Source organism: Thamnophis elegans, chromosome 8 (genome assembly GCF_009769535.1).
Source record: "Thamnophis elegans isolate rThaEle1 chromosome 8, rThaEle1.pri, whole genome shotgun sequence".
NCBI classification, from domain to species: domain Eukaryota; kingdom Metazoa; phylum Chordata; class Lepidosauria; order Squamata; family Colubridae; genus Thamnophis; species Thamnophis elegans.
Window position 1 is genome coordinate 78,001,151 of NC_045548.1, and position 71,162 is coordinate 78,072,312.

At 44.9% G+C, this 71,162-nt stretch overlaps 3 protein-coding genes across 3 annotated transcripts in view; all 3 read left to right on the forward strand.

Annotated features, from left to right (window-relative positions):
• Positions 1-20,008: 20,008 nt before the first annotated feature.
• PSCA (prostate stem cell antigen) lies at positions 20,009-23,013 on the forward strand. Its single transcript, XM_032222336.1, has 3 exons — positions 20,009-20,060; positions 20,979-21,089; positions 22,796-23,013. The coding sequence occupies exons 1-3, from the start codon at positions 20,009-20,011 to the stop codon at positions 23,011-23,013; spliced, it is 381 nt and encodes a 126-aa protein (XP_032078227.1).
• Positions 23,014-50,321: 27,308 nt separating this feature from the next.
• Positions 50,322-58,491, forward strand: LOC116512649 (protein THEM6-like). The gene is given in 4 exon segments (XM_032223251.1): positions 50,322-50,452; positions 50,454-50,616; positions 50,619-50,917; positions 58,143-58,491. Coding segments are annotated over 4 exon segments (618 nt in total). The 5' UTR covers positions 50,322-50,407; the 3' UTR covers positions 58,254-58,491.
• A 6,220-nt stretch (positions 58,492-64,711) lies between these two features.
• Positions 64,712-71,162, forward strand: part of LOC116512062 (protein THEM6-like) — an 11,205-nt gene continuing 4,754 nt past the window's right edge. Inside the window, 3 exon segments of the mRNA XM_032222337.1 lie at positions 64,712-64,861; positions 68,731-69,049; positions 69,052-69,320. Coding sequence (XP_032078228.1) covers positions 64,712-64,861; positions 68,731-69,049; positions 69,052-69,320 — 738 coding nt within the window.

Consider the following 71,162-nt stretch of genomic DNA (forward strand, 5'->3'; position numbering starts at 1 on the left):
CATTCCCCACCATCCTGTTAGAGCTGAGTGACAATCTGAATGACAGATCTTGGATGACAAGCAAAGTGTTTTCAAAGAAAAAAACAAGATAGTCCAGTTGCCTCCTGAAAAAGCACCTTTGGGACAACTCAGTTTAATCAAATCGGTGAGGGGGGATGGCATGCCTTCAGAGGGTATTGGGTCCTCCATCATAGGAGGTTTTCAACAAGAGATTGGTCCAGAAATGGGTCTCCTGCTTGGACAGGGGGGGTTGGAGTAGAAGACCTTCCAATCCTGTAATTCTGTATGTGGGATCTTAAAATCATGCAGATGTTGAATGAACGTTGAATGTTGATTTTATTTATATGCCGCCCTTTCCCCCCGAAGGGGACTCAGGGCGGCTCACAACTCAACCAGGGAAGGGGGATACAAACAGAAAATTAAAACGTCACAAAAACAATACATAATTTAAAATACACAACAGTCGTACCAATTCGAGACGGGGGCCAATAGTTCTTTAGCCCCAGGCCTGTCGGAACAGCCAGGTTTTAAGGGCTGTGCGGAAGGCCTGGAGGGTGGTGAGGGTTCGAATCTCCACGGGGAGATCGTTCCAGAGGGTCGGAGCAGCCGCAGAGAAGGCCCTCCTCCGGGTAGTCGCCAGTCGACACTGGCCGGCGGATGGAATTCGGAGGAGGCCTAATCTGTGGGATCTGATCGGTCTAGCGGAGGTGATTGGCAGCAGGCCAATTCATGCAGACCAACTCTAATCTACTCAGTGATAAATGCCTGGCAACTTCCCCCTGGACTGATTGATCGGAATGTGCTGGCACCTGCGTGAGGCAATCTGCACAGTGATTGGTTCCTGTGGTGTGGAGGGGGAATTTCCATTTTTCCCGCCTTTTTCTTCCGTGTACTCTGCGATTTACCTCATGATGCCCCAGTTTGCCTCTGACTATCGTGTTTTCTTTAAATATAAATGTAAATATATATATTTATTTATATAAAACTACACATTTTTTATCAGAGTATCTTGACTACATTTGGACACCCATTGAACAATTCCCTGATGAGTTTTCCACCTTCTGCATTAGTTTGCCTCACGTTTATTTTCGCTGTTTTATTGGTTGATTTATTGACTGGAAGGCAGATGAATAGATTTAACGTAGTCAATAAATAACAACAAAAACCAGATTTCCCCAAACATATATTGAGAAAAATAATCAACCCTTTTATTGCAACAAACACAACAATAGTTCAGCCACCATCGGAAGCCAAAACTTCTGCAAGGATTTCACGACATGGCCAGCCATTTCCTCATTGCGTTCCAACTTGAAGTAATTAACCTGTGGATTGTTTTGCTTGTTATGGCACCTAGGAGACATGAGGTTGCATCAACCCAGGTTATAAACGTTTCACATCTGCACACCAAGCAAATTTAAGAGGCGAAGCACTAAAGCAACATGAAACAAGGTCATTATTTTGTCATCGTCGTGTTTAGCTCCCTGTTTATTTGCAACACGCTTTAGGGCTCTTCGCTATACGGAGAAATGCTCCACGGCGTTAATAAACACAAGTATGACATCTGGCCCACGTTTATGGAGAATGACTTATTTAATGCCACACGGTCCATATATTTTCCCAAAGAAAGAATTGAGGGACCATTTGTCCTCAGGCATAATCCATTTTTGTTCAATTATAGCCCTCTGGAGAACATTTTTGAGTTTCAAGGATGGTCCATGGAAGACTAATAAAAACATACCTATGGAACTTCTTGTGGGTCACAAGTACATTATGCAGCCATCAGGAGGGAGAAGAATGAGATGGGAGTGTTTATGACCAACAAGTTCCCACAATTTATTTCCCAAGGAAAAAAAATGCTATTTTATGAATGAAATCAGAAGAATAAAAGGTCTGATATTACTTCTGGCCCTTCCTTTATCCAGGCAAACCCACCTTTAAAATCATACCTATTAAGAAATATTTATATCTGATTAAATTGTTCATATGTTATATATAAATGTGACCCTGAGGATACAGATAAACCTCCAAGCGGCCTCAACGACCCTCTCAAAGGATGCAAATAACCAGCTGTCTGCAAGGAGTATAAACCCTTCCTTTCCCCACCATCCAGTCAGAGCTGAAGAAGCTCCTTGGATGAGAAGTGAAACATCTTCAAAGAAAAACCAGAACGTCCAGTTGCCTCCTGAAAAAACACCTTTGGGACAACCATGACCTGGATGACTGAGAATCTCTACAGACTAACCCAGGGGAGAAGCAACATGGAACGAAGGAGAAACTTCCTAACAGTGAGGACAATCAACCCATGGAACAGAAGTTGCCTTCAGAAGTTGTGGGAGCTTCATCACTTGAGACTTTCAAGAAAAGATTGGATTGACGTTTGTCAGAAATGGTGTAGGGTCTTCTGCCTAACCAGGGGGTTGGACTAGAAGACCTCCAAGGTCCTTCCAACTCTTATTACTCCATGTTCTGTGTTTTATGAAAATTACAGCTTCTACCCATCTAACAGCTGATTCCATTTGGGAAGGAAGAGGTCAAGACGATGGTCTTGACGTTGGCATGCAGAAGCATGCCCCAAATGCTAATTTTGACATTCAGAGCTGATCAGTTGCTAAATGTAAGGCATACGTGTGTTGTATGCTTACTCATCCCCTCCCACTTTCCATTGTTACCTGCGTCCTAGCCGCACCATCAAAAATATCCTTGGCTTGGATGAGCTGTCAGGAGCTGTCAGTGACAAAGAAACCTGTCTTGAAAAGAGTGAAAGGAGGTACTTTTGAAGACTGATTCATCTGCTTTGTCCTGATCTTAGCAACTCCGCAATCTTCTTTTGGACATTCATTTTTGCTTCCTGTTTTTTTTTCTGGGTGGGGCGGGGTAAATGACGAAGGAAACCCTGACGAAACCTGGGCGTGTGATTGTTGATTTGTACGTGTTGGGATCAATCACCTTTTTGTTGTGTTCTAACGTGCCTCGGACTGCAGAGAAGAGATGGAACTCACTAAGATTTAGAGGCATAGAATTAATCCTGCTTTTAGTAAATCAAATTTCTATCTCTATTGCTTTTCTTGAAGGTGGAGCAGTGGTTAAATGCAGCACTGCAGGCTACTGCTAGATCAGCAGGTCAGCGGTTCAAATCTCACCGGCTCAGGGTTGACTCAGCCTTCCATCCTTCCGAGGTGGGTAAAATGAGGACCCAGATTGTTGGGAGCAATATGCTGACTCTCTGTAAACCGCTTAGAGAGGCCTGAAAGGCCTATGAAGCGGTATATAAGTCTACTGCTATTGCTATTGCTACTGAGTTCTAGGTCTGAAATATGACTTAATTCTAATTGTTCCAGATTTCATAATAACATGTTAAGGAGACTGGAGACTAAAATATATGAAGAACGGTTGCAGGAACTGGGCATGGCTTAGCTAGTGAAGAGGAGGACCAGGTGAGACATGATAGCAGTCTTCCAATACCCATATACCTGAAAAAGCACATTTCTTGGCTAGATAGCCAGAAGACAAGGCCAAAAAAGGGGGGAAAAAACTTTGAAAACCCCAGAGGTTCGTGGACCTACAATGAAAAGCTCTTTGTCTAAAATTTCTGCCAAACCCTAAAGAGACTCTTTAGGTTGGTCTCAAAAGAAGGAGCTGAGAGTAGACCAGGAGAAGCGAATCCCACCCCTCACACCTGCCTAGGGGCTTCCATCAAAATTACAACCTTCCTGCTCACTTCTAAATAAAAGAGAGAAATTGAGGTTCCCGACAGGCCATTGCAATAAATCAAGAGCAGTTAGACAGAGCTAAGTATTTACAAGGTGCATGTAATAGAAATTTTTGTCAAAGGCAGTATAATTACTTAGCATCTCTGGGGCCCAAGGCTGCAGTGATGGAGGAGGAGGAGGAGGAGGAGGAGGAGGAGGAGGAGGAGGAGGAGGAGGAGGAGGAGGAAGAAGAAGAGGAGAAGTAGGAGAAGGAGGAGGAGGTGGAGACCCTCATCCCATCGTCTAGCTTTGCAGCCCCTTCCATCATTAACCATAAATCAGCAGTCAAATAATAACCTTTCAGACCCAGCTGAATGCAGGAATAATTTTATTAGGCAGAAGTAATATGAATGTCCCCGGCCACATTGATTTCAAGAGACCCTGTGCTTCATCATTAGAAGCCCCTGAAAGGCAGGGAGAGAAACATCCGTCATATTCTATTCGCCTCCAAAAATAGAAAACGGAGACATTTTCACCATTTTGGGATCAAATCATGAGGTTTATTGCTCCCACGGATTTCAGATTAATTGGGGCTCTCTCGGGTCATTTTTTCTCTCTCCTTTGAATGACCTGAGGAACAACTTCTAAAGAAATTATATTTAAAAAATGGGACCCCGTGTTTAGTATTCACAACCAAGCCATAAATGCTGTTATCCTGTAACTTTTTGTCAGGATTCTTCGGAAATATCTGAGAGCCGCCTCGGATTGATCTCTTACAGATTACGGATTGACAGAGTTGGAAGGGACCTTAGTGGTCATCTAGTCCAACCCCCCCCCACTACTCAAGAAGCAGGGCCTACACTCCTTCGGACAAATGGCAGTCCAATCTCTTCTTGAAGGCCTCCAGGGATGAAGCTCCCACAACTTCTGAAGGCAACTTCTGTTCCATGGGTTGATTGTTCTCACTGTCAGGAAATTCCTCTTTATTTCTAGGTTGAATCTCTCCTTGTTCAATTTCCATCCATTGTTCCTTGTCCATCCTTCAGGTGCTTTGGAAAATAGCTTGACCCCCTCCTCTCTGTGGTAGCCCCTGAAATATTGGAAGACTGCTATCATGTTTCCCCTGGTCTTTCTCTTCACTAGACTAGTCATGCCAAGTTCCTGCAACCATTCATTGTATGTTTTAGCCTCCAGTCTCCTAATCATCATGGTTACTCTTCTCTGCACTCTTTCTAGAGTCTCAACATCTTCTTACTGTCTCCAATCTCAGGTAAATCTTACCAACTACTCAAGGAAATTGTGGCTATTCAAACTATGGAGAATTGCTTTCAACATTACAGAATAATAGAGCCTAAAGGGGCCTTGGAGGTCTTCTAGTCCAACCCCATGGCTCAAGCAGGAGACCTATACCATTACAGGCAGAAGGCTGTCCAATCTCTTCTTGAAAACCTCCAATGTTGGAGCACTCACAACTTCTGAAGGCAACTTCTGTTCCACTGATGAATTGTTCCCACTGTCAGGAAATTTCTCCTCAGTTCTAAATTGCTTCTCTCCTGGATTAGTTTCCACCCATTGCTTCTTGTTGATTCAACACATGCATGCAGATAGAATAGAATAACAGAGTTGGAAGGGACCTTGGAGGTCTTCTAGTCCAACCTCCTGCCTAGGCAGGAAACCCTACACCATTTCAGACAAATGGCTATCCAGCATCTTCTTAAAGACTTCCAGTGTTGGGGCATTCACACCTTCTGGAGGCAACTTCTGTTCCACTGATGAATTGTTCTCACTGTCAGGAAATTTCTCCTTATTTTTAGGTTGCTTCTCTCCTTGATTAGTTTCCACCCATTGCTTCTTGTTCTACCCTCAGGTGCTTTGGAAAATAGCTTGACTCCCTCTTCTTTGTGGCAGCCCCTGAGATATTGAAAGACTGCTTTGCTGTCACCCCTGGTTCTTCTTTTCATCAAACTAGACATACCCAGTTCCAGCAACCATTTTAGAGGTTTAGATACCTTGTGAAGAGTAGCTGCAGAAAACCAGGCAGGTGAAACCAAAAATGTGCCATCTCTTTTTGGCTAGTGTGCAGACCAACATGCTAATCTAGGAGGCCGTTCGATCTGTTTTAGCTCAGGCCTTCTTACAAGATCTCTTCCTTGAGCAGGGGGCAGACTAGAAGATCTCCAAGGTCCCTCACAACCATAATATTTCCCTCCCTAATCCCCATATTGGCTAGGGAATTCTGGGAGTTGAAGTCCGCATACCTTAAAGTTGGCAAGGTTGGGAATCATTGCTTGAAGACAAAAATAAGACTCGCATATTTTGTCAGCAGAGCAACAGTGGGGAGGGGATTCTGCCCCCCTCCCCACAATTTTAGGGCTTGGCACATTGTGTGCGTCCAATCTTACAATGCTTATCTAGTTTTACTGAAGGCAAGTTAAATGCAAGAAAGCTGTTTTGCCCCCTCAAGTCTCAGTCAATTAACTTTTAGGAGTTTCCTGCTTCGGGTTCAGTATAAGCAAGAATGCTTCACTGCCCCTCGGTGCTGTTATCCTGGGGCTATCGGCCCTTCTCACAATTCAAGTCAGCTTCCATAACAGTGGTTGCAGAAACTAACTTTCCACCCCACAATGCTGCTTTTTTAAAATTAATTCTTAACCAATCCATACTGAAGACATGAGCATCCGGAACAGTGGTGGGTTTCAAAAATTGTTTGAACCTACTCTGTGGGTGTGGTCTCCTTTGTGGGAGTGGCTTGCCGCCCATGTGACCGGATATGAAGATGCCGACGACACTTGTCAGAACCACCTTAAATGACCTCACACACAGCACTGGCATGCATAAGAATAGGATGCAAACTTGTTTTTTAAAAGGCATCTTTGGTTTGCGTTAAAACAACTTCAACACACGCAATGTTCTGATTGCACCACAAACGCAGTAGTCATCCTTACCTTTCACAGAGGCTCTGAGTTTTATAAATAGGAGCAGGATAGTGTAGAATAATCATATCCAAGGACCAGTGGTGGGTTTCAAAAAAGTTTGGAACCTCTTCTGTAGATGTGGCCTGCTTTCCGGGTCCACTGGTGGAACCTCTTCTAACCAGTTCGGTAGATTTGATTAACCGGTTCTACCGAATAGGTGCGAACTGGTAGGAACCCACCTCCGGAATAACAGAATTACATAGTTATATAGAAGGATCAGGGGAGGACATGATAGAAGTGTTCCAATATCTCAGGGGCTGCCACAGAGAGGAGAGGGTCAGGCTATTTTCCAAAGCATCTGAAGGCCGGACAAGGAATAATGATTGGAAACTGTTCAAGGAGAGATTCAACCTGGAAATAAGGTGAAATTTTCTGACAGCGAGAACAATCAACCGATGGAACAGTTTGTCCTAACCCTGGTCCTTCTCTTCACTAGACTAACCATGTCTATTTCCTGCAACCGTTCTTCATATGCTTTAGCCTCCAGTTCCCTAATCATCCTGGCTGCTCTTCTCTGCACATTTTCTAGTGTCTCAATGTCTTTTTTATAGTGTGGTGACCAGGTCTGCAGCTGTTTTTTTTGGGGGGGGGGGGTCTTTGGCCTGCCTATATTTTCTATTATTCTGCTGTGCATTTTCTATGGTGGGAAAATGGGAGGGGGGATTGTACATAGTGAGATGCTATGAAGCCATAACAACATTCTTTCTAGAAAGCCAAGGTCATCCTTTGTCTAAAACGTGCCATTAAAAATAAGAAAGCAAGACTGCGGGGCATGGGATTTGGAGGTAGCAATTTCTTTTACAAAAAGGAGCCCACCTCGATCAATGAATATCTTGTTGAGATTATAAAAACAGGTTGTCAGGCCTCCAGCCCTCTTTTCTTTTGGATCTTTGGCCTGCCACACTTTCTATAATTCTACTATGCCTTTTCTATGGTAGGAAAATGGGAGGGGGGATTGTACGGAGTTAGATGATATGTAGCCATAACAACATTCTTTCTAGAAAGCCAAGATCATCCTTTGTCTCTGCACCTCTGCACCTGACCAGAACTGGATGGGTGGGACTGCCAGCATGGCAGAGGGAGATTGGACTATGGGATGGACTGGTGGGTGTGGGGGCAAGATCTTGGACTTTCAGCTGGGTGGGGAAAACCGGGAAACTTTCAGATTCGGGTTTTCCCAGATGTGCCAACATGGCTCTCTTAATCAATTGGAACTTTGAGCAATACTTTGCCTCGGACTCTGATTTACTTTTGGATGCTATTTGGAACCCTGACATAGGTAGCAACTCGTTGGGGATGGGTCTCCTAGGGGGGTCCCCAGACAGAACATTTTGCACCTTAAGAGGTTGTGTGATGCTATTTGGAACGCTGACACCGGGTGCAGCATTCTAGGTGTGGCCTTACTAAGGCTTTATAGAGTGATAATAAGATTCGGTAGAAGACAATGAAAGCTCTTGTGATTTTCTTGTCAGTACAAAATTGATAATCGAGAGAGAGAGGGGTTTGTTTAGTGCCTGCTGTTCAAAGCACAGTGTGTGACAACAGCCATCTATCCTCATTTTTATATGACACCTCAGCGCCCATCCTAGCAGCATACCTGCTAAGGTGTAAAAGCATATGGGTACAAGATTCCTTTTCTCTCCAGCAGGGAAAAAAGTTGATTTTAAAAACAAATGAGACATCTTTTACAGTAGCTGTGGGTGAGGTGCTAATTGAGGGAACTAAGAGAAACAAGATAATCTTTTTTTTGGGTGGGGGGGACAGTATCTCCAAAGGGATACCTTTTGGGTTTGCCATCTCTTTTCTCATCCAATTATCTTTTCAGGTGCTCAAGATTTCCTCAATTACAGGTAGTCCTTGAGTTACGACCACAGTTGAGCCCAACCTTTCTGATCAACAGAATAACAGAGTTGGAAGGGACCCTTTGTAGGTCATCTAGTCCAACCCTCTGCTAACTGCTTCCATTCCATTCCATTTGTAAGAAAGGCAACAGTAAAAATATTGGGCTTTCTGTCTGGATGGTCTCTTGTGACGAGCCGATGGACAGAGAATGGAAGCAGTGAGCTTCCTCCCATAATTGGGGCATACCAGGGGTTGTGACACTAAATATATACCTACCTCCCTGGCTCAAGCTGATATAGGAGGACCACCTGTGGCTTAGTGATTAACACATCTGCCTAAGATGCAATACAGCACAGGTTCGAATCCCATTAAGGGTATAGCTAGCTGATGAGAGCTAAATAGCTTGAAATAGATCTATACTAGTCTCCCTTTATTTATTTATCAGCACAAATACAACACAAATGTAAGAAAGGCAACAGTAAAAATATTGGGCTTTCTGTCTGGATGGTCTCTTGTGACGAGCCGATGGACAGAGAATGGAAGCAGTTAGCTTCCTCCCATAATTGGGGCATACCAGGGGTTGTGACACTAAATAAATAAATAAATAAATAAATGAATGAATGAATGAATGAATGAATGTATGTATGTGTGTGTGTGTGTGTGTGTGTGTATATATATATATATATATATATATATATATATATATATATATATATATATATATACATACATACATACATACATACATACATACATACATACATACATACATACATACACATACACATACACACTTAAAGTCACAACCCCTGGTATGCCCAAGTATGGGAGGAAGGTCACACTTCCACTCTCTGTCATTAGGCTCGTCACAAGAGTCCATCCAGACAGAAACCCAATATTTTTTACTGTTGCCTTTTTTGTTACATTTGTTATATTTATGCTGATAAATAAATAAAGGGAGACTAGTATAGATCTATTTCAAGCTATTTAGCTCTCATCAGCTAGCCATACCCAAGTTTTTTTGGGAATCGAACCTGTGCTCCATTGCCTCCCAGGCAGCCTCCCAACCTGTGCTCCATTGCCGCCCTGCCTGGGAGGCAATGGAGCACAGGTTCGATTCCCAAAAAAACTTGGGTATGGCTAGCTGATGAGAGCTAAATAGCTTGAAATAGATCTATACTAGTCTCCCTTTATTTATTTATCAGCATAAATATAACATATATATATATGTATGTATGTATGTATGTATGTATGTATGTATGTATATGTGTGTATATGTATATGTATATGTATATGTATATGTATATGTATATGTATATGTATATGTATATGTATATGTATATGTATATGTATATGTATATGTATATGTATATATACCTCTAATGAATGTGCCTTGTGCAAATAGAGATAGTGGCTCTTGTGCATTCTGCCTTGGCTTGATTCTCACGTCAGGCCTTTCGCACAGGAAGCCTCATTGCCAAATTCCTCCAACGAAAAAGCAAGGAACTCTGCCTACGATTCCCACTTGTTTTCTTTTCCACCAAGGAAAAAGAGGGGAGTTAATTAGCAAAATGACAAACAGACGAGGGTGGGGGGGAAATGCCAAACGCCTTTTTGATGCCTTGACTTAAAATTTTGGGTTGACCACGAAAGAATCCCAATTGCAAACAGAAGTGCAAGAGCGCCTCCTTTTGGATAGTTATCAATACTGCAAGTCAGGCCCTTAAAACCTCCTTTTTTGTTTTGTTCATCCCTGCAAATGAAAGGGGGGGGGGGAGGAATCGTTCATTGGAAGATCAAAAAAATCCCCCAATCAAAGGGCTCTTGAAAGGGGTCGGCAGGAGAGTTTCCCCAGCCGTCCCTAAGTGGAAAGTAAGAAAACAGAAAATAAAGATTAAGGTAGACATCCACGTCGTACAAAAGATACATCAGATTTGCACATTCACCCTTCATTTCGTTAAAGGTAAAGATAAGGGTTCCCCTCGCACATGTATGTGTTACTCGTTCCCAACTCTAGGGGGTGGTGCTGATCTCCGCTTCAAACCTGCAAGGGTCGTAAATGTGAAAAATGGTCATAAGTCACTTTTCTCCGTGTCTCGTGTGACTGAAGGAACGGTTGTAAGTTAAGGACTTTCCCTTAGTCCTTGGTGGCTGCGTGTTTTCTTGTAGCTCCATTGATAAAATAAATAGCATAAAGGAAGCACCTGCCTTCTTTTTGTATCTTGCTCTTCCCCGCCCTTTCGTTCCGCTAAAGCCCGTCAAAAATATTGTGGTTTGACGTTCTTGCAGAACAAGAATATCCAGAACTCCGGATTATCAAGTGCTCTTCAGTTGATTAGGGGAACTGGAGGCTAAAACATACGATGAACGGTTGCAGGAACTGGGCATGGCTGATCTCGTGAAGAGAAGGACCAGGGGAAACATGATAGCATCTTCCAATACTTGAGGGGCTGCCACAGAGAAGGGGGGGCAAGCTATTCTCCAAGGCACCAGACCAGAGGTGGGTTCCTACCAGTTCGCACCAGTTCGGTAGAACTGGTTCGTCAAATCTACCGAACAGGTTAGAAGAGGTTCCACCAGAAAGCAGGCCACACCTACAGAAGAGGTTCCAAAAATTTTTGAAACCCACCACACACACACACAGACAGACAGATAGACAGACAGACAGACTCACACAGAGAGAGAATGAGAAAGAGAGGAAGAAAGAAAGAAAGAAAAAAAGAAAGAAAAAGTAAGAGAGAGATGAAAGAAAAAAAGGAAAAAGGGACAGAGAGACAAAAGGAAGGAAAGAGAGAGAGAGAGAGAGGGAGGGAGGGAGAGAGAGAAAGAAAACACATGGCCGGCAAGCCACTCCCACCAGGTCACATGGCCTGCAAGCCACTCCCACAAAGGAGGCCACACCCACAGAGTAGGTTCGAAAAAATTTTGAAACCCACCACTGCACCAGACAAGGAACAATGGATGGAAACTGACCAAGGAGAGATTCAACCTAGAAATAAGGAGGGATTTTCTGACAGGGAGAACAATCAACCCGTGGAACAGAAGTTTCCTTCAGAAGTTGTGGGAGCTTCATCATCCCTGGAAGCTTTCAAGAAGAGACTGGACTTCCATCTGTCGGAAATGGTGTAGGGATGGAGAACCTATGGTACACCTGCCACAGGTGACACATGGAGCCCTCTCTGCGAGCCGTCGCCCAACTCACCTCCACCACGAATGTACATGCGCCTCCAGTCGGCCAGTTGATTTTTGGGCCTCTGCTGTGCATGCAGAGATGAGCATGCATGCACAGGGGACAGGAGGGTCATGAAAGCATGCATGGGGGAGCAGGGCGACAACATCAACAGGGCGACAACAGCCAGCACGGAGAAAAAAGGGTGCTTTAAATAGCGCTTTGAAAGCAAGCCGATTCAATTTAAGGTAAGGGTTAGGTTTAGGTTTAGGGTTAGGGTTAGGGTTAGGTTAAGGGTTAGGGTTAGGGTTAGGTTTAGGGTTAGGTTAAGGGTTAGGATTAGGGTTAGGGTTAGGTTAAGGGTCAGCTTTAGGGTTAGATTTAGGGTTAGCTTTAGGGTTAGGTTTAGGGGGGTTAGGTTTAGGTTTAGGGGTTAATTTTAGGTTTAGCGTTTACAGCGTGCTTCTGTCTCCGTGCTGTTGTCACCCTGTTGATGACGTCAGCTACGCGGTTTCGTCGAGTGCGGTTTAGTGGAACGCGGTTTTGTGGTGGAACCTTCTAGTCCAACCTCCTGCTCAGGCAGGAGACATTCTACCATTTCGGACAAATAGCTGTCCAGTGTCTTCTTACAAATCTCCAGTAATGGACCACCCACACCTTCTAGAGGCAAGCAGTTCCACTGATTCATTGTTCTAACTCCTTCTCCTTGTTTTTTTCTCCTTGACTAGCTTCTGTCCATTGCTTTTTGTCCTGCTTTCAGGTGGTTTGGAGAAAAGGTCGACCCCCCTCCTGTCTATGACAGTATCTCAAGTACTGGAAGATGTTACCATGTCACCCCAAGTCCTTATCTTCAATACACTAGACTTACCAGTAATATACCAAAAAAAAATAATACTTGTGGACCTCAACTTTCAAAATTCCCCAGCTATAAGAACCAGCCATGGCTCTCACTCATTCTTTGATATCTCAAGATAAATGGGCCTCAGTAACGGATCTAGGAGACACAGATCCCACCATCTTGACTCCCATTATGCTGGGAAATCTTTCCTCATCCAGAGCCCACAGAGAGGCACTTTCACAGAATTGACAAGACCAAGCTAGACATATCTACGGATATAAATATAGACTGTATATAAAGTTGTGGTAGTTCAATCTTCTTCTCGGTGGACAGACCTTTAGAAGATCACCCCGCTTCTTCAGTTGTTAGCAGAGAAATCCACCCGTTTGGGTAGAACACCCATGGGAAGGTCTCCCTGGTTTGCCATCAACTCTTTCCTACATAGGTCCAGAAAGTGGATGATTCAAGAAGTAGCTTTTGTGATGTCTCACCCAGCCTTGATGTCAGAAAGCTGGTGGGGTCAAAGTTGAAGAAGTCCTCCCCTACAAGCCTCTCCAAACACCCAATGAACGTCCAGTAAGTTTCTCAGAATTCTCCATGGTTTGTTGATGGATTTCCATCTCGTAGTCCTGGGAAGAGTTCCTTGTGTCCCAGTGAGTGAAATGGCTGAGAATATCTTAGGAAGTTTGGATCCCAATCCCATCTGTAGACAATTTTCCTGGAATACATATATCAGGATTCCAGTGTTGTTGTATCACAATAAATACAGACAGCTTTGAAATGAGTTATGCATTTCTTCAGCTGGAAGACCCTCTATTAAAGCTTTGGAGAACTTGCTACTTTTGCTGATGGAGCCCACCATCTGAGGTCAGCATCTTCCTTAAGATCAAGGATGGGGAAACCAATTGTGTTGCTGAGTCACCTAACCCAGCATCCTTTCCTCTGGCCATATTAGCTGGATCTGCTAGAAGTTGTCTATGATAGCACCTCAAGTACTGGAAGATGCTACCATGTCGCCCTAAGTCCTTCTCTTCAATACATTAGACTTACCCATAACCAGACTTACCAGTCAACCAAATCTAGAAGGGCACCAAGTTCTCCACTTCTGCTAACTCTTGAGTAGAAGTCCCACCTAAGAAACTAGACCTGGGACTAAGTTTTCCTGACTTTTATTTTTATTTGTGAGTTATTTCTTGACAGAACTGCAATAACATCAACCCTATGGCTTTTCTTTTGTTGAGGTTTCTGAGGTAAAATTGGTTGATTTTTTTTTTTTACTTCTAGTTGTAGATGCCCTCAGGTCTTCCCCCACCTCACCGCAACATTTATTGAATTCAGAGAGGCATGAGTTGAGCTGTGTGGGTTGAAATGAATGGACCAGGTTAACGTGAAGATGAGAAAGTGGGTTTAACAAAGAAAGAGAATCTGTCATCTTAAGAGACCAGCTGGAGAAATTCCACCCCTCCTGCTTGAGGATGGAGAAGTCTGTCCTTCAGTTCCTTAGTTCTGCTAAGTTTCACCTTGCCTAAAAACTCTGAGATGTTGTGGTCCTCCAGTGGTGTTGTGACTCAGCAGAAGTTTGCTGTGAGTTGAGTCGGGATGCAGGAATAACAATGCATCTGGGGGTCGTTAGTGTCGTCTTCTGGAGATAAGAGGACGGATGGTGCCACGCCCTGGTTGCAGAAGTCAACGTTCACTCGTTCGTTCGTGGTTCGTCGTTCATCGGTCATGGTTTGTTTGTGAGAGGCACTTGGATAAGTGATTTGCTTTCTGTAACCCTGATTCAAAGAGACACTTGGAGAAATGAATTGCTTTCTTCCTGTAAACCTGGTGTTGCTGTAATAGCTCTTTGTTTTTGCATTCGGCTGCGTAACCCTTTTTGCCAGAGACATTATTTATGTTTATTTTGGGCTCGCAGCCAGCGTGAGCCAGGACTGATAAAGTTATTTCCTTTTAAGTCTGTCTGACTATCGTCTGTGAACGAGTGACAAAGGGGGGTCATAACAAGTGGCCAGCAAAGCTGGCAGAGATTCAGACAGTGAGGAGATTGGGGAGGAACCTGGGCCAGTCTTGGAGTCTGGGGAAGGCTCTGATGAGGGCTCTGTGTCGGAGGCAGAGAGGGGGCCAGGGCCATCTGCCAGTTATCAGCTGCCTTCAGAGTCAGAGATCAGTGGGGCAGATGAACAGCTGGAGCCTGTTCCCAGTGTGTGCATGCGCAGAGTTGCCAGACGAAGGGAACGGCTAAAGAACAGGGGTCGACTTGGGAGTAAGGCCACAGGTGGACGATGAATGGCCCCTTCCAGAGGAAATTTAAAAAGGAGTGAAAGGGGAGTGGAGTTTGCAGGAGACAATTAGTTTACTTAATTGGTTCGTGACTCTCCGAGACTCCTTGCCGAGTTTTGCAGATATCGGCTTGGCAGCTCTCCAAGCCAGATAAAGTCTGTGACTGTAAATCCTCCCTCGAAAGACTTTGCTGGATGTGAATGAGCAGAAATCACAGCAAATTAATAAAAGGGTTCTTTGTCGGGACAAGGAGTTTGCTTCATGCTCTCAGGAAGCCTAGAGCGGATCATGAGATTTCATACAAGGTCATTCAAGGGTCAGTTAGTATTCTAGAAAAGGAAGAACGGTGGTGTCACAGAAATCCTAGGGAGTGATGGGAAGAAGCCCTCAGAGATCTAGGTAGATCTTCCAGCCACATGTGGTTCAACAGCTATTTTTCAGAGACGGTGAAGCAAGGTGGAGAGACGATGTCCCATTCTCTGCAGAACAGATTCAGCCACCAATGATGAGAGCCGTTCTGATCCTCCTGTTGACTGGAGTCCTCCTTATACAGCCAGGTGAGTCTTCTAATAGGTCTGCCTTCCATTCCAGCAATGCTTTTCCTAGGGAATTTAGCTTCACCAGATCTCTCCTTCCTGTTCCTCATGTGCGCCTTGGGTTCATTTTGGACACTTATTTAAGAATAGAATAGAATAGAATAGAATAGAGAAAGAAGGAAGGAGAATAGAATAGGAATAGAATAGGAATAGGAATAGGAATAGGAATAGGAATAGGAATAGGAATAGGAATAGGAATAGGAATAGGAATAGGAATAGAATAGAAATAGAATAGAATAAGGAAAGAAGAAAGGAGATTAGAATAGAATAGAATATAAAATAGAATAGAATAGAATAAGGAAAGAAGTAGAATAGAATAGAACAGAATAGAGAAAGAAGGAAGGAAACTAGAATAAACTAGAATAGAATAGAATAGAATAGAATAGAATAGAATAGAATAGAATAGAATAGAATAGAATAGGGAAAGAAGGAAGGAGAATAGAATAGGAATAGGAATAGGAATAGGAATAGGAATAGGAATAGGAATAGGAATAGGAATAGGAATAGGATAGAATGCAACACAATACAATACAATACAATAATACAATACAATACAGCTGGAAGGGACCGTCTAGTCCAGCCCACTGCTCAAGCAGGAGAGCCTATCCTATTTCAGACAAGTGACCATCCAGTCTCTTTTAAAAACCTCCAGTCCTGGGGCACCCACCACTTTTGAAGGCAAGCTATTCCACTGGTTAATTGCCCTCACTGTTAGGAAGCTTCTCCATAATTCCAGGTTCCTTCTCTCTTTGATACGTTTCCATCCATTGCTTCTTGTCCTGCCCTCTGGTGCTTTGGAGAACGTTGCCCCCCTCTTCTTTGGGGCAGCCCCTCAAATACTGGAAGACTGCTATCATGTCCCCCCTTGCCCTTCTTTTCTCCAGATTGGCCAGATCCAAATCCTGCAGCCATCCTTCGTATGTTTTAGTCTCCAGGCCTTTGATCATCTTCGTTGCTCTTCTCTGCACTTTTCCCAAAGTGTCAACATCCTTTTTGTAGCATGGTGACCAAAATTCTTTGCAGTATTCCAGGTGCAGCCTTACTAAGGCTTTACAAAGTGGCACTAGTATCTCACGTGATCTTGATTCTATGCCTCTGTTTATACAGCCCAGGAGGGCACTAGCTTTTATAATATATTTATTTCTTTGCTTGGATGTTGGTCGAGAAAATTGATATGGCCACCTCACTGGGGTGCCGGGCGCCTTGCAGAAATGAAATCCCGGCACAAACCATAATAAACTTGGTGAGACCCATCAAGCCAACCACTTGATGGACTCTATATCACCCTGGCTTGCCCAGGCCCATTGTCAGAACCATGTAAAGTCAGAGTGGGGCAACTCACTCACCATAGCCAACTCGTTGCAGCCAACTCACCGCTGCCAAATCACGGTTGTGGCCCGCCAGTGGCCAGAAGATCTGGCAGCAGAGTCTGACAGCGAGGAGGTTGGGGAGGAGCATGGGCCAGTCCTGGGGGCTGAGGAAGGCTCTGATGAGGGCTCTGTGTTGGAGGCAGAGACGGGGCCGAGACCGTCTGGCAGTGATCAGCTGCCTACGCAAGTAGACAGCAGTGAGGCAGAGGAACAGCTGGAGCCTGTTCCCAGTGTGCGCATGCGCAGAGCTGCCAGAAGAAAAGAACAGCTCAGAAATCAGGGTCGACTTGGGAGTAAAGCCACAGGTGGACGGTGATTGGCCCCTCCCAGAGGAAGAGGAGCGAAAGGGGAGTGGGCTTTTGCAGGAAACAATTCGTTCGTTCGGTCATTAGATTTGTTTCAGGAGTGTGAAGATCTGTCCGTGAATCTCAGAGACTCTGTGCCAATTCTTTCCTTGCTCAGCACCTCATTTGGCAAATATTCACATGGCAGCTTTCCAAGCTAGATAAGGTCTGTGGTCATAAATACTCCTTCGAAAGACAGTTTGCCAGGCCTTGGCTGAATGTGAATGAGAGGAATTCCCATTCATTTAATAAAAGGGGTTTTGTCGGGACCAGGGACTCTGCCTCGTGCTTTTTCGGGAAGCCTAGCTCAGAACATTCACCGTGGTCAGTTCGCCACAGCCAACTTGCCATGGAACAATTCACTGCAGCCAATTCGCCGCAGGAAAACTCACTGCAGGCCAATTCAACCATTTTATTTAACGATGTGAATTTGGGTCATTTGTGTTTCGAAGGAAAGGAGGGGGGAAACTCTATCGCTCCGTCTAGGGAACGCTCAACCTGCGTTTCTTAGGAGCCTGTTTTGATTTCTTAAAAACCTGTTGGGATCAAAGAATCAGCACCAGGCATCCAATTCCGGTTAAGCTGATTCATTTGCTCAGATCCATACGCAAAACTCTAGCCAAGGATCAGCCAAAAGGATTCGAGGAAGGTTGGATTTAAACCATTTGTGGGAACGTAATGCCTCTGGGCTGGTGACTCACTTGACTTCCCCCTCCTGCAAAACCTTGAGAAATTACTCCGCGAGAGTTATTACTCAGCCAGGATGCCCACAGATGCCTCGGCAAAAGCCAGGAATCTGGTTTTTCCTGCCAAGCAGACCCCAAAAAAATGCCTTGGGAGGACAAAGCAGGACTGGGGAGCCTTACCCACAGTAGCCTGAAGTGACCATTAACAGCCGAGCACTTATCCTCCTTGATCGCATTGAAGATTTGTTTTCAGCCATAATTAGGGTGATTTTTTAAAAAATTCTTGCATTTTTGCCAGCCTCTGGCAATCAAGTTCCGGCAACTGAGCTCAGTGCCTACGCAAGTCCTCCTTGACTTATGACCGTTCCCTTAATGAACATTCAAAGTTATAACAGTGCCGGAAAAAGGAACTCACGACCATATCTCACAGTTACAACGGTTGCAGACTCCCTGTGTTCAGGCTCTTGGCAACCGACTCTTATTTTTTTATATATAGTTTTTTATTCTATTTTAATGCAAAGATACCATCTTTTATTAAACAGTGTGCCCTGTGGGTACAAATATTTTGTGCAATGATGATTAAAATTGCAGCCATATTCATTATTTATCTATTCTAATGCATAACATACAGTTATAACGATCCCCTTCTTAACTTATTTTATTAACACAATTTCCCTGTTTCTCTCCTCTGCTTTCCTTTCTAATTTTCATATTTATTCTCTAACCATTGATAAAATAACTCCCGTGTACTATAGTAGTTAGATTCTTCCCTTTTTTTTAAAATTGCAAATGTTAATCTATTCGTTTCTGCACATTCTAATATTTTCTTAATCACGTTCTCATCCGTAGGGATCTTTTCACTTTTTCCAATGTTGTGCAAATACAATTCTAGCTGCAGTCATTTCATAGCAATAGCAATAGCAATAGCAATAGCAGTTAGACTTATATACCGCTTCATAGGGCTTTCAGCCCTCTCTAAGTGGTTTACAAAGTCAGCATATTGCCCCCAACAAACAATCCGGGTCCTCATTTTACCCACCTCAGAAGGATGGAAGGCTGAGTCAACCCTGAGCCGGTGAGATTTGAACAGCTGAACTGCAGAACTGCAGTCAGCTGAAGTAGCCTGCAGTGCTGCATTTAACCACTGCACCACCTCGGCTCTACATGAACAATCAAATGTACATTTTCTTTACTATAAGTTTCCGATAGAATCCCCAACAAGAATAATTCTGGTTTAAAATCAATATGTTGTTGTATCATCTTCTCCAACCACATACGAATTTTTGCCCAATGTTTTTAAGCTTCTACACACGTCCACCACACATGATAGTAGTATGATCCCGGTGTCTGATGACATTTCCAAGTGACTCCTATTTATGACAGTTGCCCTGGGCAGGGGTGAGTTCCGGTTGACATTATTGCCAGTTCGGCACACAAAAAACTATGGCAAATTTTGCACACACGTGCTCCGGGCGCGCTAATGCACATTTGCACCTAGAAAGGTCTGTGCAGGTGCACGACATTAGAAAAGGGGGAAAATACATTTTTGCAATGAAGATTGTTCCGCGTATGTGTAGAACAGAAAATCAAGATGGTGCCACTGAGGATAGAACCAAATCGGGTGCATGTCCGGCTGAGTTACTACCTATTCGGCTGAACTAGTCCAAACCGGTAGGAACCCACCTCTGGTCCTGGGGTCTTGCGATTTCCCCTTTCGTAAAATGGGACAAAACTCACTTAATACACGTCTCACTCAGCAACGGAAACCTTGGGCTCAGTTTTGGTTATAAGTCGAGGACTACCGTGCTTGTAGATCTTAGAAAGAAATTTCACGGAGTGTCGGTTGCTTCCCCGGCCAATATGATCCTGCCGTGCCATGTTGTTCCTTTTCTCCCATGCTCTCCCTTTTGATAAAAGTTCAAAGTTGAAGTGGATGTTTGTCGGAGATAATCTAGAACAGGGTTCCACAACCCTACGCATATGTAGAAGCATTTTTGCCTACTGTGCATATGCGCATAGCGCACATCAAATGTGTGCATGCCCGAAACGCATCCCTGAGCAAACCGGCAGTAGAAGAACCTGGAACCCAACCCTGGTTCTCACTTCAGCAGTGGGTTCCAGATCCTGTCACAATCGGTACGCTGCAACGGGGCCGGGCGTCCACCACGCATGCACACCCTCCACCCTGTGATGCTCCAGCTGTTCAGCAGAGCGTCATGCCCTACGATGCGCGCATGTGCACAAATGGCCCGGTTAGCTCAAATAGAGGTAAGGAACAAGGGTGAGCAGGTGGGCCATCCAAAGCACCATTCCGGTACAGTGGCTGCTGTTCCCAGCAGCCACCGGTATGCCCGTACCAGGGTGTACCGGCTGGAACCCACCCCTGCCTCCCTTTTGTGCACAGTGAACGAACGCAGGTGTGCTCCATTTGTGCAAGTGGTGGTTTCCTGTGTCCCACCACTCGCACGGAACTGTGGGAAGAAATGTCCATCTGGTTCAGTTCCAAGATGGGGGAAAGACATTGAAAACATGGAAGCTGATTGGAAAGATGGTTCAATGATGAAGCAGAGCCACAAGTGACTTGGGGACAGCTGACCCCCTGAAGTTGAGAGAGAGAGAGGCTTTTATACCTTTTGCACTTAGCAATAGCAGTTAGACTTATATACCGCTTCATAGGGCTTTCAGCCCTCTCTAAGCGGTTTACAGAGTCAGCATACCGCCCCCAACAACAACACTCTGGGTTCTCATTTTACCCACCTTGGAAGGATGGAAGGCTGAGTCAACCCTGAGCCGGTGAGATTTGAACAGCCGAACTGCAGTCAGCTGAAGTAGCCTGCAGTGCTGCATTTAACCACTGCGCCACCTCGGCTCTATAACTTGAGCTTCCTATTCCTGTGGAAGGGCATGTATTCTATTGGCGTGTGTCAGATTTCCATGGGGCCATGAAGGGGTCATGGTTGTCTGAGCTAAGCTTGGTTGACGTTTGGGCTGCTGTGAGAGGATGCAATGAAGAGGCTTGTGTTTTGTAAGGGTGTTGGTTAGTTCCTATGATGGTTTTGTCTTGGTTTGGATGTTGAGTGAGGGCCATTTGCTTATGAATAGAGCTACCTAGACACTTGGCTGTTTTCAATAAACTCTCTCTCTCTCTTCAATTCCTCTCTAAAATTTGCCTCTCTTCTCTGGCAGGTGGCTCGCTCTGGTGTTACACCTGCCGCATCCAACTCTATACCGACAAATGCAAAACGACGGTATTCTGCAAAGGAAAGACAAAACAGATTTGCAAAACAGATGTGATCAGTAAGCCAAGCTGCAAACTGCCTCACTCTGTGTATCTCTTCCTGCTCTCTTTCTCATCCTTTCTCTCTCTCTTTCTTTCTCATTCTCTTTCTTTCTCTCATTCTCTCTCTCTCTCTTTCTCTCTCTCTCTCACTCTGCCTCATGCTCATTCTTCCTCTCACTCCCTTTCTCTCTTTCTAACTGTTTCTTATTCTCTTTCTTTCTCTTTCTCATTCTTTCTTTTTTTCTTTCTCTCTCTCTCTCACTCTGCCTCATGCTCATTCTCTCTCTCTCCCTTTCTCTCTTTCTGACTCTATTTCTTATTCTCTTTCTCTCTTTCTCTTTCTCATTCTCTTTTCTCTTTCTCAATCTCTCTCTCTCATTCTCTTTTTTTCTTTCTCTCTCACTCTGTCTCATGCTCATTCTTCTCTCCCTTCTCCTCTTCTAACTCTCTTTCTTATTCTCTTTCTTTCTCTTTCTCATTCTTTCTTTTTTTTCTTTCTCAATCTCTCTCTCTCTCATTCTCTCTCTTTTTTCTTTCTCTCTCTCTCTCATTCTGTCTCATGCTCATTCTTTCTCTCTCTCCCTTTCTAACTCTATTTCTTATTCTCTTTCTTTCTTTTTCTCATTCTTTTTTTTCTTTCTCAATCTCTCTCATTCTCTCTCTTTTTTCTTTCTCTCTCCCTCACTCTGCCTCATGCTCATTCTTTCTCTCTCTCCCTTTCTCTCTTTCTAACTCTCTTTCTTATTCTCTTTCTTTCTCTTTCTCATTCTTTCTTTTTTTCTTTCTCAATCTCTCCCTCTCATTCTCTTTCTTTCTCTCTCTCTCTCTCAGTCTCATTCTCTCTCTCCCTTTCTCTCTTTCTCACTCTTTCTTGTGTTCTCTCTCTCTCTCTCTCTCTCTCTCTCTCCCTCCCTCTTTCTCTTGGTTTTCTTGCAGACCTTTCATTACCCAACCAGGGAACATCATCAGTGCTAGAAGCTGTTGTTAGTGATGATGTTCCCTAGTTTGTTTGTTTGTTTGTTTGTTCGTTCGTTCGTTCGGTTAGTTAGTTAGTTAGTTAGTTAGTTAGTTAGTTAGTTAGTTAGTTAGTTTGTATGCCGCCCACTCCCGAGAGACTCAGGGCAGCTTACAAGTAAAAAAGGGAAGGGGAAGACATACAAAAACAAAACAACATTAAAAGATCCACACGTTCACAACTTAGTTGTGTCGTAAAACATCTTCAAGAAAAACATCAAGCTTAGAAGCACCAAGGACCCCGTAAGTGTTGCCCTCCTCATAAACCCCACTTCCTTTTACCACTAAGGATGTTCCCTCATTGGGTCATGGAAACATCTACAAGAAAACCACCAAGCTCAGAAAGCATTCACAGTTCAACCCTGAGCTACGAATATTCTCTCCTATTGGCAGGGAGAAGCCTGTAGGATAAAAGTTTGAAGGTCCCAAACCACCACCACCACCACCACCTCCTCCTCCTCCTCCTCCTCCTCCTCCTCCTCCTCCTCCTCTCCTCCTCCTCCTCCTCCTCCTCCTCCTCCTCTTCTTCTTCTTCTTCTTCTTCTTCTTCTTCTTTCTTCTTCTTCTTCTTCTGGATTTACAAATCCTGCCCCATTTCCCATCTGCTAGGGAGTTACTGTGGACAACACACTGCCTTACCCCATAAAATGGGATGGGTAGCCGGGTCCCTTCTGGGCCTCCCTAGCTTCCATGTCAATCTCCTTTCCAGGTCTGATGGGGTTTGTCAGCATCATCTCTAAGGAATGCGCTTCGTCATGCAATGCATACTACAAGGACATCTCCATTGCCAAAAGGAACATCTCCTGCTGTTCCAACGACCTCTGCAACATTGAAAGCAAGTCCTCCTCCTCCTCCACCCTCCGTGCCCAGATAGCGATGGTGGTTTTCACCAGCTTGGTCTGCATGATTCTGAGCAGGGCACTATGAGGGAGGCTTGCAGTTAAGGCAAAGAAAAGCAGAATCTAAATTTCCACCCAAGGCTACATTTAAAACCGCTGAAGAAGACATTGATCTCTTATAAAGTAACCATGGGATTCAATTGCTTATTGTTTGTTATTAAAGACATAGGTTAGGATAGGATAGGGTAGGGTAGGGTAGGGTAGGGTAGGGAAGGGAAGGGAGGGATAGGGAGAGCACAACAGAGCAGAGCAGAACAGAACAGAATGCAGTATAGAATAGTATAATAGTATAATAGAAGATAACCTGGGCATTTGCCCAGGTTCGCCTGGTGCGCCAGTTGCAACCCTACCTGAATCGGGAGGCCCTCACAACAGTCACTCGGGCCCTTGTGACCTCTAGGCTGGAATACTGCAATGTACTCTACATGGGGCTGCCCTTGAAGAGCATCCGGCGGCTTCAGCTAGTCCAGAATGCGGCCGCACGAGTGATTGTGGGTGCACCTCGGTTCGCCCACATAACACCTATCCTCCGTGAGCTGCGCTGACTACCTGTTGAGCTCCGGGTGCGCTTCAAGGTGCTACTTGTCACTCATAAAGCCCTCCATGGCAGTGGATCTGCGTACTTGAGAGACCGCCTCCTGCCAATTACCTCCCTGCGACCAATTAGATCGCATAGATTAGGCCTTCTCCGAGTTCCATCTGCCAGTCAGTGCCGACTGGCAACTACACGGAGGAGAGCCTTTTCAGTAGTAGCTCCGACCCTATGGAACGATCTCCCCGTGGAGATTCGTACCCTCACCACCGTCCAGACCTTCCGCACAGCCCTTAAGACCTGGCTAGCCTGTCAGGCCTGGGGATAAAGATAATCTGTCCCCACCCGAATGATGAATGAATGTTGTTTACTATTTTACTTTTATGTACTATTTTGTGTCTATTGTCTGTACCCTCCCTTCCCCATTTTATGTAAGCCGCCCTGAGTCCCCTCAGGGAAAAGGGCGGCCTATAAATATTAATAAAATCACTAAAATCACGAAAAAATAGAAAAGAAAATAGAAAATAGAAAAGAAAATAGAAAATAGAAAATAGAGTAGAGTAGAGAAGGGTATAGTAGAGTAGATATAGAATAGAATAGAATAGAATAGAATAGAACAGAACAGAACAGAACAGAACAGAACACTTTATTTCACACCAAGTGTGATTAGACACACAAGGAATTTGTCTCCGGTTTAAAAAAAAAAAAAGCTTTCAGTATGCATACAAAGCAACCATAGAATCATCATCATCATCATCAAAATAATAATACCAATAAGAAGAGGGAATTAAGAAGATGAATAGAAGGAGAATAAGTATGCTATACTCATACTACCAGGGTAAATGTCTTTAGGCATGAATTGGGTGTTCAGCAGAGTGATGGCAGGAGGGGAAAATTGTTCCTATGTTCCCTTGTTTTGGCAAGATAGATGATGATGATGATGATGAGAGAGAGGGGGGAGGGAGGGAGATGGAGATGAGAAAGAGACAGAGAGGGAGGGAGGGAGAGAGAGAGAGAGAGAGAGAGAGATGGGAAAGAGAGAGGGGGGAGGGAGGGAGAGGGAGAGTTCCTCTATATTTGGAGCCACCTTGCATGCAGAAGGAAATTGCAAACTATATTTGGGGGATAACATGGTGAGGGCTGCGGTTCTCAACCTTTCAGATTTAAGATGCATGGATTTCAAGTGGCTGGCTGGGGAAATGTAGGAGTTGAAGTCCGCACATCTTCAAACTGTCAAGTTTGGGAAACAAACTTGTTCTTGTCCCAGCTCCTCTTCCCCTGCGGATTCAGACTCCCAACGGGTGACTGAGAATCTCCCTAGACATTCCTCCTGGCCTCGGGCCTATTGGAAGTCTTTCCATTCTGCCTTGTAGGAAGTTAGTACCCAGCTCTCTCCTAGAAGAATCAAATATCCTGGGAAACATTGAAAAAGGCAGGGTATGACGTTTCCCTGGGTAAGAAATGGAGAAGCGTGTTTTTAGGCAAGAAACAGACTCACTCTTAGTAGCCCCCACCTTTGTCAATGGGCCATGGAAAGGCCCGAGCCAGTCTATTCTACATAACAAAGACCTCCCCCCTTCAGCTCCAAAGTGATGGGGTTAAGGGATGATAGTATTAGCCCTTTACCCAACTCACCACGGGGCACCTGGGAAGAAGCGATGCTCAACCAAACTGGGACTCAAAGCACAGCCTACAGATTTACCCCTGCATGACCCCATGGGAGTCTGACAACCAATCAGAATACAAGCTCCAGATCAAAGGCCAGAGAGGGGATAAAACCAGGGACTTTCAGCATCTCAGCCCTCCCTTCTCTTCTTCTCCACCAACATTGAAGCATGTGATCACCTTTTCTGTTCAGGGCTCAAGCCAGGTGATCCTGTCCACCATTAAAACCATCTTTCCAAGCAGCCTCCATGTTTCCAGTGTCTTTTCCCCCACTTGGAACTGAACCCAGAAGAAGATTTCTTTCAACAGCCTATCTGGGCTTTGATTGACAATGGTGCCCCTCCCTGGCAGCACCCATAAATTGGCCCTGGGTTTCTGACAGGGAGAATTAAAGGATCAAGAGGGCCCTTCAGGGCACAGAGTGGAGATAAAACGGGCATTTGCTGAGATTTGCTGATCGGCTTGTATTTTTCCAAATCTCCAAGGCAGAACAGCCTCTCTCTCCTCCCTCTGGGTTTACACAACGGTGGGAAATTGTGTCCCGTGTCGGTCTGAATCTTCCCAGCGTTGACAGTCGGCTGTGAGAAGAGCACAGCTGTCAAAACCCAGCTACGTAACACCAAAAATAAATCAGCAGTGGTCTAGCACATCTCCATTTCCACCCAGCAGAGGGATTAGATTCAGCCCACAGGTGGGATTTAAATAATTTAAGAACCGGTTCCCCGGCTGGGTAGGCGGGGCCGGATGGTCATGTGACTGGGTGGGTGTGGCCAACTCAACGTCACTCATCGCACCCAGTCCCGCCTGTCGGCCACTTGCCTCAAAGGCAGATGTGGGATTCAACCATTCTGACCGGTTCAGACTAATCTCACCACTGGCTGGCCACGCCCCTGATCATATTTTTGGTCGTTTTTGGGACATTTTCAGGGTCACTTTACGGGCTATGTTTTTGGCTGTTTTCAGGATGCTTTTGGCCTCTTTTGGGGCTATTTTTTTGTATTTTATATATATAAACACACACTCACACACACAAATAGTGTTTTTGTCAAAGCACCTGGTATGCCCAAATATGGGAAGGAGCACACTGCTTCCTTTTGCCTTTCAGCCCTTCTCCAGGCCCCACTATCAGCAAAAATGCTACACATACATACATACATACCAGGGGTGGGTTTCTCGCCCCGTTCCAACCGGTTCGACGCACGAATGCATACTAGCATCTGCCCGATGCTCCAGCTGCTCCTGGAGGATCGCATAGGCCCTGTATGTGTCCTGCGCATGCGTGGAAGTGCAGAACTCATCAAAACCGGGTAAGGAACGCGGGCGGGCGGGTGGGCCCTTCGCCGTTCCCGGAAGTTACTTACTTCCGGGTTCGCCAACCAACCGGTTCGCAGGGACCGCCGCGAACCGGTTGAAACCCACACCTGATACATACATACATACATGACTCTGTTTGTGTGAGTGTGTGTTCCAAGCAATTTGAACCGAACTTGGTACACCAATGACTTACTATCGGGAAACACCCCTTGGTGTGTGTTTTCTGTTACAATTCAACCTGTTGTGCCTTAAAATGGCTTCTACTGTACAGTGCAGTAGAGTTGCCATGGTAACGGCTTCACTGTCCTCCACAAGGGGGTTCCTTCTGGTAAGGGAGGAAAATCCAACATTAGAAATTATGTTTGGTCCAGACATTTCCCCCCCTTTAAATAAATACCCTGGCAACTCCAGGTTATCAGCTAGTCCTGTTTATAAACTGTGGGCTGAACTCAGTTTGGCTAAACCAGTTGCACAATGTCTCCCAAAGACTAACAGAGATAAGACTGGAGTTTCAGGACGGCAGGATTTAGGAAATTATGACCCTCCTCTCTCAAGCGAGAGGCGCTTATTCTGAAGTTTCCCTTGTGGTCTCTCCACCCCTGATTCTTTAGCAGATATTTTGAATAGAGAAGCTCAGTGGGTCTCGAAGCTGGGATTGGCCCTTCAACTCAGCTCTCTGTGGGTCACGTCACTTGAATCACGTTTGAGGGTTCAAGTGAATTGCGTTTGAGGGCCTGAAGCCTCTAAACCATCTGCACCTCCACAACTGTCTGGTTTGGTTCTTCTGCAACCCAACAAGACGGAGACAGATTTTCAGGGGATAATTAGAACTGCAGAAAAAACCATTACTGCCAACCTGCCTTCCATTGAGGACCTCAAAAGAGGAATAAAAAGAGGGCTGTGAAAATATCTACAGACCCCTCGCATCCTGGACATAAATTGTTGCAACTCCTACCCTCAAAACGACGCTATAGAGCACTGCACACCAAGACAACTAGACACAAGGACAGTTTTTCCCCGAACGTCATAACTCTGCTCAACGAATAATTCCCTCCCCACTGTCAAACTATTCACTAAGGCAGCATTGCTATTCCTATTAGTCTTCTCATCGTCCCTATCACCCATCTCCTGCCACTTATGGCTGCAGGATTGTAGCTTTGTTGCTTGTATCCTTATGATTTATATTGATATTGTTTCCTTTTTTATTGAACATTTTAAACCTTAAAAAACAGAAAGAGAAACACAACAAGAAAAAGCAAAAAAACCAAAACGTACATAACAATGTAAAGCAATTATACAGTCTTCTGCATCGGCTTTCCTATTTAGCCTTTCTAGTTCTCCATTTTGCATTGCCTTCCTATTGATTTTACTTTGCCCTATAATATAACAACAGCAGTAGTAACACTTACAATAATATTAATTGTAAGAGGAATAGGAGAAAGGGAAAGGCAGAGGAAGAAATGGAGGGAATGTAAGAGTAGGAAAGAGGGGAGGAAAGGGAAGAAGAGGGGAAGGGTAAAGGGGAGGAAGGGGAAGGAGAGAAGGGAAAGGAGAGGAGGAAGGAAGGAGAGAAGAAAGAAGAAAAGGGGGAAGGAGGGAGGGAAGGAAGGAGGGAGAGAAGGAGAGAAGGAGAGAAGAAAGGAGGGAAGGAAGGAGGGAATGTAGGAGAGAAGGGGGGAAGGAAGGAGGAAAGGAAGGGGGAAAGGAAGGAGAGAAGAAAGGAGGGAAGGAAGGAGGGAAGGAAGGAGGGAAGGAGAGAAGGAGAGGAGATAGGAGGGAGGGAAGGGGGAAGAAGGGAGGAAAGGAAGGAGGGAAGGAAGGAGAGTAGGAGAGAAGAAACGAGGGAAGGAAAGAGGAGGGAGGGAAGAAGAAGTAGGACCGTTGTAAGATAAGATGGATTTATGGGATGGTAAGAAAGCAAGTTCAAGTATATTGTCAACCGTAGGGAAAAAATTGTTATAAATACATATTATTAATAACATGAGATCATAATTGTGAATGTATATATGTAATTGATAAAATAATTATATTTTATATTTATGTATATATATAAAATATATTAATTATTTATATCACCATTATATTTACATTCTCTATTTTCTGTTCTGGCTTCTGTTTTCTAGCCACTTATAATTCTGTTCCAAATTTTGTAGAAATCCGATTCTTCTCTTTCACTTTCTATTGTCATTTTGTCCATCTTCTGCACATTCGAGTATTTTTCTACTTATTGTTTCGTCTGCGGGTGTATTGATTTTTTTCCCCCCCGTTTTGTGCGAAAGCAATCCCGTTGATTGTTTCCTGATTGCTTATTTGCACCCTATGACGATCACTTAAATGTTGCACCTTAATTCGTGACAAGTCTATCTTGTCTTTTTATGTACACGAGGGCATCTGCACCAAAGGCAAATTCCTTGGGTGTCCAATCACACTTGGCCAAAAAAGAATTCTATTCTATTCTTAATGCAGTTCTTGGAAAATTGGTGACGATCCCAAAGGTGCCTTTTTTTTCCCCAAGAGGCAACTGGACTTTCTGGTTTTTCTTTGGAGACATTTTGCTTCTCATCCCAGAAGCTTCTTCCGCTCTGGCTGGATGGTGGAGAAATGGAAGGATTTATCTGATACCAGACAAATCCTTCCAATCAGAAAGCCACTTGTCTGAAATGATATAGGATCTCCTGCTTGAGCAGGGGGCTGGACTAGAAGACCTCCAAGGGTCCCTTCCAGCTCTATTCTGATTGAAATGGTCTAGGGTCTCCTGCTTGAGCAGGGGGCTGGACTAGAAGACCTCAAGGTCCCTTCCAGCTTATTCTGATTGAAATGGCATTGGGTCTCCTGCTTGAGCAGGGGGCTGGACTAGAAGACCTCTAAGGTCCCTTCCAGCTCTATTCTGATTGAAATGGCATAGGGTCTCCTGCTTGAGCAGGGGGCTGGACTAGAAGACCTCTAAGGTCCCTTCCAGCTCTATTCTGATTGAAATGGTCTAGGGTCTCCTGCTTGAGCAGGGGCTGGACTAGAAGACCTCTAAGGTCCCTTCCAGCTCTATTCTGATTGAAATGGCATAGGGTCTCCTGCTTGAGCAGGGGGCTGGACTAGAAGACCTCTAAGGTCCCTTCCAGCTCTATTCTGATTGAAATGGTCTAGGGTCTCCTGCTTGAGCAGGGGGCTGGATTGGAAGACCTCTAAGGTCCCTTCCAGCTCTATTCTGATTCTGATTCTGAATCCTTCCATTCCCCACCATCCAATTAGAGCTGAAGATGTTCGTTTAATAAAAAGTGACGTGATTGAAAACTAGAATAGGTGATAGAAAATAAGAGAAGGGGGAATATTATCTAACTATCATATATCTATCATCTATCATCTATCATCTATCATCTATCATCTATCATCTATCATCGTGGCACGACAAAACCGCGCTCAACTAAAGCGCGCCTGATTAAACCACGTCGCTGACGTCATCAGCAGGGCGACAACAGCGAGCGCGGAGAAAGGGCGCTTTAAATAGCGCTTTGAAAGCAAGCCGATTCACGTTAAGGTAAGGGTTAGGTTTAGGGTTAGGTTTAGGGTTAGGTTTAGGGTTAGGTTAAAGGTTAGGGTTAGGTTAAGGGTTAGGATTAGGTTTAGGGTTAGGTTAAGGGTTAGGTTTAGGGTTAGGTTTAGGGTTAGGTTTAGGGTTAGGTTTAGGGTTAGGTTTAGGTTTAGGGTTAGGTTAAAGGTTAGGGTTAGGTTAAGGGTTAGGATTAGGTTTAGGGTTAGGTTAAGGGTTAGGTTAAGGGTTAGGTTTAGGGTTAGGTTTAGGGTTAGGGTTAGGGTTAGGTTTAGGTTTAGGGGTTAATTTTAGATTTAGCGTTTACAGTGTGCTTTTTTCTCCGCGCTGTTGTCGCGCTGTGATGACGTCAGCTACGCGGTTTCGTCGAGCGCCCTTTAGTCGAACACGGTTTTGTGGTGGAACCATCTATCATCTATCATCTATGTATGTATGTATGTATGTATGTATCTATCTATCTACCTACCTACCTACCTACCTACCTACCTACCTATGTCATCCATCCACCTGCCTGTCTATTTATCTATCAGCTATCAGCTATCATCTATTTATCTATTAATCTATCTATCTATCTATCTATCTATCTATCTATCTATCTATCTATCTATCTATCTATCTATCTATCGTATCTATCTATCTATCGTATCTATCTATCTATATATCATACATCCATCAGCCTATTTATCTATTTATCTATCATCTCTCTCTATTTCTTTCTTTCTATCTATTTATCTATCTATCTATCTATCTTAATTCATTGTAAGATTCACAATGTTTCTGTTTTTACTCTTTTTGTATCTGTGCCCCTTCCCTCCTCATTTGTTAGCCGCCCTGAGTCCCTTCAGGAATAGGGCGGCATACAAGTCGAATAAACCACCACAATGAAAAAAATAAATAAACAAAAATTAAATTTATCAAGGCCAAAAGTCGACATAAAGCTTTCGCTTAGAATGAGTGAAGAAAATGCATTGTGCAAAGTCTACGTGATAAATAATTTTGTACACAGGGAGTTTAGAATATTGTGCACAATGAGGTTTGGGAAATAGATCTGGCTAGCTATCTTCCATCCATCCATCCATCCATCCATCCAATCTTGTGAGGATTCCACCCTTAGAAGACAATGCAACTGTGGCTTCCACTTGGTTGAACTCACCTCAGAAAATCTGGTTGCTCTGCAACATTCTTCAGTTTTTAGAAGGCCCGGGAACACTCCAAGGATACGGTACATTGACACAAAACAATACCTCCAAAGAAAGCCACACCTATCAGAAGTTACACACCTGTTCCTTTCTCTTAGCTTCTGTATCATCTGTCAGAAAGGCGTTCTCTTAAACGTGAGGTGAAAATGGATTGATTAGCTCATAATTCACCTGGTTTTACCAGTACTAGTCATACAGGGTCACCAGAAAAAAATGGGGAAAAATTAAGGATCACATGCCTCATTTCTGAAAGTACAACAAATTCCCAAAAGTACGCTCCTATCAGATGGAAAAAATAGGGTTTTCACAGGGGTTGTGACCGGACAGGATAGGATAGCACAGAATAACAGAGTTGGAAGGGGCCTTGGAGGTCTTCTAGTCTAACCCCCTGCTCAAGTAGGAGACCCTACACCACTTCAGATAAATGGTTATCCAATCTCTTCTTTAAAACTTCCAGTGTTGGAACACTGACAACTTCTGGGGGAAAGTTGTTCCATGAATTAATTGTTCTAACTCTCAGAATTTTTTTTTCCTAAGCTGCTTCTCTCCTTGATTAGTTTCCACCCATTGCTTCTTGTTCTACCCTCAGGTGCTTTGGAGAATAGCTTGACTCCCTCTTCTTTGTGGCAACCCCTGAGATATTGGAAGACTGCTATCATGTCTCCCCTGGTCCTTCTTTTCATTAAACTAGACCTACCCAGTTCCTGCAACCGTTCTTCATATGTTTTAGCCTCCAGCTGTTGCCCTTATTTGCGTCCAGCCACAGTTTCATCTCGTTGCAGTAATTTTAAAACTATTTGAAGAGCTAAAGATGATTTCCTGGCCTTTTCTGCCCTCCATGCAACCTCCACTGTAGACGCAGGTCGCGATTTTAGTTCCAACCGGAGCCCCATTTTATTCACCCGCAAGATCAACTCATCAACTAATTCTGCATTAGCACGGCAATTAAAACGCAAGAGCCCGCACCATTTGTAGGCAAATTTCCTCCCCCAGGTGTACATGTTTTTACAAGCAATTTCGCCTAATATATGCCTTTGGCTCCACTGTAGCCCTGCCTCTAATGTACGGATCCTTTTTTTTTCCTTTTAATGTAATTCAGCGAATTCAAAGGATAATTGGGTTCCAGTTAACATTTGTGTAGGAAGCGCAAATGAGACCGGCTTGTATTAAAAGGGGAATGAAATAAGTGGTTTGGCTGTCTCAACTGTCTTCCTGTCCTTTGTTTTCCTGTTTTCCCACATGTGTCTTGTTTTGTGATCTATTTCTTCCACTGAAGAGATCCTGGGATTTGTGGGATCCCCTCTGTCCACAGAACTGGTTGTACTACCTGAGTCACGGAGTTACCAATTCAGACAAATAATCCATCCGTAAATAACAGCCTAATCAGGGGAATTATCAAGAACGCTCCCATTAGGTCATTTGTACACAAACAGAGCAAACCGCACTCCCTCCGAGCACTGATGATGCTATCTAGTTTGGCAATGAAAGGTCTGCATGAAAATAACCAAGCTCAGAGAGCACCAGGACCCCACAGTCCTCCTCTTCCTCCTCCTCCTCCTCTCCATAAACTCCACTCTCTTCTAGCACTGATCATGTTACTTAGTTTGATAATGGAAGGTCTGCACGAAAATAACCAACCTCAGAGAGCACCAAGGACCCCACAGTCCTCCTCTTCTTCTTCCTCCTCCTCCTCCCCCTCCTGCTCCACACAAACCCCACTCCCTCCTAGCACTGATGATGTTAGCTAGTTGGGTAATGAAGGCTTGCAAGCAAACAACCAAGCTCAGAGACACCCAAGGGCCCCACTGTCTTCCTCCTCCTCTTCTTCTTCTTCTTCTTCCTCCTCCTCTTCTCTCCTCCGCCTCCCCCCTCCTTTTCTTCTTCCTCTCCTCTCTTCTCTCCTCCTCCTTTTCTTCTTCTCCTCCTCCTCTTCTTCTCCCCTCCCCTCCTCCCTTTTCTTCTCTTCCTCCTCTCCTCTTCTGTCTTCCTCCTCCCCCTCTTTTCTTTCTTCCTCATCCTCTCTTCTTTCTCCTCCCTCTTCTTCTTCCGCCTCCTTTTCTTCTTCCTCTCCTCCTCTTCTTCTCCTCCTCCTTTTTTCTTCTCTCTCCCTCCTCTTCTCTCCTCTCCTTTTCTTCTTCTCCGCCTCCTTCTTTCCTCCTCCTCCTTTTTCTTCCTCCTCTCTCTTCCTCCTCCTCCCCTCCTTTCTTCTTCTTTTCCTCCTCCTCTTCTTCTTCCTCTCCCTCTTCTTCTTCCTCCCTCCTCTCTTTTCTCTTCTTCTTCTTCCTCCTTTCTTCTTCCTCTCCTCCTCTTCCGTTCCTCTCCTCCTTTCTTCTTCCCCTCCTCCTCTTCTTCCTCCTCCTTTTCTCTCTTCTTCTCCTCCTCTCCTTCTTCCTCCTCCCCCCCTCTTTTCTTCTTCCCTCCTCCTCTCTTCTTCCTCCTCCTCCTTTTCTTCTTCCTCCTCCTCCTCTTCTTCCCCCTCCTCTCCTCCTTTCTTCTTCTTCTTCCTCCCTCCTCCTCTTCTTCTTGATCCTCCCCCTCTTCTTCTTTTTCCTCCTCCTCCTCTTCTTCTTCTTCTTCTCCTCCTCCTCTTCCCTCCACCTCCATCCTCCTCCTCCTCCTCCTCCTCTTCTTCTTCTTCTTCTTCTTCTTCTTCTTCTTCTTCTTCTTCTTCTTCTTCTTCTCCCTCATGGATGGACCCCAGGCGGATGCTCTGGAGAAAAAGTTAGAAGAAAACTTTGCTTCTTCTAACAACACACTTTTCTGTAAATCTGACGCCAAGGAAGGGGGTTTGAGACCCCCCCCCTCCATTATGCTTGCAGAAAAATGGGGAGGAAAACGAAGAAGAGGAGAAGGAAGAAATGTCCTCTTATCACATTTTAATTTAAGAATAAAATTTATGAATTAAAATTAAGAATTAAATTTAAGAATTAAATTTAAGAATTAAATTAAAGAATTGAATTTAAGAATGAATTTAAGAATTGAATTTAAGAATTGAATTAAGAATTAAATTTAAGAATAAAATTTAGGAATTAATATTAAGAATTAAATGCAAGAATTAAATTTAAGAATAAAATTAAGAATACAATTTAAGAATAAAATTAAAGAATTAAAATTAAGAATTAAATTTAAGAATTAAAATTAAGAATGAATTAAGAATTAAATTTAAGAATAAAATTTAAGAATAAAATTTAAGAATTAATATTAAGAATAAAATGTAAGAATACAATTTAAGAATAAAATTAAAGAATTAAAATTAAGAATTAAATTTAAGAATTAAAATTAAGAATTAAGTTTAAGAATTAGATTTAAGAATTAAATTTAAGAATTAAATTTAAGAATTAAATTTAAGAATTAAATTTAAGAATTAAATTTAAGAATTAAATTCAAATTTATTGAACTTAAAAGAATGTATCAAATTTAATTTAAGAAGCAATGATGGAAATTAATCAAAAGAGATACAATCTAGAAGAAATTTCCTGATAGTCAGGACAATCAACCGGTGGAACAGCTGGACTTTAGAAGTTGTGGGTGCTCATCCCTTGAGGATTTAAGAAGAGACTGGACAGCTATTTGTCTCAAATGGTATAGGGTCTCCTGATATATATAAACCAATATGCAATAATGTATAAATAAATATGTGATAATATCAATCACCTTTACAGTGTATGCTATCTTCCATAATAGTATCGATTACACAACCATCAAAATATTGACTCATCTGTTTTCTTTCTTATAAGGAAGTCTCCATAAGGGGCGGGGTGGCCCAATGGCTAAGACACTGAGCTCGTCAATCAGAAAGGCCGGCAGTTTGGCGGTTTCAAATCCCTAGCGCCGTGTAATGGAGTGACCTCCCATTACTTGTCCCAGCTTCTGCCAACCTAGCACTTCGAATGCATGTAAAATTGTAAATGGAAAAAATAGGAACCACTTTTGGTACGAAGATCACAGTGTTCTGTGCTGTTTATTTCTTTATTTTATTTTGTCAAGCATGAATTAGATAACAGATGCAAGTATAAAGACGATTTTGAATACATGACATGGATACGGATAAAAAAGAACATTAGGACAGGGATGGTTGGCACGCTGGTGCACTTATGCACGCTACTTACAGACCTCTAGGAATGGGGCGAGGTTGACAGTCTAGGATTAAAGTTTTGGGGGTTTGGGGGAAGACACCACAGAGCCAGGTAGAGCATTCCAGGCGTTGACCACTCTGTTGCTCAAGTCGTATTTTCTGCATGGAGTTTGGAGCGGTTAACCTTGAGTTTGTATCGACTGTTTGCCCATGTGTTATTGTGGTTGAAGCTGAAGAAGTCATTGACAGGTAGGAAGTTGTAGCAGATAATTTTGTGTACTACACTTAGGTCAGGACTATAGGCAGCGTAGTTCTAGGTTGTCCAAACCCAAACTTCAAACGTGGTGGCATAAGGGATTCTGTTGTGAGCAGAGGAGTGGAGGACCCTTCTCGTGAAATACCTCTGGACTCGCTCAATTGTATACAGTGTGGATTCCAGACAGGTGAGCTTTATTCGAGAACTGGTCTAGAAAAGGTAATGGAAATAATCCCCTTGAAGACATCCAAAGAACGGGAAGATCCAACTCAATTGAGTTTTCAGTCTACTTGGTTGTATTTTGCCCATTGCTAAATAAAAAAAAATACCCCACTACAATTAGGTTCCACCACAAAACCGCGGTCGACTAAAGCGCGCTCGACGAAACCACGTACCTGACGTCATCACAGCGCGACGAAAAAAGCACGCTGTGAGCGGTAAAGCTGAAATTAACGCGTAAACCTAAACCTAACCCCCCGAAACCTAACGCTTAACCTAACCCTTAACCTAACGCTAAACCTAACCCTAAACCTAAACCTAACGCTTAACCTAACCCTAAACCTAACCCTAACCCTAACCCTTAACCTAACCCTAACCCTAACCCTAACGCTTAACCTAACCCTAACCCTAACGCTTAACCTAACCCTAACCCTAACCCTAACTCTAAACCTAACCCTTAACCTAACCCTAAACCTAACGCTAACCCTTAACCTAACCCTAAACCTAACCCTAACGCTTAACCTAACCCTAAACCTAACCCTAACGCTTAACCTAACCCTAAACCTAACCCTAACGCTTAACCTAACCCTAAACCTAACCCTAACGCTTAACCTAACCCTAACCCTAACCCTTACCTTAGCGTGAATCGGCTTGCTTTAAAAGCGCTTTTTAAAGCGCCCTTTTTCTCCGCGGTCGTTGTTGTCGCGCTGCTGATGACGTCAGGTACGCGCTTTAATCGGGCACGCTTTAGTGGACCGCGGGTTTTGTCGTGCCCACGCTACAATTAATGGGTCTATCCACATGGTTCTCAACCAAAGACCTTCTCACCAAGCTTGAAGATCGAAGTTCGTATCCATTCTGGTCCGAGCTTTGTTGACCCAACTCTTTTCTTCTCCTTGGTCCTCTTGAGCCTTCTTCCCTTGGAGAACAGAGAAGTGGGAGGAGAAGATAAGAGGTGGAGCGTGTCCAAGGGAGATCACATTTTTGCTAACTGAGCAAACCTGTTCTCCTTCATTGCTGTGCTGAGCTCGACACGGAAGGTCTGCAGGTGTGTGAGCGTTTTTCTGCGCCGTGATGAAAGTATATCTGGCTACCTGGCTGATTTTTGCAGCATCTGCCGACCTTGGTAAGGTCAACTTTTGTTGAGAAATATTTGGGCAATGTAAAAAGAAGAGGCACTGAATCTTCGGCAAGGGCACTCAGGTTTCTTTTTCGTAGGGTGAGAAAAAATGTCTTGTGGTTCCTCAGAAGTAGCCTTTGTATGGTAGGAGCTAGTTGATGCTGATAGAGAGAAGGAGGAAGGAAGAAGGAGGAAGGAAGGAAGGAAGGAAGGAAGGAAGGAAGAAGGCGACAGAGAGGACGAGGAGGAGGGGAAGAGAAGAAGGAAGGAAGGAAGGAAGGAAGGGGACAGAGAGGATGAAGAGGAGGGAAGAAGAAGATGATGAAGAGGAGGAGGAGGTGGTGGTGGTGGAGAAGGACAAGGAGGGACCATTTCAGACAAACAGCTGTCCAATCTCTTCTCAAAAACCTCCATTGATGAAGCACCCACATCTCCGAGAGGCAAATCATTCCACTGATTAATTATCCTCACTCTTAGGAATTTCCTCCTTAACTCCAAGTTGCTTCTCTCCTTGATTAGTTTCCATCTGTTTCTTCTCGTTTTGCCCTTAGCTGCTTTGGAGAATAGCTTGACTCCCTCTTCTTTGGGGCAGCCCTTCAAATATTGGAAGACTGCTATCATGCTTCCCCTGGTCCTTCTCTTCACTAGACTAGACCTACCCAATTCCTCTATCTTATTTTGCAACGTGTCCCCCCAAAGATGTGGTGTGAAACATCTTGATTTACTTCTTACAGGGCATGAGGATTACGTAGGCTTACTCACTCACATCCCTTCGGTTTATTAAAGATTTGCACTCCTAAATTATAATAGAAGGAATGGAACAGAACGGAACACAAACAAAAACAGAACAATAAACACAGAATGGAATGGAAGAAGAAGGTAGTGGTGGTGCTTAAGGACTTCATTTAGAACTTTGCAACTAACGTGCAGGCGATTGGCAAAGTTAACTGATTCCCAATCGGTTAATAACGCCACCATATAGAATACAGACATGGCAATTAGTTGTTTTGCTGCAAACTTTCGCAAGGAAAATGGGTCAGATATTTGTGGGGTAAAGAACACAAATCTCTCTTGCTGAAGCGTTATAACTAAGCAACTGAAATGATTAAGGGCCTGGAGACTAAAGCATATGAAGAAGAGTTGCAGGATTTGGGCCATGGACAGTCTAGAGAGAAAAAAGGGACTGGAGGGCACATGGTAGCAATATTGTAGTATTTGAGAGGCTGTTGCAAAGAAGAGGGGGGGGGGGACTTATTTTCCAAAGCACCAAAAAGCAGGACAAGAAAACAATGGATGGAAACTAATCAAGGAGAGACCAACCTGGAATTAAGGAGAAACTTCCTAACAGTGAGGACAATTAACCAATGGAACAACTTGTCACCAGAAGTCGTGGTTGCAACTCCATCGTTGGGGCTTTTAAGAAGAGACTGGAAATGGTAGAGGGTCTCCTGCTGAGCAGGGGTTGGACTAGAAGACCTCCAAGGTCCTTTCCAGCTCTATTCTGATTGAAATGGCATAGGGTCTCCTGCTTGAGCAGGGGGCTGGACTAGAGGACCTCCAAGGTCCCTTCCAGCTCTATTCTGATGAAATGGCATAGGGTCTCCTGATTGAGCAGGGGGCTGGACTAGAAGGACCTCCAAGGTCCCTTCCAGCTCTATTCTCATTGAAATGGCATAGGGTCTCCTGCTTGAGCATAGGGTTGGACTAGAAGACCTCCAAGGTCCCTTCCAGCTCTATTCTCATTGAAATGGCATAGGTCTCCTGCTTGAGCATAGGGTTGGACTAGAAGACCTCCAAGGTCCCTTCCAGCTCTATTCTCATTGAAATGGCATAGGGTCTCCTGATTGAGGAGGGGGCTGGACTAGAAGACCTCCAAGGTCCCTTCCAACTCTATTCTGATTGAAATGGCATAGGGTCTCACTGCTTGAGCAGGGGGGTTGGACTAGAAGACCTCCAAGGTCCCTTCCAGCTCTATTCTCATTGAAATGGCATAGGGGTCTCCTGCTTGAGCAGGGGGCAGGACTAGATGACCTCCAAGGTCCCTTCCAACTCTATTCTGATTGAAATGGCATAGGGTCTCCTGCTTGAGCAGGGGGTTGGACTAGAAGACCTCCAAGGTCCCTTCCAGCTCTATTCTCATTGAAATGGCATAGGGTCTCCTGCTTGAGCAGGGGCAGGACTAGATGACCCTCCAAGGTCCCTTCCAGCTCTATTCTCATTGAAATGGCATAGGGGTCTCCTGCTTGAGCAGAGGGCAGGACTAGATACCTCCAAGGTCCCTTCCAGCTCTATTCTCATTGAAATGGCATAGGGTCTCCTGCTTGAGCAGGGGGCAGGACTAGATGACCTCCAAGGTCCCTTCCAGCTCTATTCTCATTGAAATGGCATAGGGTCTCCTGCTTGAGCAGAGGGCAGGACTAGATGAACCTCCAAGGTCCCTTCCAGCTCTATTCTCATTGAAAATGGCATAGGGTCTCCTGCGTGAGCAGGGGGCAGGACTAGATGACCTCCAAGGTCCCCTTCCAGCTCTATTCTGATTGAAATGGCATAGGGTCTCCTGCTTGAGCAAGGGGTTGGACTAGAAGACCTCCAAGGTCCTTTCCAGCTTTATTCTGATTGATTGGTTGATTGACTGACCCCTGGGATCAAATTCATAGAAAATCAATGTGTAGGATTGCAAAGAATGCCCATTAGAATATGCTATGCAAATACAATGGAGAGAGGGAAGAGTGAATTCTATTTATGATACGTTTTAATAATGGGAAACGGGATTCACCCTAAAGTTAACCCAGTCAAGATTATGGAGTGACCTCAACCAGGGTGATTTGCAGAAAATCAAACCTGTTGCCAGTTGATTTAATAGGACTCCAGGTGTTTACTCCCAGGTAAGTTGCAAACTTAGCTACTCTACAGATTCCTAGAGCCTTGAGTTTCTCTTAAACAGTAACAGAGTCGGAAGGGACCTTGGAGGTCATCTCGTCCAACCCCCTGCTCACGCAGGAGACCTGTACTAGGGATTCGAACCGCCGAACCGCCGACCTTTCTGATGGACAAGCTCAGCGTCTTAGCCACTGGTCTATCGGCAATCTATGGAGATATTGTTTTCTCTTCCTGGTTTCAAAACTTATGAGGTCATCAAAATATAATATAAAATACAAGACCACAAAAGCAAATAATGAGCGAATAAGGGAGGGAAGAGGAAATAATACGCAGTGATTCCTGATTCCTTTGGGCGCAGTAGATTAAGCTAATAACATAACACCTCGGCTTTTTACTCTTATAGAAAGGGTATATGCTGGTAGTCCTCAACTTACGACCACAATCGACCCCAAAATTATGTCACTAAGTGAGATATTTTGCTAAGTGAGTTTTTGCCCCCATTTTACGAGGGTTTCTTGTCAACCGTTGTTAAGCAGAACACTGCCGTTGTTAAATTAGTAACATGGCCATTCAGTGAAGCTGGCTTCCCTGCTGTCTTTGCTAGGCCGAAAGGGTCGGCGAAGGGGATCAGGTGACCTCGGGGCACTTGAACCGTCATAAATGTGAGTCAGTTGCCAAGAGTCTGAATGTAAATCACGTGACCAGTGGGGTCATGTTGCCTCTAGAATAAAGTGCTTTTATTCAACTTTCCAATTCTTCTCTTCTCCTCATTTCTATTCTGTTCTGTTTTATTATTTCTCCTCTCTTCCTTTTCTCTTCTCCTCTTCCTCTTTTCTTTTTTTTCTTCCTCATTCTATTATTTCTCTTCTCATCTATTTCTATTCTTCTCTTCTATTCCATTATTCCTCTTCTCTTCCTCGTCTCTTCCCTTCCTTTTTTTTCTTTTTCTCTTCTTCTCTTCCTTATTCTATTATTCTCTTCCTCTTCTCTTCCTCTTTTTCCTCTTCTTCTTTTCGTTTTTCTTCTCTTCCTTATTCTATTATTTCTATTCCTCTTCTCTTCCTCTTTTCCTCTTCTTTTTCTTTCTCTTCCTCTTCTTTGTCCTTATTCTATTATCTCTTCTCTTCCTCTTTTTCTTCTCTTCTTCTTTTCTTTTTCTTCTCTTGCTCTTCCTTATTCTATTCTATTATTTCTCTTCCTCTTCTCTTCCTCTCCTCTAGTCTACTCCATTCCATTTTCTTTTCTTCTTTCCTTTTTTCTTTTCTTTTCTTTCCTTTCTTTCCATTTCCATTTCCATTCCATTCCCTGTATTTATTACTCTACAAAACTAAAAACCTCATTTAAAACTTCCCTTTACCTAAGTTAAAAAAAAAAACTTTACAAAAGTTTTTTAAAAAAAGCTTTGCTTCAGCTGTTTCAAAAAACTTCCCCCGATTGTCAAGATGTAAATCTCAGTCCTGATAGAAATGGGGACTCCCTTTCATCCTGCCGATTCTAATGTTCTTCTCTGGCCTTGCAGTTCTCTCTCTGCGGTGTTACACCTGCAGTGAACCCATGGATGTCAGCTACTGCCTCCACATCACTGACTGCCCAGTGAATACCACTGCTTGCAAGACAACGGTGCCACTCTGTGGATTCAGGTGGAGACCCAACTCACCTGTCTGTTGACCTCCTCTTATTTCGCTCTGGGGTTTAAGCTTTGTTTGTACTGAAACTCTCAGCCAGGTGAGAGTTATTTTCATTCTGATTCTGTGGCTGATGGGTTTCTGGCCACTTTCTGCTCATTTCAGCGCCAAGGACCCTTAGAATCCATGCTGCTGGCACACCTATCTTATGGATTCTAAGATGAGCCAACAATGTGTGGCAGCAGCCAAAGAAGGCCAATATGATCCTAGGCTGCATTAAGAGAGAGAGAGAATCAAAATCATGTGGAATGTTAATAGCTTGCTTTATAAGGCCTTGGGAAGGCCACACTTGGAATATTGCGTTCAGTTTTGGTCACCACAAAATAAAAAAAAGATGTGGAGACTCTGGAAAGAGTGAAGAGAAGAGCAACAAAGCTGATTAGGGGACTGGAGGATTAAAACCTACGATGAACGGTTGCAGGACTGGGCATGGTTAGCCTGGTGAAGAGAAGGACCAGGGGTGATATGATAACAATTTCCAATATTTGAGGGGCAGCCACAAAGGATAGGATAGGATCAGATAGGATAGACAGACAAAGAAAGAAAGAAAGGAAGGAAGGAAGGAAGGAAGGAAGGAAGGAAGGAAGGAAGGAAGATGAAGATTAGATAGGTAGAAAGATAGATAGATATTGAAAAAGAAAGAGAGAGAGAGAGAAAGAGAGAGAAAAGGTGGAGATAATAGATAGATATAGATAGATAATAGAAACAGACAGACACCGACAGACAGATAGATAGATATTGAAAGGAAGGAAGGAGAGAGAGAAAGGTGATGATAGATAGATAGATAGATAGATAGATAGATAGATCGATAGATAGATAGACAGACAGACAGACAGACAGACAGACAGACAACCGACAGAAAGACAGATAGATGATAGATATTGAAAGGAAGGAAGGAGGAAGGAAGGAAGGAAGGAAGGAAGGAAGGAAGGAAGATAAATAAGTGAAGATTTAGAGATAGAGGGATAGCTAAGTGAAGATGATAGGTAGAAAGATAGCTAGATATTGAAAGAGAGAGAGAGAGAGAGAGGGGAGATGATTGATAGAAAGAAAGAAAGATAAGTGACGATAGAAATAGATTGATATAGATAGAAAGAAAAAAAGAAAGAAAGAAAGATAAGTGAAGATACAGAAAGATTTAGAATGGTAGATAGATAGATAGATAGATAGATAGAAAGATAGAAAGACAGATATAGAAAGAAATAAAAAAATAAGTGAAGATGATAGGTAGATAGATATTGAAAAAGAAAGAAAGAAAAGAGAGAGGGGAAAGGTGGAGATAGATAGATGACAGAAAGATAGAAAGAAAGAGAAAGATAGAAAGATAGAAAGATAAGTGAAGATGATAGGTAGAAAGATAGATAGATAGATATTGAAAAAAAGAAAGAAGAGAAAGGTGGAATGATAGATAGATAGATAGATAGATAGATAGATAGATAGAGATATAGATAGATAGATAGATAGATAGATAGAGACAGACAGACAGACAGACAGACAGACACTGACAGACAGATGGATAGATGATAGATATTTGAAAGAAGGAAGACAACTAAGTGAAGAGGGAGGGAGAGAGAGAGAGAAAGAAAGATAAATAAGTGACGATGATAGAAATAGATAGACAAACAGACAGGCAGACAGATAGATAGAATAAAGTGTTGATTTGACGGAGGAAAGAAACCACAGGTAAAAAGAGGGAGAAAAGAGAGGGGGAGAGATCGAATTCCCAAGGGACAGGGAGGGATCCCAAAAAATGTGGCTCCTGGCTGGGTCGGATGTGATCTCCTGAGCTTGGGAGAGATCCAGATCCAATCCACAAACTCTGGGTTTCCCTTCCTACGGCCTGAGCCACCCTGAGAGGGAGAACTCGGGGGGCTGAATGATGGGCTGGGCTCCATCCGAACATCCCCGTTAGCAAAAAACCCTTCTTGGATTATCATTTCTTTTTCTCTTTCCCTTCTTCTTCCCCTGATCTCTCCCAGGTTACCCTTTCTTTGGAAACGTCACGGTCAGCAAATCTTGCTCCAAGAACTGTGAGCCCTCCGAGCCGGACACCATCGGGGAGAATCACCCGACTTTTGTTGTTACACGGATTTGTGCAACGTGGGAGCAGGCCAGGCGGCTGCGGCAGAGTTCAGGCCTGAGCTTCAGCGTAGTCCTGGCCTTCTCCCTGCTCGGCTTCGAGGATAACCCTCCAGGAAGAGGCTGGCTCGGTTGTGGAAGGATGCCTCCCCCCCCCCCCAGACCCCAAAGTAGGACCTTAGACTCTCCCACTGGGAGGTTGTCGAGACGGGAGTAGAAGAGTCTTCTACTCTTCTACTCTGGAGAAGAAAGAAGAAAAGGACCATATCGCTAGTATCAAATGCAGTTTGTTCCTACACAAGAGTTGAAAACACATCCTACTCCTCCTGCTCTATCTTTCGACCCCTTCACCCCTTCTCCTTTTTGTCTAACCACCTTCTCTCATCCTCCCTCCTCCTTCTGCTAACTCCTCCTATTATCTATCTACTCCTTCTCCTGTCCTATTCTCCTTCTCTAATCTTTCCTTCCTTCCTTCCGTCCTTCTTTCCTCCTTCCTGCCCTTTATCTGCCATCTTCATTTTTCTTTCTTGCTTCCTTGTCGTCCTTCCTTCCCCTCTTTCTTTCCCTATCCCCTCCTCTCCTTCCTGCTCTCCACAAACCTCACCCAACAATGTTGTTTCTATTTTTAATTACGTATTGTTTTATATGTCATGTTTGTATCCTTTCCCATAAGTTGTAAGCCGCCCTGAGTCCCATAAGGGAAAAGGGCGGGCCTAAAATAAACTTTCACAATTCACTCCCTTCTAGCACTGATGGCGTTACCTACGGTAGCTCAGAAATGAAGAGCTGCAAGGAAACAACCAACTTCAGAAGAATAAAGGATGCTACAGTCATCGTTTCTCCTCGCTCCCCCCACCCCAAAAAAAACCCCACCATCTACCACGGATGACGTGACTTAGTTGGGTAATGAAATGTCAGCAAAAACCCAAGCTCAGAAAGCATCAAGGAGCCCACCCTCCTCTCCTCTTCTCCTCCTCCTCTTTCTTCCTCCTCTCTCCTCCTCCTATTCTTCTTCTTTCCTCTTACATACCCCACTCCCTTCTAGCACTGATGACATTAGTTAGTTGGGTAATGAAATGTCAGGAAGAAAACGTCCAACTCAGAAAGCACCAAGGACCCCACAGTCTTCCTCCTCCTCCTCTTCTTCCTCCTCCCTTCCTCCTCCTTCTTTTCTCTTCCTCTTACATACCCCACTCCCTTCTAGCACTGATGACATTAGTTAGTTGGGTAATGAAATGTCAGGAAGAAAACGTCCAAACTCAGAGAGCACCAAGGACCCCACAGTCTTCCTCCTCCTCCTCTTCTTCTTCCTCCTCCTCTCTCCTCTCTTCTTCTTCTCTTCCTCTCTACATACCCCACTCCCTTCTAGCACTGATGACAGTTAGTTGGGTAATGAATGTCAGGAAGAAAACGTCCAAACTCAGAGAGCACCAAGGACCCCACAGTCTTCCTCCTCCTCCTCTTCTTCCTCCTTCTAGTCCTCTTCCTTCTTCTCTTCCTCCTAGTCTCCTCCCCTTCTCCTCCTCCGACCTCTTCTTCTCTTCCTCTCTACAAACCCCACTCCCTTCGAGCACTGATAATGTTACCTGGTTTGGATAGCAATAGCAATAGCAATAGCAATAGCAGTTAGACTTATATACCGCTTCAGCCCTCTCTAAGCAGTTTACGGAGTCAGCATATTGCCCCCAACAACAATCCGGGTCCTCATTTTACCACCTCGGAAGGATGGAAGGCTGAGTCAACCCTGAGCCGGTGAGATTTGAACAGCCGAACTGCAGAACTGCAGTCAGCTGAAGTAGCCTGCAGTGCTGCACTCAACCACTGTGCCACCTCGGCTCTCGGATAATGAAATCTGGAAAGAAAACTCCAAACTCAGAGAAACCCAGGACCCCCCTTCCTTCCTTCCTTCCTTCCTTCCTTCCTTCCTTTCCTCCTCCTCCTCTTACGACATGCCACTGGGTGTTCTCTACCTAATCCTGGAGTAATATTTTCAATATCCTATCAAATCTTTGTCCCGTACCAATCGAGATGTTTTACTTGGGCCACAGGATCTCCTGAAGCTCTTTCGAAGCTTCCTGTGAAAAGCAGAGAGGAATTATTTGCTTGCCAAAACACAAAGATTGTATTTCTGTGGCTTCCAGAGAGACACGACTTCCAATATTCCTCCATGGTGTAGAACTGCATCCATCCTTGCTCAGGGCCCCTGCTTTCCGATGAATTCAACACCAGATTTTGCATCATAAAGGTGGTGGTTTTTTGACTGACAAGGTATTGAAGAATGCAGATAAAAGTGAGAATCAATTATTTCTCCCTTTGTGGTGTTAGTTTCAAATTAAGCTTGTTTTTCGTTTGATTGACTCTGGGGAACTTAAATTCTAAAACTACGCAACAGTTAAAACAATTAAAAAAATACAATAAAAATCCAGAAAATAAAAATAGTCCTCAACGTACGACCAAATTGAGCCAACATTTCTGTTGCTAAGTGAAACATCCATTAAGTGGTTTAGCCCTGTCTAATGACCTTTCTTGCCACAGTTGTTAAGTGAATCACTGCAGCTGTTAATTTACAACCATGGCTCTTAAGTGAGTCTCCCTCCTTGACTTTGTCAGATGGTCGCAAAAGGGGATCACAGCAACGGTCATAAATATGAACCAGTGGCCCAAGCGGCTGAATTTTGATCACGTGATTGTGGAGATTCTACGACGGTCGTAACTGAAAAATGGTCATAAGTTACTTTTTTCAGTGTCGTCGTAACTTTGAATGGTCACTGAATGAAGTGTTGTTAAGTTGAGGGCTACCTGTACATACAGCAGCTGAGATAGTTGACCAGAAGGCTGGAGAATTCCTGGAGGATAAGGGGGGGCAGGTGGTCCAAAGTTCCTCCAGGTTAAATTAGCCATCAACCTTCTTGACCTAAATCCCTTGGTAGGGTTTTGATGAGATAAGATGGAAAGGGGGAGGGAAGGGAAGAAGGAAGGAAGGAAGGAAGGAAGGAAGGAAGGAAGGAAGGAAGGAAGGAGAGGATGGGAAAGAGGGAGAAAGGACAGAAGAAGGAAGGAGAGAAAGGAAGGAAGGAAAGAAGGAAGGACAAAGAAAGACAGAGAGAAAGAGAGAAAGAAAGAGGGAGGGATGGAGGACAGAGGAGGAAGGAAGGACAGAGGAAGGAAGGATAGAGAGAGAGAGAAGAGAGAGACAAAAAAAGAAAGAAAGAGGGATGGAGGAGGACAGAAGGAAGGAGAGACTGGAAGGAAGGAAGGACAGAGGAAGGAAGGATAGAGAGAAAGAAGAGAAAGAAAGGGGAAGGAAGGACAGGGAAGGAAGGACAGAGGAAGGAAGGAAAGAAGGAAGGACTGAGGAAGAAAGAGAGAAAGAAAGAGGGAGGATGGAGGACAGAGGAAGGAAGGATAGAGAGAAAGAGAGAAGAGAAAGAAAGAAAGAGGAGGGAGGGAGGACAGAGAGGAAAGAGAGAAAGAAAGGAAGGAGGGAAAAGAGGGAGAAAGGACAAAAGAAGGAAGGAGAGAAAGGAAGGAAGGAAAGAAGGAAGGGCTGAGGAAGGAAGAAGAGAGAGAGAGAGAGAAAGAAAGAGGAATGGAGGAAGGACAGGAAGGAAGGAAGAAGAGACAGGAGGGAAGGAAGGACAAAGGAGAAGGAAGGAAGGAAAGAAAGAAGGAAGGATAGAGAGAAGAGGGAAGAAGACAAAGAAAGAGCGATGGAGGAAGGAAAGGAAGGAAGGAAGGACAGGGAAGGAAGGAAGAATAGAGAGAGAAAAGAACGACAGAAAGAGAGAGAGGAGGAAGAAGGAAGGAATGAAGGAAGGAAGGAAGGAAAACCATTTTGTGGACGCAGTCCTTAAGAGAACCAGTGTATTCTCATTATTAGACAGACACTAGAAACCAGCATTCTGGGAGTTGTAGTCCCACCTGAAGCCCAATGCTCCCTGGGAGACCCTGGGCCAATCGCTCTCTCTCTCTCTCTGCCGAGGGACGCAAAGGCCGGCGGCTCCTCCCAAAGCCTAAAAGCCCGGGAAACTGCGGGGCAAAACTGTCCAGGCGATGGCCGGGAACGGCGGCTGCCTGGAGGGCGTGCAAAGACTCCCACGCGGGGCTTCCGAAGCATCTCGCGAAAACCCGAAAGGCGGACCGTCACCCGAGAAGCACGGCTTTGCAATGGGCAGCAGGGGGCGCTAAAACACCAGGAGACGGTTTGAATTTCTTATTTCAGACGACGCATCACAGTGCAACCTTCAACTCTCCCGGTTTGCAGGGACCGCGGCAGGGAAGGGTTAATAATGGGCGTTGCTTTCACACGCGAAACTCTTGATGCGGGTAGAGGGAAGAGATCCGGCTTCCCACCCCCGAATATAATTCAATTCAATTCAATCTATTAGATTTCTAGCCGCCCAATCCCGGAGGACTCCTCCACCCTCCTTTCCTTCCTCCCTTCATTCTTCCCTCTTTTCCTTCCTTCCTTTCTTCTTTCCTCCCTCCCCTCTTTTCCTTGTTTCTTTTTTCCTTCCTTCCTCCCCCCCTTCCTTCCAACTTATCTCTTTTCCTTCCTTGTCCTTCACTCACTCACTCGCTCCCTTCCTTCTTCCCTTTTTCCTCCCTATCCCACTTCTCTTTTCCTTCCTTCCTCCCTCCCTTTCCCTCTTTTCCTCCCTCACTTCTTCTCTTTCCTTCCTCCCTCCCTCCCTTCATTCTTCCCTCTTTTCTTTCCTTCTCTTTTCGTTCCTCCGTTCCTTCTTCTCCCTCCCTCCCTCCCCTCTTTTCCTTGTTTTCTTTTTTTCCTTCCTTCCTTCCTTCCAACTTCTCTCTTTCCTTCCTTGTTTCCTTCACTCACTCGCCCTTCCTTTCCCTCTTTCCTCCCTACCCACTTCTCTTTTCCTTCCTTCCTTCCAATTTCTCTCTTTTCCTTCCTTCCTCCCTCCCTCCCTTCCTTCTTCCCTCTTTTCCTCCCTCACTTCTTCTCTTTCCTTCCTCCCTCCCTCCCTTCATTCTTCCCTCTTTTCCTTCCTTCTCTTTCGTTCTTCCGTCCTTCTTCTCCTCCCCTCTTTTCCTTGTTTCTTTTTTTCTTCCTTCCTTCCTTCCAACTTCTCTCTTTCCTTCCTTGTTTCCTTCACTCACTCGCTCCCTTCCTTCTTCCCTCTTTCCTCCCTACCCCACTTCTCTTTTCCTTCCTTCCTTCCAATTTCTCTCTTTTCCTTCCTTCCTCCCTCCCTCCCTTCCTTCTTCCCTCTTTTCCTTCCTTCTCTTTTCGTTCTTCCGTTCCTTCTTCTCCCTCCCCTCTTTTCCTTGTTTTTTTTTTTTCCTTCCTTCTTTCCAACTTCTCTCTTTTCCTTCCTTGTTTTCTTCACTCACTCGTCCCTCCTTCTTCCCTCTTTTCCTCCCTACCCCACTTCTCTTTCTTCCTTCCTTCCAACGTCTCTCTTTCCTTCCTCTCCCTCCCTTCCTTCTTCACTCTTTTCCTCCCTCACTTCTTCTCTTTTCATTCCTCCCTTCTCTCTCTTTTCTTCCTTCCTTCCTTCCTCTCTCTTTTCCTTCCTTCCCTCCCTCCCTGCAAAAAATAAAACAAATGGAAAAGGAAGTTAAAAAAGGAAAACCATCAAAACGAAACAAATTAAACACGTTTCTGGGCTTCTCCAGACACGTCCTCCTGACACAACGTTTCAGTGGAGACCCCCTGTTTCATTTCTAAACCCCTCCAACCTCCCATCACCTGTACTTCACTGCCTCCCTATCAAGCATCCCATTCGCCCCCCCCCCTCCATCCCTGGGTGAAGCTCTGCAGCCTTGCCAGGCAAAGCAGCCAACGCCAAAACCACAGCCAACCCTTTCCATAACGACAGTACAGGGCGGGGCATAACCTTTTCCTAGGGGGTCACAGCAACAGTTGTAATAACAACACAAATAATTCATACACCATTCGAAAGCCCATCAAAAACTGAGTTTATTGACACGATTTAATAGTCAGTATGACCACCATTAGCCCTTTGAACAGCATTCAAACGAGGTGGATAAGAACACAACAAATCTTCAAACAGTTCCGTTCGATTTTCCAGATTTTTCAACACAGTTTCCAAATTCATTCTCAAAGTTTCAACCGAATATCGATTTTGACCTTGCTCCTGAATCATCAGAGCTTCCACTTCATCCTTAATTATGGCCCCAATGTTCTCTGCCGGATTGAGATCTGGCGAATTTCCCGGCCAGACGTCATTGCCCCAAAATTCGAGCCTCTCGAAAGGCAATGCATTTTATTCTGTCAATGATCCTTTTTCTTCCGAATCGAATTTTCCAGCCATTCTTAAAGCAAATTTAACATTTAATAGCTCATTCAATTCAGTTTTTTATGGGCTTTAAAATGAGGTGTCACGGAAGTTGTAAACTGCTGTCGATCTTGCTGTGACCCCCTAGGAAAAGGTTATGCCCCGCCCTGTACATTGTGCAAAAAACGGGGAGGGAAACACACACAGACACACAAACACACAGACCAAAAAAAAACGATGCAATGCCTTTGCTGGTGGCGCTGCAGGAAGCAGGGGAGCCACCAGGGGACGCTGCGGGCTCCCCTTGGGCCCAGAGCTGTCAGCTGAATTAAGCAAGAAGGGAGGGGGGGGCGGGTGGCATGACAGCAGGAAGAAACCAAAGGGCAGATTAAAATTGAAAAAAAGAGGGGGAGGAAGCGGCAGGAGCTGGAGCTCCCCCACCCGGTGCAGAGTGGATCGTTCCTCGGCTGCACCAGCAGACCGGAAGAAGAAGAAGCCGGCTCAGGCACGGTGCAAAGGTCCTCTCTCCATCCGCCCCCTCCCTCTGGTGTGCATCCCGTCACCTGGGCCCAGGTGAGCCTCCTGAGGATGCCCTCGCTGCTCCTGATCTGCGGGGCGGCCGCTGCTGCCTTCTTCGTGCCTGGATGGCTGGTACCTGCTGAGGATGCCCATCACTTACCTGTACGCCAAGTGGCTGCTTCCCGCCATCGCCGACCCTTTGCAAGAACAGCGGTTCCACAGCTGGGTGCTGCCCTCCGACTTGGACCTCCTGGTCCATATGAACAACGCCCGCTACCCCGGGAGGCCGACATGGCCCGTTGCGTCTTCATGGTCCGCTGCGGGCTCTTCCAGGCCATCTGGGCCCTGGGGGGCCACACCATGCTCTCCGCCTCCTGCTGCCGCTTCCGGCGTTCGATGCACCTGCTGGAGCGTTTCACCATCCAGACGCGCATCCGAGGCTGGGACCAGCGGGCGTTCTTCCTGGAGCAGCGTTTCGTCAGCACCCGGGACGGCTTCGTTTGCGCCGTCTTGTTGGTGCGCCAACATGTGGCGGGCACCACTCCGGGCACGGCGGTGGAGAAGGTGTGCCGGAGGAAGGTGAGGGCCCGAAAGGGCTGGGAGGCTGAAGGTGGAGCCTACGGGTAGAAAAGGCAGCGCGTCCCAAAGGCCTGAGAGAAGGGAGAGAGACGAGGGAGTTGGCAGGGACCCTAGAGGTCTTCTAGTCCAACCCGCGGCTCAAGCAGGAGACCCAATACCTGTGATGGTGAACACCCATCATGGTGGCACCCAGAGCCCTCTCTGCATGCACGCCAGCCGTCGCCCCAGCCCAGCTCCCACCAACTACTTTAGGTCTCTGTCGCGCATGCGTGGGGGTGGGGTGTGTGCGGGGGGCACGGGCATGCATGCAAGGGGGCCGGGGCACTTGCAATTGCATTTTGGGGCCTCCTGCTGCGCCCCCGTTCCCCATTTTGGTCTGGAAAGCTTCCTGCACCAACCCGGAACCAAATCTGGGAGTGGCGACGGAGCACATGCGCAGGGGGAAAGGGAGAGCAAGGATGTCACGCACACATGCGTGGGGTGTGAGGATGGTCGCATGCGCATTGCATTGGCACGCGACGACATTCCACTGGTTAGAGGAACTCCTTGGCTGTCGTATTCGAGGACTTCCTGAATAATGCACCATTTTTGATGGGTTTTTTTTTCCCCCCTCCGAATGTATTCATTTGGCATCTGGCATATCCGATACGGAGTAGCAACCTATACAGATGTCCTCAACTTACAACACTTCAGTTAGTGGCCATTCAAAGTTACAAAGGCAGTGAAAAATGTGGACCGATGACGGCTTTTCGCACTTAACCGACCGTTGCACCCTCCCCAGGGTCATTTGATAAAATGTACGTCCTTGGCAACCGATTCCGATTTATGAAGGTCTCAACGTCCCGGAGTCACACAATTGCGACCTTCTGACGAGCCAAATCCATGGGGGAAGCCCGATTCACTTAACAACCGGGTGCCTAAGTTTAACAACGGCAGGGATTCACTTATCCAGTGTAGCGAGAAAGGTCACAAAACGGGGCGAAACTCGCCACAACTGTCCCCCGCTTAGCAACGGAAATTTGGGACTCGGTTTCTTAGCCTGTTCTCACCTGTCAGGGAAGTTTCCCCTGAGTTCCAATTGTGCTTCTCTCCTCGATTAGTTTCCATCCATTGTTTCTTCCCTGTTTTCTGGTGCTTTGGAGAATGAATCGAAGACTTTGACCATGGTCACCCCTGGTCCTTCTCAATTCAAAAACGGATTTTCTTCTTAAAGCTCACAGTTCAATGGGTTTAAATCGTTAAGAGACGTTAAAAAGATCAAGGCAACATCCCCCCCAATGGTGTCACTGAAGATTTCCTCCCTCCCCTCCCTTGTTAGGGGTATAGTCCTCAACTTACGACCACAAGTGAGGACAATTTAGGTTGCTAAGCGAGACATTTAAGTGGATTTTTGCCTCCTTTTGGTGGTTTTGAAAATAAATTGACCCTTTTATGTGTAGCCTCTCAAATACTGGAATTCCCCTATCAGATGTAAGAGAGTGGGAAGGGTCTTCTAGTCAACCCCCTGCTCAAGCAGGAGAAATTTTACTATTTCAGACAAATGGCTGCCCAGTCTCTTCTTTATTAAAAAAAAAACTATATTATTCATTTCATATTACAATATCGGACATAGTGCTCCCATCCTGGCATTATTTCCACCATCCATACTAAAATATAGAACCAATCTCCTATATACCCATCGCGCCTTCCTAATTATATACAGATTACTCTGCCCCTTTATATGTATTTTGTATTTACAACATATTGCATCACAGTTTGGGTCTACAAATCCTGTTTTTATTTCCTGTTTATTTCTCTTCTTTAAAAGGCCTCCATTGATGGAGTGCCCACGATTTCAGGTGGCATGCTGTTCCACTGGTTAATTGTTCTCACTGTTGGGAAGTTTCTCCTTAATTCCGGATGGCTTCTCTCTTTGATTAATTCCCATTTTTTCTTACCTTGCTTTCTGGTGCTTGGAAAGTAGGCCACCCCCCTCTTCTTTGGGGCAACCCCTGAGATATTGGAAGGCTGCTATCATGTCTCCCCTGGTCCTTCTTTTCATTAAACTAGACATACCCAGTTCCTGCAACCGTTCTTCATATGTTTTAGCCTCCAGTCCCCTAATCCTCTTGGTTGCTCTTCTCTGCACTCTTTCCAGAGTCTCTACATTTTTTTTTTTTACATCATGGTGACCAAAACTGGATGCAGGATTTCAAGTGTGGCCTTACCAAGGCTTTATAAAGCACAATAAAGCCTTGGAGAAAATGGCACCAGAGTTCAGAAGAAGACACAAACTTTGGAGTCTACCAGCTCCATAGTCTAGGGCAGTGTTTCTCAACCTTGACAACTTGAAGATGTCCGGACTTCAACTCCCAGAATTCTGGGAGTTGAAGTCCAGACATCTTCAAGTTGCCAAGGTTGAGAAACATTGGTCTAGGGAATGTACTGATGGTTTTCCACCTGGCCATCGGAGGTGAATCTGGGTCAGATTGAACCCTCTAAGATCGTGTTTCTGAACCTCAACACCTCTAAGGAACTGGGGAATTCTGGGAGTCCATGTTTCTTAAAGTTGCTGAGGTTAAGAACCAGAGTTTTAAAAGAATGAGGATTCCAGATGTAGAATATCCCTCTCAGTTTGAGTTCCCACAACCCATCGTAACCAATCTTGACTGAGTTGAACATTGGGCGCTATCTCACAAAATGAAATTCAACGGTGAAAGCAGGAAGGTTCTACATTTAGGCAAGAAAAAACGAAATGCACAGATAGAGTATAGGACCTATACTATAGGTGGTACCTTGCTCAATAGTAGTAACTGTGAGAGGGATCTTGGAGTCCTAGTGGACAACCTTTTAAATAGGAGCCAGCCGTGTGCAGCAGCTGCCAAAAAAGCCAACACAGTTTAGGCTGCATCAACAAGAGGGATAGAGTCAAGATCACGTGAAGGGTTAATACCACTTTATAAGGCCTTGCTAAGGCCACACTTGGATACGGCATCAGTTTTGGTCACCACGATGTAGACAAGATGTGGAGATTCCGGAAGAGTGCAGAGAAGAGCAGGAAAGAGGATTAGGGGACTGAAGACTAAAACATATGAAGAACGATTGCAGGAACTGGGTATGTCTAGTTTAATGAAAAGAAGAACCACGGGAGAAGTGATAGCAATGTTTCCAATATCTCAGGGGTTGCCACAAAGAAGAGGGAGTCAAACTATTCTCCAAAGCACTTGAGGGTAGAACAAGAAGCAATGGGTGGAAACTAAACTAAGGAGAGAAGCAACCTAGAACTAAAGAGAAATTTCCCGACAGTTAGAACAATTAATCAGTGGAACAACTTGCCTCCAGAAGTTGTGAATGCTCCAACACTGGAAGTTTTAAAGTAGATGTTGGATAACCATTGTCTGAAGTGGGTTTCCTGCCTAAGCAGGGGGGGGGGGGTTGGACTAGAAGACCTCCAAGGTCCCTTCCAACTCTGTTATCCTATCCCTTTGCAGCCCAGTGGGAATATCATAAGGGATCTTAAGGGATCTGCTTACTCAGGGTTAAATCATTGACCATTCAAGAAAAATATGGGCTGGTTTCCCAGGGACCAGCTCAACAAAGTTGAAAACCCCAAAGAGATATCTTTTAGACTCTCTGGAGTTCCCCCACACACTCCACCCCAATGGAGTCCTTCTCCTAAGGCAGTGGTTCCCAAACTTGGCACTTGAAGACTTGTGGACTTCAACTCCCAGAATTCTCCAGCCAGCAGAGCCCCCCCCCCCAGTCCTTTTTTTTTCCTCTTGATGAGCCAAACCCCCCCATTTTCATATGTTTTAGCCTCCAGCCTTTAATCATCTTAGTTGCTCTTCTTCGCACTTTTATCCAAAGTGCAAAGATCTACCCTTCTCACCCGAGACGCCCGTGAAATGAACCGTAACCTTCCACGAAAGTCTGGGTCACACCAGTGCAGAGAGGAAGCATCCAGCCAGGAATCCCTGGACAGGACGTGACAACTCCACGGAAGCGTGTGTTACTTTCCCACCTGGATTAGTAAAATGTCCAGATGGAGGTGGGTTTGCTCATGGCTTGCAAAATCGGGCGTGGCATTCTTGGAATCCGCAGAGCCTTTCGTAAAGGTTGGGCTGGCTGTCCCCAAGCCTTTCGGTACCACTCAACCCAGCTGGCTCTGGGTGACGAAAGAGGCACGGTTTTCCTGAAAGCAGGTGCCATCCAGATGTTTAGCTCTTCAAAGGACTTCATTGTCAGTCAGGTTAGGGAGTTTATAACCCATTAGCAATAGCCCTTAGACTTATATACCGCTTCACAGTGTATTTGCAGCCCTCTCTAAGCAGTTTACAGAGTCAGCCTCTTGCCCCCCAACAATCCTTCCTTCCCTCCCTCCCCCCTCCTTCCTTCTTTCCTTCCCTCCCTCCCTCCCTTTCTTACACTCGCCCTAGCACTTAGACTTATATACTGCTTCACAGTGTATTTACAGCCCTCTCAAGCAGTTTACAGAGTCAGCCTCTTGCCCCCCAACAATCCTTCCTTCCCTCCCTCCTCCCTTCCTCCCTTCCTTCCTTTCTTACACTCGCCCTAGCACTTAGACTTATATACTGCTTCACAGTGTATTTGCAGCCCTCTCTAAGCAGTTTACAGAGTCAGCCTCTTGCCCCCAACAATCTGGGTCCTCATTTTACCCACCTCGGAAGGATGGAAGGCTGAGTCAACCTTGAACCTGATGAGATTTGAACTGCCAAATTGCAGGCAGGCAGCAGAAGAGCCTGCAGTAATGCACTCTAACTACAAGGAAGAGAGGAAGGGGAGGGAAGGAGAGCGAAGGGAGGAAATGAAAAGGAAGGAAGGAAGGAAGGAAGGAAGGAAGGAAGGAAGGAAGGAAAGGAAGGAAGGAAGGAAGGAAGGAAGGAAGGGCAATAGCCCTTAGGCTTATATACCGCTTCACAGTTCTTTTACAGTCCTCTCTGAGGTTTACAGAGTCAGCCTCTTGCCCCCAACCATCTGGCTCTTCATTTTACCCACCTCAAACCTCCTAACAGTGGGCAAATTAGCCTGCAATTCTGCATTCTAACCATGGTGCCACCATGGCTTCCTTCTGTTTCCCTTCCATCTCATATTCCTTCCTTTCCTTTCCTTTCCTTTCCTTCCTTCCCAATATCATATACCACTCCCAATGCTTTTACGGCCCTCTCTAAGCTGTTTTACAAAGTCAACATCTTGCCCCCAACAATCTGGTCCTCATTTTACCCACCTCAGAAGGATGGGAGGCTGAGTCAAATTTGAGGATCAAACCACTGGCAGTTGGCAGAGTTAGCCTGCGATTCTGCATTCTGAGCACTGTGTTACCATGGCCCTTCCTTCCTTCCCTCCCTCCCTCCTTCCCTCCCTCCCTTCCTCCCTTCCCTCCTTCTTTCCTTCCTTCCTTCCTTCCTTTCTAACACTAGCCCTAGCACTTAGACTTATACACCACTTCACAGTCCTTTACCGCCCTCTCTAAGTGGTTTACAGAGTCAGCCTCTTGCCCCCAACTATCTGGATCCTCCTTTTACCCACCTTGGAAGGATGGGAGGCTGAGTCAACCGTGAGCTGTTCAGGATCGAACTCCTGGCAGTGGGCAGAGTCAGCCTGCAATATTGCATTCTAACCACTTCTTCGATAAAAAAAAGATGGGCTGGGAATTTTTAGTAGAGGAGGAGAAGGAGGAAAGAAGGAAGGGAGAAATGGAGGAGGAGATAGGTCTTGTTCCCTCAAGACCGACATGTGTTGGCTAAATGTGTTGCTTTCTTGGTTTTGACAGAGCCAAGAAATTTTACAGTTACAAGGGTAGAAGCTCGTAATTTAGGAACAGAAGGGACATTCCAAAACTTGTTTTGGTAACTTGAAATACCCACATTTCAATCTGGCTTCAAGGAACAAAGGACTTGGCAATCATAAATTGTACATATGTACTAAGAAAGCCGTTGGGTGACTTTGAGCCAATCACCTGGAGACGGTGAGTTCTAGTCCCACCCTAAGCATGAAAGCTGCTGGGTGGCTTTGGGCCAATCACCAGGAGACTGTGAGTTCCAGTCCCACCCTAAGCATGAAAGCTGGCTGGGTGACTTTGAGCCAATCACCAGGAGACAGTGAGTTCTAGTCCCACCTTAAGCACGAAAGCTGCTGGATGACATTGGGTTAATCACCAGGAGATGGTGAGTTCCAGTTCCACCTTAAGCATGAAAGCCAACTTGGTGACTTTGGCCCAACCACCAGGAAACGGTGAGTTCTAGTCTACATTAGTCATGAAGGCAGGTGGCCACTCCTCCTTTCTCAGCCCAACCCTTGTGGTGGTGGAGGAAAATGGGCTACATTGCTGCCTTGAATTATTTGTTAATATAATAAAGGCGGGATATGAACAAGTACCGTATTTTCCGGACTATAAGGCGCTCCAGAGTATAAGGCGCACCTTAGCTTTTGGGGGAGGAAAATAAGAAAACATTCTGCCTCTGCCTACCAGCATCCATGGTATTCAGCTGGCTAGCTTCTTGGACGTGGACCGCACGTTAACAAGGTCAGCCAATGAACAGGCATCGCATATTAAGTCAGCCAATGGGGGCTCTTTGGATTCTGAAATTTGGTTGTGTGAGCAACAAGGAGACGGGAAAGAACTTGGCTTAGCGAGAACGGAAAGTGAAAGTGACCGTGTTTTGGGCTTGGATTTCCTGCTACCGTTGGGTAATGTACTGTAGATTATGATTATTTTGAATCCTGCTCAATAAGTTCCTGTGCTTTCTGAATGCGGCAAACTCTGACCGGCCAGCTCAGCTTCAGCACTTATTGCAGCCTGATTCAGCACAGCTGATTGGCGGGTGGATCAAACTGCCGGAATACCCCAATCCGCTGTTCCAGGCTGCAGGGATTTCCACAGACCATCGCGGCCTCATGCCTCACGTTTTGGCCTCTGATGGGGGTGGGTGGAAGCTACATTCACTGTATAAGACGCACCCAAATTTCACCCTCTTTTTTTGGTTGGGAAAAGGTGCGTCTTATACTCCGAAAAATACGGGAATAGAATGACATTTGCTGATGTTCTTCTTTCTTCTTCTTCTTTCTTTTCTTCTTTCTTCTTCTTCTCTTCTTCCTTCTTCTTCTTCTTTTCTCTTCTTTCTTTCTTTTCCTTCTTCTTCTTCTTCTTCTTCTTCTTCTTCTTCTTCTTCTTCTTCCTTCTCCTTCTCCTTCTCCTTCTCCTCTCCTTCTTCCGTTTGAATTGCAGATGGATCCCAGCCTGTCGGAAGAGATCCAGCAGTGGTCGAGGTACAACGAAGCCAGCAGCCAGAACCTCAGGATGGAGAGTGACGTCCTGGAGAAGAGCAAGGCCCTCTGATCGGGGGTACTCACCAGCGCCCCTCACCCTCTTCCAGACCAGGCTTCCATCCCCCAAAGGATGGGACAGGATTTGCCGTCTCTTCTTTGTGGTGGGTACCTGGAGGAAAAGCTGGAAGAGCTGGACTTGAAGGCCCTCAATGCCCCAATTGGCCAGTTGGATGGAGGGCAGGAGCCCCCTCCTTCTTCTTCTTTCCCTCCTCCTCTTCACTGTTCTTTCTTCTCCCCTCTACCCATTTCTTCTTCCTCCCCATCTCTTTCCTCTTCTTTCCTCCCTCTCTCCTCCTTCTTGTTCTTCCTTATTTTTGTCTACTTCTTTCTCTCCACTCCTCTCCCCTTCCATCCTTTCCCTCCCTTCTCTCCTCCTCCTTGTTTTTCCTCCTCCTCTTCCTCTTTATTCTTCTTTCTTCTCCCCTCCCCTTCCAACTTCTCTCTCCTTCCATTTTCCCTTCTTTTCCACTCCTCTCCTCCTTCTTGTTCTGCTTCCTCCTCCTCTTTGCTCTTCTTTCTTCGCCCCTTCACTCATTTCTTCCTCCCCCTCTTTCCTCTCTCCTCTTCCTCCCCCTTATAGCTCTTCTCCTTTCCTCTTCTTCTTTCTCCTCCTCCCTTCCATTTCCATCTTCTCTTCCCTTCTCTCCTCTCCTTTTCTTGTTCTTCTTCCTCTTTACTCTTCTTTCTTCTCCCCTCCAATTTCTATCTGCCCCTCTTTTTCTTCTTCTTCCCCCCCTCCTCTTTCTCCCCCTTATTGTTATTTTCTTTTCTCTCATCCCCTTTCATCTTCTCTTCCCTTCCATTTTCCCTTCTCTCCTCTCCTCCTTCTTGTTCTTCCTCCTCCTATTCCTCCGATTCACTCTTATTTCTTGTCTCCTACCCATTTCTTTTCCCTCCTCCCACTTTTAATCTTCTTCCTCCCTCTCCTCTTCCTCCTCATTGTTCTTCTTCCTTCTTCTCTTTCCTCTTCTTCTTTCTCTCCTCCCCTCTCTTCACCTTCCATCTTCCTTTCCATCTTCTCTTCCCTTCCTTTCCCTTCCCTTCCATCTTCCCTTCCTTTCTCCTCTCTTTTTCCCCCCATATATTTTCATCTTTTCCTTCTGTTCCATATTTATTTCCATTCAGGCACTAGTAATTTTTTCCCTCTGCTCCAAAAACTGTCCTTATATTAGCCTGGCTTCAAAGCAAAGTGTTTGACATCTGAAATGTTTGCTTTTCTATTGCACTATAGAAATATTCAGGGATATAAAACACCTAAGCTAGTTTTTAATATATGTTTATTATTTTTATTTATTGATGAATTACATCTATGGGAACACCCCCCCACCCACCCTGTCAAGGCAATGTGGGCGACTTATGACATCACAAAATGTCAATTAGAAAGTTATGGTTAAGAACATTTAAAGTTAAAGCATTAAAAGGTATGCCATACGAACCATTTTTGTTGCGTGTTCTTTATTCCATCTCTGGAATTTTTCCCTCCCGACGTAAACACTAAATGTTGTTTAACAGGCTGGAAAAACATTTCCTGCTGCTGTTTTTATCTTTTCAGATCCAGATCCAGCTTTGGAAAAATATACCTTCATTTCTAGCAGATCTAATGTTAGAAGGAGAAGATTGCTTTTCTGCAAATCAGTTTTCTATGAGTTTTTTCTGGATCCAGTATTCCAGGTGTGGCCTTCCCAAGGCATTATAAAGTGGTGTTAACACTTCACGTGATCTCGATTCTATCCCTCTGTTTATGCAGCCTAGAACTGTGTTGGGCTTTTTTGCAGCTGCAGCACACAGCTGGCTCCTATTTAAACGATTGTCCACTAGGACTCCGAGATCCCTCTCACAGTTACTACTGTTGAGCAAAGTACCACCTATACTGTACCTGTGCATTTCGTTTTTGTTGCCTAAATGTAGAACCTCCCTGCTTTCACCATTGGATTTCATTTTGCTAGTCCGTCTGTCAAGATCCTAATCAAAATCAAAATTGCCCAACCTCCTGACACCTCTTTCACCAGATTTGATGAGGCCTAAAGATCCCTGCAAACCTGCTTTTTCACTCCCATTATCCAGCATGGAAAAGTCGATTGCATAATTTCGCGCTTTTCATCTCCAGATGTAGAGATACAGTCAATCCTCATTCAATCAATCAGAATAGAGCTCATTCAATCAATCAGAATAGAGCTCATTCAATCAATCAGAATTCCTCATTCAATCAATCAGGATAGAGCTGGAAGGGGCCCTGGAGGTCATCTAGGGCAACCCCCCCCCCCTGCTCCAGCAGGAGATCCTATATCATTTCAGACTATTGGCTGTCCAGTATCTTTTAAAAAAAAACTTCCAGTGATGGAGAAGCACCCACAATTTCTGAAGGCAATTTCTGTTCTACTGGTTAATTGTCCTCACTGTTAGGAAATTTCTCCTCCATTCAAGGTTGCCTTGTCCTCCCATATTAGTTTCCATCCATTGCTTCATGTCCTGCTTTCTGGTGGTTTGGAAAATAACTTGACCCCCCCCCCCTCCTCTTTGTAGCAGGGCCCCTCAAATACTGGAAGACTGCTATCATGCCCCCCCCCCAGTCATTTTTTTTTCCTCTTGACTAGCCAACACCGCCACCCCCAAGAGCCGAGGTGGCGCAGTGGTTAGAGTGCAGCACTGCAGGCCACTTCAGCTGACTGCTAGTTCAGCGGTTCAAATCTCACCGGCTCAGGGTTGACTCAGCCTTCCATCCTTCCGTGGTGGGTAAAATGAGGACCCGGATTGTTGTTGGGGGCGATATGCTGACTCTGTAAACCGCTTAGAGAGGGCTGAAAGCCCTATGAATGCGGTATATAAGTCTAACTGCTATTGCTATTGCTAATCTTCATATGTTTTAGCCTCCAGGCCTTTAATCATCTTAGTTGCTCTTCTCTCCATTTTTTCCAAAGTCTCTTTTTTATAATGTGGTGACCAAACAGGATGCAGCATTCCAGGTGAGGATTTACTAAGGCTTTATAAAGCAATACAAATATGCCACCTGGTTTTGATTCGGTGCCCTGTTTATACAGCCAGGGAAAATGCTTGGCAACTGGTTATGATGTGACCTTCTTTTCTGACCTTCTGATGAATAAAGTCAATGGGGAAGCCAGATTCACTTAACGACCATGTTACTAAAAGGAGCAGTGAGTCACTTAACAACTATCGCAAGAAAGATCACAATATGCAGCCAAATTCACTTAAATCTCTCGCTTAAAAGATAAAGGTTCTCTTCTCGCACATATGCACTAGTCGTTCCCGACTCTAGGGGGCGGTGCTCATCTCCATTTCAAAAGCCGAAGAGCCAGCGCTGTCCAAAGACGTCTCCGTGGTCATGTGGCCAGCATGACTAAATGCCGAAGGCGCACGGAACGCTGTGACCTTCCCACCAAAGGTCTTCCCTATTTTTCTACTTGCAATTTTTACATGCTTTCGAACTGCTAGGTTGGCAGAAGCTGGGACAAGCAACAGGAGCTCACTCTTACGCGGCGCAAGGGATTCGAACCGTCGAACTGCCGACCTTTCTGATCAACCAGCTCAGAGTCTTAGCCACTGAGCCAACACGTCCCTTGGAAATTTCTCACTTAGCAACATAAAGTTGGGCTCACTTGTCATAAGTCGAAGACTACCTGCAACAGGTGGGGGGGGGAGGACAAATCTACAAGAGAAGGTGGTGGGACGCCACTTTGACCTTTTTAACGCCCCCTACCAGTGGTGGGTTTCAAAAAATTTTCGAACCTACTCTGTGGGTGTGGCCTCCTTTGTGGGAGTGGCTTGCTGGCCATGTGTTTTCTTTCTTTCTCTCTCTCTCTCTTTCCTTCCTTTTGTCTCTCTGTCCCTTTTTCCTTTTTTCTTTCATCTCTCCCTCTTTTCTTTCTTTTTTCTTTCTTTTCTTTCTTTTTTCCTTTCTTTCTTTCTTTCTTTCTTTCCTTCCTTTCTTTCTTCCTTTCTTTCTCTCTCTGTGTGAGTCTCTCTCTCTCTCTCTGTGTGTGTGTGTGTGTGTGTGAGTGGTGGGCATCTTTGGTTTGCATTAAAACAACTTCAACACACGCAATGTTCTGATTGCACCACAAACGCAGGTCGTCATCCTTCCCTTTCACAGAGGCTCTGAGTTTTATAAAGATTAGATTAGATTAGATTAGATTACTTTATTTGTATGCCGCCCTTTTCCCTGAGGGGACTCAGGGCGGCTCACAATTCTAGGGAAGGGGGGAAAAAACAAACAAAATACAGAACATAAAAATCATACACAGCTAAAAAACACAACAATCATACCATTCGGAGTGGGGCAGCAAGTCTTTAGCCCCAAGCCTGTCGGGACAGCCAGGTTTTAAGGGCTATGCGGAAGGTCCGGAGGGTGGTGAGGGTACAAATCTCCATGGGGAGTTCGTTCTACAGGGTCAGAGCAGCCACAGAGAAGGCCCTCCTCCGGGTAGTCGTTGCCAGTCGACACTGGGCGGCTGATGGAACTCGGAGGAGGCCTAGTCTGTGGGATCTTATTGGTCTAATGGAGGTAAATAGGAGCATGATAGTCAGTGGTGGGTTTCAAAAATTTTTGGAGCCTCTTCTGTAGGTGTGTGGCCTGCGTTCCGGTCCACTGGTGGAACCTCTTCTAACCGGTTCGGTAGATTTGACGAACCGGTTCTACCGAACAGGTGCGAACTGGTAGGAACCCACCTCTGGCCCCTATCCGATTGAACTGTGAGCTTTAAGAAGAAAATCCATTTCGAAATTGAGAAAGACTAGGGATGACAGGATCGTAGTCTTCCAATATTTTGAGGGGCTGCCACAAAGAAGAGGGGCTCAAGCTATTTTCCAAAGCACCAGAAGGGCAGGACAAGAAACAATGGATGGAAACTCATCAAGGAGAGAAGAAACCTAGAATTAAGGGCTAACTCCCCAACAGAGAGGACAACTGACCAGTGGGATGGATTCCCTCTAGAAGTTGTGGGTGCTTCATCACTGGAGGTTTTTAAAGAAGAGATTGGACAGCCATCTGTCTGAAGTGGTATAGGGTTTTCTTGCTTGAGCAGAGGGTTGGACTAGAAGACCTCTGAGGTCCCTTCCTTTATTCTGTTAAAGCTGTACAAAGGACGTCATCAAGGTTCAGCTGACTTGCTAAAGCTTCTTGTGGTTTATTTTGAGTATGTTGGCAATTCTCCCACCTTCCCTCTGGAATTAGGGTGAGGCTTAATGTAAGTCATGTTCAGCCTCAAGAAGGCTTAATAGAATTAGGATTCACGTAGGAGGGAGGGAGAGAGAGAAAGAGAGGGAGATAATATACTGAGGGATCCTTGGTGTTTTCTGAGCTTGACTGTTTTCTTGCAGATATTTGGAATAGCATGGCATGGCATGGCATGGCATGGGATAGGATAGGATAGGATAGGATAGGATGAGAGAATAAGAATGATAAGAATGTGGAGTGGAGTGGAATAGAATAGGACTGGATTGGACTGGACTAGAATAGAATAGGACTGGACTAGAATAGAATAGGACTGGACTGGACTAGAATAGAATAGAATAGGGCTGGACTAGAATAGAATAAGACTAGACTGGACTAGAATAGAATAGAATAGAATTGAGTGGAATAGAATAGAATAAGACTGGACTGGACTGGACTGGACTGGACTGGACTGGAATAGAATAGAATAGAATAGAATAGAATAGGACTGGACTGGACTAGAATAGGACTGGACTAGAATAGAATAAGATTGGACTAGAATAGAATAGAACTGGACTAGACTGGAATAGAATAGAATGGAATAGAATTGGACTAGAATAGAATAGAATTGGACTGAAATAGAATAGAATAGAATAGAATAAGACTGGACTGAAATAGAATAGAATAGGATGGACTGGACTGGACTAGACTAGACTAGACTAGACTAGAATAGAATAGAATAGAATAGAATACAATACAATACAATACAATACAATACAATACAATACAATACAATAAGACTGGACTAGAATAGAATAAGATTGGACTAGACTAGAATAGAATAGATAGAATAGAATAGAATTGGACTGGAATAGAATAGAATTGGATTGGATTGGAATAGAATAGAATAAGACTGGACTAGAATAGAATAGAATAAGACTGGACTAGAAAAGAATAGAATAGAATAGAATAAGATTGGACTAGAATAGAATAGAATAGAATAGAATAGAATAGAATAGAATAGAATAGAATAGAATAGAATAGAATAGAATAGAATAGAATAGTTGGAAGGGACCTTGGAGGTCTTCTGGTCCAACCCCCTGCTTAGCCAGAAAGTCCTATACCACTTCAGACAAACGTTGTCCAGTCTCTTCTTAAAATGCCCAGTGTTGGAACACCCACACCTTCTGGAGGGCAGCCATTCCACTGATTCGTTGTTCTCACTGCCAGGAAATTTCTCCTTAGCCCTAGGTTCCTTCTCTCCTTGATGAATTTGATTTGGTTATCAAATAAGGTACATCATGATGGTAATAAAATCTCTGCACAAAAAGTGTGAAGCCCAGAGAACACTAAGAACCTTTCCATTCAACCCTGAGTTGCAAAATATTCTCTTCTGCGAGATAAAAGAGTATTTCATTCTTCCAGTGGAACATCTTATTTTTCAGATGTTGGTAAAAGTTAAAAGTTCCCCTCGCACATCTCTGCTAGTCGTTCCTGACTCTACGGAGCAGTGCTTATCTCCATTTTAAAGCCGAAGAGCCAGCGTTGTCCGGAGACGTCTCCATGGTCATGTGGCCGGCATGACTAAATGCTGAAGGCTCACGGAACTCTGTTACCTTAGCAATAGCAATAGCAGTTAGACTTATATACCGCTTCATAGGGCTTTCAGCCCTCTCTAAGCGGTTTACAGAGTCAGCATATATTGCCCCCAACAACAATCCGGGTCCTCATTTTACCCACCTCGGAAGGATGGAAGGCTGAGTCAACCCTGAGCCGGTGAGATTTGAACAGCCAAACTGCAGAACTGCAGTCAGCTGAAGTAGCCTGCAGTGCTGCACCCTCCCAACAAAAGTGGTCTCTAGTTTGCGAGCTGCTAGCTTGGCAGAAGCTGCGACAAGTAACGGGAGCTCACCCCGTTCGAACCGCCGAACTGCCGACCTCAATTTCCAAAACATAATATCAGACGAATGGTGTTATTTCTTCCACAAACCAGGATTCTGAAAGCAAGACTCGGAGTTTTGCCTGAATGTCGGTGTCCTTTCTCCCTTTAGCAGAAAACCCATCATTCTTGTTTGGGGTGCTGTTCTGGTGAAGTTTTTTTTTCTTCTAATTTTTGAATCTTCTCTGGAGAGGGGTGTTCAGAACTGCAGGTAAAGAAATCTTCCAAGACTAAATGTTCTTTCTGCGCCAACTCAGGAAGCTCAGACTGCCCAAGGAGCTGCTGATTCAGTTCAACAGAGAATTCATTGAGTCTGTCATCTGCACCTCCATCACTGTCTGGTTTGGCTCTGCAACCCAACAAGACAGACACGGACTTCCGAGGATAATCAGAACTGCAGAAAAAACTATTGCTACCAACTGCCCTTCCATGGAGGACCTGGACACTGCAGGAGTAAAAAAAGAGGGCCGTGAAAATATCTACAGACCCCTCACATCCTGGACATAAATTGTTTCAACTCCTACCCTCAAAATGACACTATAGAGCACTGCACACCAGAACAATTAGACACAAGGACAGTTTTTTCCCCCGAATGCCATCACTCTACTACATAACTAATATCCACAACACTATCAAATTATCTACTAAAACTGTATTCCTATTCTCTTCCTTCCTAGTACCTATCTCTCCCCCACTTATGACTGTAACCGTGTTGCTTGTACCTTTCAATGTATATTGTTTTATTTGTTTACTAGTACGATTTGACAGCTTATTAGTAATCTTGGCTATCACTAAGCGTATATCTTTTTATTCTTGATGAATATATTTTATATTTAGAGCTGAGGTGGCGCAGTGGTTAGAGTGCTGTACTGCAGGCCATTTCAGCTGACTGTTATCTGCAGTTCAGCGGTTCTAATCTCACCGGCTCAAGGTTGACTCAGCCTTCCATCCTTCCGAGGTGGGTAAAATGAGGACCCAGATTGTTGTGGGGGCAATATGCTGACTCTGTGAACCGCTTAGAGAGGGCTGAAAGCCCTATGAAGCGGTATATAAGTCTAACTGCTATTTCCCTTCGCGTACACTGAGAGCATCTGCACCAAAGATAAATTCCTTGAGGGTCCAACCATAATTGGCCAATTAAGAATTCTATTCTATTCCATTCTATTCTATTCTGTTTTGAAGACATTTTGCTTCTCATAGAAGAAGCTTCTTCAGCCTCTGACAGGATCATTTTTCAATTGGATTCGATTAGCAGAGTTGGAAGGGACCTTGTAGGTCATCTAGTCCAACCCGCCAAGCAGGAGAGCCTACACAATTTCTGAAAAGTGGCAGCCCAGTCTCTTCTTGAAAACCTCCAGCGATGAAGCTCCCACAACTTCTGAAGGAAACTTCGGTTCCATGGGTTGATTGCTCTCACTGTCACAAATCTCTCCTCATTTCCAGGTTGAATCTCTCCTTGGTCAGTTTCCAGCCATTATTTCTTGTCTGGCCTTTGGGTGCCTTGGAAAATAGCTGGCCCCCTCTCCTCTCTGTGGCAGCCCCTCAAATATTGGAAGACCGTTCTCATGTCTCCCTTGGTCCTTCTCTTCACTAGACTAGCCAGGCCCTGTTCCTATCTTTTAATCTCCAGTCCCCTAATCATCCTGGCTGCTCTTCTCTGCACTTTTTCTAAAGTCTCAACATCTTTCTTTATAGTGTGGTGACCAAAACTGGGTGCAACATTCTAGGTGTGGTCTTATTAAGGCTTTATAGAGTGGTATAAATACCTCACTTGATCTTGATTGTATCCCTCTGTTAATGCCGCTTAGGATTGCATTGGCTTTTTTGGCTGCTATCGCACACTGATGCCCCCTTCTTTGTGGCAACCCACAACCTTGAGGGCAGATTCACTATTCTCTCAGCACAACACATCCTAAACTAAATATCATTTTAGACCCATGCCCTACATTTCTGTTGAGTCTGTCATCTGCACCTCCATAACTGTCTGGTTTGGCTCTGCAACCCAACAAGACAGACAGAGACTTCAGAGGATAATCAGAACTGCAGAAAAAAACAATTATTGCCAACCTGCCTTCCATTGAGGACCTGTACACACTGCACGAGTCAAAAAGGGGGCCGTGAAAATATCTACAGACCCCTCGCATTCTGGACATAATTGTTTCAAACTCCTACCCTCAAATGACGCTATAGAGCACTGCACACCAAGACAACTAGACACAAGGACAGTTTTTCTCCCGAATGCCATCACTGGGCCATTTGTGGCAACCCAACCCTGCAGGCAGATTCACTATTGTGTTGGCATTTTTGGCTGCCTCATGTTTAACTGGAAGTCCACAGTGCTGACTCATATTAATTGATTGTCCCCTAAGACTCCAAGATCCCTCTCACAGTTACTGCTATTAAACCTGGTTCTTCAGGAGGGAAGAAAGGAGAGAAGAAAGGAGGGAAGGAAGGAGGGAAGGAAGGAGGGAATGTAGGAGAGAAGGAAGGGGGGAAGGAAGGAGGAAAGGAAGGGGGAAAGGAAGGAGAGAAGGAGAAAAGAAAGGAGGGAATGAAGGAGGGAAGGAAGGAGGGAATGTAGGAGAGAAGGAAGGGGGAAGGAAGAGGAAAGGAAGGGGGAAAGGAAGGAGAGAAGGAGAGAAGGATGGAGGGAAGGAAGGGGAGTAGGAGAGAAGAAACGAGGGAAGGAAAGAGGGAGGGAGGGAAGAAGATGACTGTAGTTTTTGATGTTTAAAATGATTTTGGTCATTATGGAAATGCCTCGAAATGTAGTCAAATGTAAAGCAAAACAGATGTTGATGTTGTATTGTTTTTGCAATCTGTGGCTGTTGTATCATTTTTACTAATAAAAATTAAAAAAATAAAATAAATAAACCTGGTTTCTTGAATGAGAAGCGAAATGTCTTCAAAAGAAAAAAACAACAACAAGGAAGTCCAGTTGCTTCCTGAAAAAGCACCTTTGGGAACATCCATCATTGAAAGCTTTCAAAACTAGCCTGGATATCCATTTGACGGGACGTTACAAGGTCTCCTAACCTGAGCAGAGGGTAAGATGAGAAGACCTCTTCCAGCCCTGTCTTCTCTGAGATAAGCAGAACCGAAGAAGCAGCTCTTTGTAGCCTTCCCTTCCACCCATTAATTATCAGTTTGTAATTAGATGTTACAAATGCTTCGTTGGCTTAAGCCAATGAGGGCAACCTCTTGCTTCATCAAAGAAGCGTTGAAGCAGTGGGCGGAGTTCTACCTGAGGTCCACTGAAGAGTCAAAAAGCTCTCAGAAGACGCTTGCAGAGGCCGAAGAAGGACAAGACCAAGCCAGAGGAGAAGCAGAAGCAGAGAGAAGCAACTCTCTGTGGGACTTCTCTCCTTCGTCAACCTTCAGCTTGTAGCTCCAACTCAAGATCTCAATTACATCTCCCTCTATTCCAGGCAGATCACTGATATTTCAATATGTCAGTGCTGGTGCCGACATTACTCCTCACTTTTATTTCTTGTTACCACCATCGGCTTCGCCTTCCTAGATGCTTGGTATCTACTCTTCGTGGCCTACCTGTACTGTTCTTGGAGATTTGCAGACCCCCAAGCAAAAGTGTTGGATGAAGGCGTCAGGTACAGCTGGGTCTTGCCTGCCGATCTGGATTCGTTGGGGCACATGAATAATGCCCGCTACGGCCGGGAAGCTGATTTCGCCCGTTACGCGTACATGTCCGCTGCGGCCTCCTGCAGACCATCTGGAACCATAAGCAGGCCACCATGATGACGGCTTCCTCTTGGCGCTTCCGGCGGTCCTTGAAACTGTGGGAACGCTTTGAAGTCCGGACACGCATGTTAGGCTGGGACGACCAGTCGTTTTACCTGGAGCAACAATTCATCAGTTGCCAGAATAAGTTTGTCTGCGCCATTGCCTTGGTTCGGCATCTCGTGATCGGCATGTCTCCAAGCGAAGTCCTCCAGATTCTGTGTGGGAGGAAGGTAAGGCTTCCAAACTTATGGAAAAAGCGCTCTACATGGGGCTGCCCTTGAAGAGTGTTCGAAGACTTCAGCTAGTCCAGAACGCAGCCGCGCGAGCGATTGTGGGTGCACCCAGGTACACCCACGTTACACCTATCCTCCGCGAGCTGCACTGGCTACCCATTAGTCTCCGGACACGCTTCAAGGTGCTAGTCGTTACTTTTAAAGCCCTACATGGTATCGGACCTGGTTACCTCCCAAAGACCTATTAGATCGCACAGACTAGGCCTCCTCCGGATTCCATCTGCCGGCCAATGTCGGCCGGCGACCCCCCGGGTGAGGGCCTTCTCTGTAGCTGCTCCGGCCCTATGGAACGATCTCCCCGTTGAGATCCGGACCCTTACTACCCTTCCAGCCTTCCGTAAAGCTATTAAGACCTGGCTGTTCCGGCAGGCCTGGGGCTGTTGAAGTTTCCAGCCCCACTTTAAGTTATGAATGTTGCTATAATTTAAATTGTTGTATTGTCTTATATATTTCCCCTCCCTTTTTTATTGTAAGCTGCCCGGAGTCTTCCGAGAGTGGGCGGCATACAAAACTAATAAATACAAATACAAATAGTAGGCTGGTTAGCAACCCACCACTATTAGTGAAGGTGGAGAAAGGGAGAGAGGAAGAGAAAATAATTTTATTTATGAAATGTTACTGCTTCTGAGTATTTTGTAATCAAGGAAAAGCCTATATTGCACTTTAAATCTTCAAATACTTCTTTAATATTATTATTGTTTTATCTTAAAAGTTATCACAACTGTTCCAGTTAAACAATATTCCCAATAACTTCTAGATATAATTTTTGATCCGGACCCTTACTACCCTTCCGGCCTTCCGCAAAGCGGTTAAGACCTGGCTGTTCCAGCAGGCCTGGGGCTGTTGAATTATCCAGCCCCATCCTAAGTTATGACTGTTGTGAATTTTTTAAATTGTTGTTTTTTATTTCTTGTATCCCTCCCCCCCTTCCCTTCTTCTTTGTTAGCCACCCTGAGTCTTCCTAGAGTAGGGCGGCATACAAGCTAAATAAATTCAATTCAAATTCAAAAATTAAAACGGGAGTAAGGGGTGACCTCGGGACACACGTCCACCATGCAGGCCCTCCGCTCACACAACCTTCAGCCCGGGTCAAGAGAGCCAGGAGTTCCTTCCACTTCCTAAATGGTGGATATGTTCCAGGGCAGAAATCAAAAGGCATACAGATTCTGCTCGGCCACGAGACCAAGTTTTGGAGCTGCTTCTGAGAGCTTCAAGGAGGGATCCAACTTAGAACTTAAAAGGAGACGTTTCCTGATCATTAGAATAATGGATCAGTGGAACGGCCTGCCTCCAGAAGTTGTGAGTTCTTCTCCAACACTGGAGGTGTTTAAGAAGAGATTAGACAACCATTTGTCTGAAAGGGTATAGGGTCTCCTGCTCAAGCAGGGGGTTTGGGCTAGGAGACTTCCAAGGACCCTTTCCACTCTGTTATTCTGCTTATAAGAGCCGTGGTGGTGCAGTGGTTAGAGTGAAGTACTGCAGGCTACTGACTGCTGAGTGCAGCTGACTGCTAGCTGCAGTTCAGCAGTTCGAATCTCACCAGCTCAGCCTCCCGTCCTTCCGAGGTAGGTAAAATGAGGACCCAGATTGTTGGAGGGGCAAGAGGCTGACACTGCAAACCTCTTAGAAGGGGCTGTAAAGCACTGTAAAGCAGTATTATGTCTCAAATGGTATTGCTATTTTTCCTTCCTTCCTTCCTTCCTTCCTTCCTTCCTTCCTTCCTTCCTTCCTTCCTTCCTTCCTGTTAGAATACAGTATTGCAGGCTAACTCTGCCGACT

Bases quoted from the DNA above. Each gene is read 5' to 3' on its own strand.
- PSCA (XM_032222336.1), top strand. From the start codon at position 20,009: ATGCCCTACGATGCGCGCATGTGCACAAATGGCCCGGTTAGCTCAAAT. The intron at 20,061-20,978 runs GTAAGGAACAAG...CTTCTCTGGCAG, and splicing joins CCCGGTTAGCTCAAATAGAG to GTGGCTCGCTCTGGTGTTAC. The intron at 21,090-22,795 runs GTAAGCCAAGCT...TCTCCTTTCCAG, and splicing joins TTGCAAAACAGATGTGATCA to GTCTGATGGGGTTTGTCAGC.